The sequence below is a fragment of the Thalia democratica genome, chromosome 6, assembly GCF_965202585.1.
Source record: "Thalia democratica chromosome 6, ktThaDemo2.hap1.1, whole genome shotgun sequence".
Taxonomy (NCBI): Eukaryota; Metazoa; Chordata; class Thaliacea; order Salpida; family Salpidae; genus Thalia; species Thalia democratica.
The window spans coordinates 46,110,949-46,183,037 of NC_139170.1; the positions used below are offsets into that span (position 1 = coordinate 46,110,949).

The 72,089-nt window shown below is 25.7% G+C and overlaps 4 protein-coding genes across 5 annotated transcripts in view; 2 read left to right on the top strand and 2 right to left on the bottom strand.

Annotated features, from left to right (window-relative positions):
• Positions 1 to 13,190: 13,190 nt before the first annotated feature.
• On the bottom strand, positions 13,191 to 22,820 carry LOC145838425 (tetratricopeptide repeat protein 22-like). The gene is made up of 12 exons (XM_082946014.1): positions 22,679 to 22,820; positions 22,045 to 22,159; positions 20,516 to 20,671; positions 19,332 to 19,525; positions 18,466 to 18,674; positions 18,011 to 18,159; positions 17,259 to 17,408; positions 16,285 to 16,416; positions 15,609 to 15,770; positions 15,089 to 15,198; positions 14,506 to 14,592; positions 13,191 to 13,774 (listed from the first exon to the last, which is right to left on the bottom strand). The coding sequence occupies exons 1-12, from the start codon at positions 22,786 to 22,788 to the stop codon at positions 13,618 to 13,620; spliced, it is 1,731 nt and encodes a 576-aa protein (XP_082802140.1). The 5' UTR covers positions 22,789 to 22,820; the 3' UTR covers positions 13,191 to 13,617.
• Positions 22,821 to 24,877: 2,057 nt separating this feature from the next.
• Positions 24,878 to 28,819, top strand: LOC145839154 (integrin alpha-X-like). The gene is made up of 9 exons (XM_082946763.1): positions 24,878 to 25,104; positions 25,445 to 25,655; positions 25,817 to 25,943; positions 26,544 to 26,721; positions 26,972 to 27,044; positions 27,107 to 27,249; positions 27,855 to 27,960; positions 28,357 to 28,471; positions 28,710 to 28,819. Exons 1-9 carry the CDS (start codon positions 24,902 to 24,904, stop codon positions 28,817 to 28,819), a joined length of 1,266 nt encoding a protein of 421 aa, XP_082802889.1. The 5' UTR covers positions 24,878 to 24,901.
• Positions 28,820 to 31,782: 2,963 nt separating this feature from the next.
• On the bottom strand, positions 31,783 to 43,792 carry LOC145838019 (eukaryotic translation initiation factor 4B-like). 2 transcript variants are annotated; one of them, XM_082945540.1, is made up of 17 exons: positions 43,734 to 43,792; positions 42,794 to 42,955; positions 41,242 to 41,423; positions 40,476 to 40,632; positions 39,651 to 39,818; positions 39,176 to 39,220; positions 38,896 to 38,915; positions 38,418 to 38,581; positions 37,993 to 38,064; positions 37,728 to 37,769; positions 37,349 to 37,429; positions 36,224 to 36,330; positions 34,964 to 35,104; positions 34,191 to 34,233; positions 33,691 to 33,793; positions 33,312 to 33,456; positions 31,783 to 32,531 (listed from the first exon to the last, which is right to left on the bottom strand). In XM_082945540.1, exons 1-17 carry the CDS (start codon positions 43,750 to 43,752, stop codon positions 32,308 to 32,310), a joined length of 1,875 nt encoding a protein of 624 aa, XP_082801666.1. In that variant the 5' UTR covers positions 43,753 to 43,792; the 3' UTR covers positions 31,783 to 32,307. The 2 variants fall into 2 exon arrangements, with proteins under 2 accessions (XP_082801666.1, XP_082801667.1); XM_082945541.1 differs by lacking the exon at positions 34,964 to 35,104.
• A 21,934-nt stretch (positions 43,793 to 65,726) lies between these two features.
• Positions 65,727 to 72,089, top strand: part of LOC145837920 (serine/threonine-protein phosphatase 2A 55 kDa regulatory subunit B beta isoform-like) — a 21,118-nt gene continuing 14,755 nt past the window's right edge. Inside the window, exons 1-3 of the mRNA XM_082945409.1 lie at positions 65,727 to 65,782; positions 67,888 to 67,971; positions 70,016 to 70,119. Of these exons, the coding sequence (XP_082801535.1) occupies positions 65,758 to 65,782; positions 67,888 to 67,971; positions 70,016 to 70,119 (213 nt within the window). The 5' untranslated portion in view covers positions 65,727 to 65,757. The remainder of the gene's footprint in view (positions 65,783 to 67,887; positions 67,972 to 70,015; positions 70,120 to 72,089) is intronic.

Here is a 72,089-nt window from a genome sequence, read left to right on the forward strand (position 1 = left end):
AATCAATAGTGTCACTGTTTTTGATTATTTTAGAATGAATTTTGTTCAGGTAATAATAATAAGTAATTAAACGAATTACACACTATAAATATTATGCAAATAGACATATATATGACTTTATTTATTCTAAATGTTTTTCTATTCAAAAATGTTTCTATAATTTTTCTACTTATTTCGTTGTTTGCATATAGTTTCAAATGGTTTTAATTTAACTCAAGTGTGTAGTGTAGATTAAAAGCTTAAAATACAGGGTTGCCAAAAAATCTGAAATTTTACAATTTAAGAAAAAAATCAGGAATTTGAAGAAAATGACTCTAAAACTGGAGTTAAAACTGTTTTTACATGTTTAGTATAAAAATTTCGATTGGAAACGAAATATGCCATAAAGATAAACAGTTCTTCTTAAAGTACTTTTTTTTCGTTAAAAAACACATTTAAAGTATCTTTTGAATGTTTTTATACTATTTAAGACAGTGTTTTAAACTTAAGTTTAATTTCTATTAAAAATGGACCAAAAAAATTATTTTAAAAAACTAAAAGAATTTTATAAAAAATCTTTGGCAACCTTGAAATGAAAAAAAAAATTATCAGTAGAAAATTAAACTAAACACAAGAAACTATATAGCGGTTGTGATTTTCTAAAAGTTTATAACAAAAAATAATACTAATAAATAAAACTAAGCTTTTTTTTTTTAGTTTATTAGGAATATACTGCAATTAAGTAAGTTAAATAACAAAGTACTGCCAAAGAGATGTTTTTAGTAGTTTTGTGAATATTATTTTTGTACTGAGCTATAATCTCATGATACTAGTTTAAATTATTATTAACACAATTATACTCTTTACCTAATACTTTTTTTTTATAAGAAGTATATTTGTTTTTTCAAGTATATTATTTAAAAATTGTATATTTACAACATCTGTTATCATCTAAAGGCTGAAGCTAAAAGTGTAAGTCATACTTTGAATAAACTCTACACATCATAAATTAAAGTTTAATCTACAGAATTCAAAAAACTAAATACTTCTTAAAACTTGGGTAGAAAGTGCGTTTGTAAGCAGTTCAAATAAAAAAAAAGTTTTATCATAAAAAAAGCTGTTTTGAATCAAGATGTACTAGCCAAAAAATTTCTTTTATGAGTTATTTCAAAACTTTTATATGTACATAAACACTGTGTGGTAATCAGGGTTGCAAAAAAGACCTCGAATTTGAGCTATTTTGAAAAAAATCCTGAATTTGAAGCAGTTTACACAAGTAACAACATTTCGATTAGATTTCGGGTGGGAATTGTGAGTATAATAGTATCCGCAAACTAGGATTTGGACCTAGATTTAAATTAAAGTATAATTATTCTTATTAAAACTAAAGGGGAGATACAATATTTTTATATCAAAATATAGTATTTTGAAATGTAAAATCAGTCATTTTTTAACAGTACAATGTTTTAGAAACTTATATTTTGTAAAACAAATAAGGTTCTCTTTTTTGAAACAAGGATCTAGCAGAAGCTTAGAAAAAAGGCCTACTCCGGTAGGTCACCGCTAAGTAGTAGTTTAATTATCATGATCAAATATTTATACTTTTTTCTAAATGGTTTTTATCTAAAACAAAAATGCTACCTAAAATATTTTTGATATAGAATACTTAGAATAATTTCGTTGAAAAGTTTCTATGATCTTAGATTTTATAAAAAAGAAGTAAACTAATCATACATTTTTTTAAAGTTTTCTAGCTTAAAACCTAAAATATTGCTGTAGTTAAAGACTGATAGATCGGGAACTCAGAAAGTAATTTTTGTGTCTGTAGAAGTTCAATGACAACTCAGGTTCCAACAACTCAAAATTTAATGTGTTTTTAAAAGTTCATGTTTAATTAATTTGTTGGAAATTTTCTCAAAAAGTCACATTATTGATAGGCTACGCCGTTACAACTAAACTAATAGACTATGTCGTTAAACATTGTTTTAAACCCAAATAAACTCCGTCCAACAAGGGCAAGAAAAGTTAAGTTTATAAAAGGTGCATGACAGTCTGGATTACAAATTTTGCGTATGAACCTGATATACTTTAAATAATTAAAATATAATTAGTATTTACATAATGAAAATCTTAGTTTGCTACTCAGTTAAGTAGTAAGAAAGTTTCATAAAGTTTTTTTAGTCTATTTGGTTAACTCTGTTAGTACGGCTAATAGTTATAAGCTGTCATATTACTTTAAAATTAATCAAAAAAAAACAAAGGCAAAACATACAGTTTGGTACAGCTTTATTTCTTGAAAATAATCACTAAAAACTCTTTATCATTTAGTCAGTTTGAATTTATTGCTTTTTACACGTATATATTTTCACAAATTACTATTTTTTTTATAAAACAAATCTCTTTGAACGTCAAAAAATAATAAGACATAAATAAAATTAGTTACCTAAAAAATTAAAAAACTTATAGTAACAAAAACCAAAGCTACTTCTCATTTTAGAAAAGTTGAACTTACGACAAACTGTTTTTAACATTTAGTAAAAGGTTTAAAAACAAAACTTAGATAAAAAAACAGAAATTAGTTTGTTTACAAGCTACATTAAAAACAAAAAGGTCGAAATTTTTTTTTTCCGTTTTTTTCATAATTGAAGCAGCTAACAATTTTAGTTCGATATAATTTGCTTTCATTGTTCCAATTTTTATTTCGTTTTCTTTTGCTCTGCTTATAACTTTAACCAACTGGCTTTCCAAAACTTCAATTTCATTGAGTAGTTTATCTAGTGTTTTTTTTTTTTTTAAGTATTTCTTTTTATAATGACGACACTTTAACTTTTTCACCTTCAATTTTACTTTTCAAATTGCTTTTTTCATCTTCCACCTTTGTAAAACTTTTTAACAAGTCCTGTTTCTCCATCGTTAAGCTTTTGTAGCTTTGATTTAAGGAATTGAACTTTTTTGTTATTTCGTCATGCTGGTTTTCAAATACAACCAACTTTTTTTTTGTGTATTTGTAAAGTTCATTTAATTTTTCGTTTTTTAACACCAAGCTTTCATTTTCTTGCATCGAACTGTTTTTAAGAGCATAGCATTCTTCTTTATCTTTAACCATTAACCAGACCTTTTCCTTCAATTTTGCATTTTCTTTTGTTAGGCAAGCACTCTTAAATCTCATTTTCTCATTTAGTTTTTTAAACTTATTGTATTCCCTCGAAGTATTCTTATTTTCAGAAACTAAGTTTTGACTCTGCACATACAATCTTTCGTTTTCTTTTAGGAAGTTATCATTTTCATTCAATACTATACCGTTTTCCTTTCTAAGTTTTTTGTTTTCAGTTTTAAGATTTCTATTTATCAAGTACATTCTTTCATTCTCCTTTAATAAGCCGTCATTTTTCTCTATTACTTCAATATTAAATTTTTCAAGTTTGAGATTTTTCTGCTTCATTTCATTCATCAAAATGTCCATATCTTCCTTCGCTTCCTCAAAACCATACAAAACTTGTTTCAACTCATTCTTCTCTTTGTGTAGTCTTGTTATGACGTTTTCTTTTCGTTCATTTTCTCTTTGAAATTTTGCTTGTAGTAATAGCTTTAAGTTTATAAAAAAATAAGGTGTTTAAAATAGTTAAAACAACAATTGTTGTTCTCTGTAATCATAAACAAGTTAGTAAAACTTTAATTTATTATCTTTTCTGTTAATAGATAATTGAAAATAAACAGCTTAACAGAGCTTTATGTTTATAAAGACTTTAAATAAACATATAACATTTATTCTTTCAAACTAAAAAATGTTAGTTTCTCAAAATTATATAGCGTAGTATAAACAATGAATAGTAAAGCTATCAAATTAACTTACACTGAAGATAGTTTTTTAAAGTATTTATTAACTAATTAATTATATATTTAAAATAGTTTTTATTTAGAGGACTTTTTAAGAAAAAATAATTTGCGCACCCCTTGACCGAAATACCACGCTACGCCACTGGTATAAACTATGAAAAAAAATTATTTGAGTTCAAATAAAGTTAAAGAGGTACTTTTAATGGTGTCGGTTTAGTAACTTTCAATTTTAATTTAGTTTTGAAATACATTATATTTGACTTTTAGGGTTTTTATTCTATTAATTCTGTATTAAACTTAACTTTAAGTCGTCATTACTTGATTAAAATTTAAAATCTTTACACGGCTTTTTTACTCTTGAGTTTTTATGACATATTTATTTTTGTCAAAGTTTTTAAAGGTTTATGGTCATTTAATTTTTTTTACGAAACTAACCTTAAAAAATAGCAATTTTGTTGTGTTGAAAGCTAAACGAAAATATTAAATAAAGTATTTAAATTTCCAAATTCAGTGCTTTATGTTAAACATTCTCACAAAATTATAATTTAAAGTAAAACTAGAAGAATTTTTTAACGTTGAGTGAAATGGAAAACAAAGCTTATTAAGTTTAAAAAGATAAAAATGTTTAGTATATTTACGTTTATTTTAATACTATTACCGTATATTTCTTGCTGAATTTCTACTAAAACTATTTATATTCCAAAAGTTTTATCATAACAAGATATTGAAAAAAAAAATTATATAAAAACACTTTGTTCAGCAGTATTTGTAAGTTCGAGTAAGGTGTTAAGCAATTAAATAACAAAAAAATTGTTATTACTGTTTCTTGTTTTTATTAACATAAAAATACTTATGCAATATGAAAAACAATAACAGTTGAAACTCTATAAAGCGTGAAGTTTATTAAAACTAAATCATCACTAAACTATATTGTCAATGATATTGAAAATAACTAAAATTTATTAAAGAAAAGGAAAAATATAAATACCTTTTAGCAATTTTAATTTTATTAATTGTTACCGTTGTGGTTTGTTCATTATATGCAACTAAAACTAGCAATGAAAATGAAAAGGAACCATCTTTGACTACGGTAACAAAATACAAAACAAAATTTATAAAAGGTATAAGTTTAAAATTTTATGTGTTTTTCTATGTTCATTTTGATACAGACGCTTTATTCTCAGACAGTAAACACAATTTCAGCTTATAGTAATTACGTATAAAAAAGATTTTGATATTATTACTTTAGTTCATACTTAATTATCTATTCTTATGATTTGTCTATAAGTTCTTATTGGTTTACAGTTAAATTTTATTTTCTAGAATGTTCAATACTACCAAAAAGTATTAAGAATGGAAAAGTAGTAGTTTATAGTAGCAGAAAAATAACTTTCAGTTGCGATCCGGATAACTTTTTTTCAACAGAAGTACAACATTTTATTTGTAAAAGTGATGGAACATGGAATTCTAAAGATTTAAACCCTAAATGTATAAAAAGTAAAACATTGAATTATAATTTTTGCAAAGCATAATTTTACGTAAAACTAATCATTATATAACAATATATAAATTTAGGCTTTATATTTTTAATCATAGAAAATTTCAAAGTAAGTCATTTTGATAAAACTTATTCATGTAACAGTTTGTTTTTAAATAAATTATACTTATTATTTTTGAAAGATTGTGGGAGTTTTCCTTCAATACCAAACGCAGAAAAAATAATAATTGAAAATGCAACAATAAATTCAAACTATCAAACTCCAGTGAGCGTGAAGTACATTTGCAAAGAAGGATTTTCTTACACTTTAGACAACCCGATTGTTAATTGCACAGAAGAAGGTTATGAGCTTGGAGAATGTGTTAAAGGTAATGATTTGTAAACTTTCATATTTTATTGTAGCCAGTATCTATTTTGGCAAATCATCATGCCTACCTGGTATGTTCTAAAAAGGACGAAGCCGGTCGTAGGTAGTATTGGATACTTTTGTTGTTGTTGATGGTCGTGCGGTGAAGTTCATTGTTTATTATTTATACATTTTATTGTAATAACAAGAAATAATAACAAAGTGGTAACAAGAAATACAGTAACAGATAAAAAAGGTAAAAGCTTCGACTTGTTTTGGTGAATGCTTTATTTTTTAAGTGTTTATCTTCATATAATATGTATAAATTAAGCTTAGTTTATTTATAAACTAAAAGATTTTTTAAGATTAGAACAATAAGTTTGAATGACATTTAATTAAACGTATGAGTATTTTGTGTGTTTTTTTAAGGTTTTATTTGTCTACAACTAAATATTATTCTTGTAGAACGTTCAAAGTTACTAAATAATATTAGAAAGTTCTAAAACGTTGTTTATTAGACGCGTTATAACATTTTTTTTAAATTAAAATTAAATAAACTTTTTAGTTTGTCAAGATCCACCTAAGGACATTAAAAAGGGAAAAGTAAAAGTTGAAAACAATATTTTAACAAATAAAACTGAAGTTGGTACAAAAGTCAGTTTTAAATGTAACTACGAATATAAGCTTTCATCGGATATTACTGAATATATATGTCAAAAAGACGGAACTTGGAGTAATGAAATAACTAGTCTTGAATGCATAAAAGGTAATTTAAGGAACGATTTAGTATTTCTATATATTTAGTACATGAACTATAAGTTGAAAAGTTCTTTTAAACTGTAATACTAAGTGAAAATTGAGAAAAGTTGATTAGCTAATTAATACTGTACTGTTACAAAACATTGCAAGTATAATCTGTACCAGTTTATATAAGCAATTCGAATTAAAATTACATGTGAATTTATAATAAAAATTTTACTTTTAACAGGGGAGTACGAATTCAAAATTACTAAAAATAAAGGAGGTATGGGTCATGTAAGAAAACAATGTCAAGCTTTTGGAGGAGATCTAATAACTGTAAATATGGGTCAAGAAGGACAAAAATATCACAAGTTTGTTTAGTTTGTATTTTTGTTATAAACCCATAAAAAGCTTGCATCTAAAATTATGCAGTAAAGCTTATATTTTCTACATTAATTTTTTTTTTTGCAGGAAAATTCGAGATTTGGTCGATTCTAGAAAAGCAAAAATATTTGTAGGAATTACCAACATTGGAAATGGATATGATTGGAAATTTGTCACTGACAATAAAATTTTTGATCTAAATAGTAAAAATACTTTGTTTCCGTGGCGAAGGGGTGAGCCGGATCACAGTAAGAAACATTGTGCTGTCGTTTCGCATATTTTGAAAGACGATTATTTGGGATTGAATGATTTTTACTGCAATTTTACTGCACTAGGCTTGTGCGAGATACTAAACTTGGACTAATTTGTTTATATTGAAATAGATGTAGATATGTGTTTAGTTCGACGATTTGAAGAAAATAAAATTCTTATTCAAATAGCAACAAACTGAATAAATTTTTTTTTGAATATTTACATTTTAATAAAGTATTTGAAAGCCTTTCCAAGCGGGCTCTGTTAAGATTGATTCAGTTAAGTAATTTTAACACTATTTGTTTTATAACGAGAATTTAATTAGTAATAATGAGCGTAAGAATATTTTTTTAGTTTTGTAGATGTTTATTAATAAATTAATTTAAAATAATGCGCTAATCTAAAAAACTGTAATTAATTGTTTAGAAAATGTTTAAGCTATGAAATTATAGACCAAAGTTATATTAAGTTAAACATATACAGTAACCTCTTGCATATTTACGCAATCATGACGTTACGCAGTCTCGTTTTGTTACGCATTTTAGAATTCTAAAAATTAAACTTTAATTTTTTAATATTGCACAAATTAGGTTTATTGTATATTTTTAATTTAAAATATGTTTTTAAATGCTAAGTCTCCTCTCTTTATTATTAGAGTTTCTAAACTTATGTTCCTTGATTAATTGATAAACATTTAGTTATACCTCATTATATCTAAAATTTTGTTAATAATAAGAGATTAAATTAAAATTCTGAAAGAAATATGACTGTGTTAAATAATGAAAGTATAATGAAATAATAATGTTTTTTTTGTGTATTTAAGTTATAGGTTTTTATCTTTTCTAAATCTTTAATCCTTTGATGGAAAACATGAAGTCTTAAAACATTTGTAATAAATGAAAGCATCTAATATCAAATTTAACAATTAATAACTATGAGTACTGTGCAGTCAGAGAAAATTAGAAAACAAAACACTTAAGGATTTCACACAAACGCAAATGTTTTGTAGTTTGTACGGGTATTTCGAACACAAGACAAGTCATGTTTATCATGTTAAAAGTTTAGTGCTGTTTTTCAATTTAGAGTTTCCAAATGTAACTTTTGAAGCGTTAAACACTAACTAATATAAGTAATATAATTTAATATTTATCAATTAATTTAACTAATATAAGTTAAATTACAAGTCAGGTGTTAACTTAGTTGATGTGTTTGTAGTAGTTTCATGTAATTTTGTGGAAATCAAGTTTATTTTTATTGTAGTTATAAAAATACGATACTCGTCAATTATTCATTTTTCGTACACCCTACCTTCCTATATAATAAACTTAAATTACCAATAAAAACTTTAGTAAGTTTGCCTTAAATATTTTTGCTGAAATTTTAAATATCAGACAAGAAGCTTAAGCTTATTTAAAGAAAATTATAAGCCTACGGACATGGAAGTAAAGCAAAACTAGTTTACAGAACAGTTAAAACTTCTGAAGTTTAAAACTTCTAAATTGAAAATATTATCACAGTATGTTAAGCATAAATAAACAACGTTAATATTCCTTACAATTTATTTCTTATTTTTAGATTTTCTTTAGTTTATATTTTTAGATTAGATATCTTTGTTTTATTTTTTAGTTATTACAGTAGTTTTAAAGTAAAGATCCAAAAATATAAAATTTAATAATCAACTCAAAAAAAATTTATGCTAGTTTTATGCAAATTTTTATAAATTTTTTGAATGATTTTATGTCGACTAAAACAGGACATCTAGAAGAGTTAGTGACGTAACATAAAATTTCTAAGAATTTATAAAACAGTTTGAAATATATTTTTTTTATATAATTTTAGGTGGTTGGGATGGTAAACAAATTCAAAATCAACAGTACGAAGAAAGCGGAGCTTCCGAGGCAGGAAGCCCAAGACAATTGCGCGCATAGCGCGCCTTTGTGCTTTCCCTGCATTATGTCCGTGAAAAGAAAACCGATACGGCAGTACTAAGAAAGCGGAGAGTAGCTTTCGAGGCATGGGAGTTAAATGCAAAATCGCGCGCTGTTGTGCTTATATTGCGAAGCAAAACCGAAAGAAAGCTCCGCTTTCTGAGGCAGGAATTTAGGTTGACGAATTTAGATTTATTTAAAATACTATTTTTTCTTTCAAGTGGAGTAATTATCTTTTATTGCTTATTTTAAACAGCAGTTTTTTAAAAACGTGAAGTATATTTTAAGAGTATTTGAAAAATAGTACAAAATTTAAAAATTTCTAATATTCGTAACATTTTAATAATAATATTATATACTTTGGTATTTGTTATTTATCATTATTTATTATAATTTGCTTTACTTGGATAGCACAAAAGCGCGCTCTGCGCGCGGTGTGCGATACTCTTAGCTATTTATTACAAACTTAGTTTTCTTACTGATGTAGTTCTCTTTGTTTTATAGTTAAGTGAATAGATATATTAAGTTTTTTTTTTTTTTTAATTTTCTGTTTCAAACTAATTTGTTATAATCCTTAGTTTAAACAGTAATATTCTGATATTTTAAGAATCTTTAATAGTATTTGAAAATTATCATAAATTTAAAAAAACTTGTAATTAATTTTTTTTTTTAATTATAATATTATTTATCTGCCTTATTCGACTAGCACAAAAGCGCGCTTTGCGCGCGGTGTGCGATGCTCTTGGCTATCTGTTAAAATATTTTTTCAATTTAAAGTAAGTCATGCAAAGAGAGCGTCGTTAGTTGAACTTGTAAACTTAAAAAAAGTTAGCTATGTTTGTTGCTTTATACAGACTCGACCGATTTTGTTTATCATTTTCCATTTTTATTTTATTTAATAATTTGAGTACAGACTTAACTATTTCAATAAAAATTTAGTTATATACTATCGTAAATATTAGAATCGTTAGGCCTATGGATTGTTTGTGTATTGAGTACTTTTTTCAGTTTAAAATATTTTTAACTAAACGAGTTTTTAACATTGGAACAATAAGTTTAAATGACATTTAATTAAACGTATGAGTATTTTGTTTGTTTTTAAAGTTTTATTTGTCTACAACTAAATATTATTCTTGTAGAATGTATATATCCTTTGGAATGTATATTAACCATAAACCAGATGTTTTCCTTCAATTTTGAATTTTCTTTTGTTAGGCAAGCACTCTTAAATCTCATCTTCTCATTTAGTTTTTTAAACTTGTTGTATTCCCTCGAAGTATTCTTCTTTTCATAAACTAAATTTTGATTCTGCACATACAATCTTTCGTTTTCTTTTAGGAAGTTATCATTTTCTTTCAATATTATACCGTTTTTCTTTCTAAGTTTTTTGTTTTCAGTTTTAAGATTTCTATTTATCAAGTACGTTCGTTCATTTTCCTAAAATACGCCGTCATTTTCTTTTATTACTTCTTCATTTGATTTTTCAAGTTTGAGATTTTTCTGCTTCATTTCATTCATCAAAATGTCCATATCTTCCTTCGCTTCCTCAAAACCATACAAAACTTGTTTCAACTCATTCTTCTCTTTGTGTAGTCTTGTTATGACGTTTTCTTTTCGTTCATTTTCTCTTCGAAACTTTGCCTGTAGTAATAGCTTTAAGTTTATACAAAAGTAAGGTGTTTAACACAATTTAAAAAAGTGTAAAAAAAAGTTTATTGTTCTCTGTAATCATAAACTACTTAATAAAATTTTAATTTATTCTCTTTTCTGTTAATACATGATTGAGAATAAATAGCTTAACAGGACTTTTTGTTGATAAAGACTTTAAATAAACATATAACATTTATTCTTTCAAGCTAAAAAATGTTAGTTTCTTAAAATTATATAGCGTAATATAAACAATGAATAGTAAAGCTATCAAATTAACTTACACTGAGGATAGTTTTTTAAAGTATTTATATAATTTAAAAACATTCTAGAACAGTTTTTAATAAAGCGTTTAAAGATTCAATCAAAAAAAAAAACTTTCCGAAGAAAAATGGGTTTTATTTTTATCTTTGTATTTTGTCGAGTAAACAGTATAAACTGTGAGCAAACTAACCTCTAAGCTCTTAATGTAATTTTCCAACTCAGTTATTTCAGAACTCATATTCGATTTTTTCATCGTTTGCTAATAGTAATGACTATTTCACTAGAACTTTAGACGTGATCTAAATAATTATATAAAAACATAAAACCTTAAAAATTCAAACTAACAAAAAATTGAACGTCATAATAAAACATTCTGATAAAATTTAAAATAGTTGCTAATGAAAATAAGTTCTCTTTTTTTTTATAAAAAAAGTTGTAAACAAATTTTATACTTTACAATAACAAAACAAATAAGACTCTTATCAACTTAATTAAGACTGATGATAATGTCATTAACAAGGGTCGGCAGTTTTTTATAACTATCAAGCAAACTTTCTAGAAAAATTTACTCGCGGGCCGCACTGTATGAAAAAAAAAGTCTTAAGCAGTATATGACAATTTAGGCAAAAAAAAACTTGGAAATCCTGGAATTTGTTAAAATATAAAAAGAAACCTGGAATTTTAAACTATTTTTACATGTTAAGTAACGAAATTTAGTTTAGATACAAAAAATCTGTCTTACGGATAATAAATTTTTGTACTATAACTTTTTTTTTATAAAGAACACATTATAGTAGCATTTTAGTATATTGGATAGAATTTTAAAGAAATAATTTATTACAACTGTACTATAAAACCTCGATTCTTTTTGTTTTTTCTGACATTCACAAAAAAACTAAATATTTAAAAGCTTAAGAAAACTTGGAATAAAACCTTTTAAAGTCTGTAATTTAGAATTTTAACCTGCTTTGCATTATGTTATTCCTATCTTACTTTTAAGTCTTAATCTTAAAGTTAAAAATAACACATTATTGAGAAGGTAAAACGTAAATATATGAGTTCATACGCGTCAGGTCTAGTTAGTTTTTTATTTTGACAAAGACTTTAAATGCGCCTTAATTATAACTGAAATATTGGTCTTTATAGTGAAAAGTAATTTCATTAAAACTTCTACAGTATTGGCAAAATTAAATTTCGCCAGTAAAATGCAAGAAAAATTTTAAATGAAAATAAGTACTAAAATAAAAAAAATTAATTTAAAAAAAAAAACTCTAATGGAACAAAGGTTATCAGACTTAAAATAGTATTTTTTAAAATATTTCTGCATTGTGTTTTTTAAAAATAGTCTTAAAACTTAAGCTTTGATTTTTTTATCGTATTCAGTAAACAATTATGTGTAAAAAAACATAAACACTTAATTTTCAATTCAGCTATCATACCAAATAATTATTAAACAAAATAACTAGTATATCCAAACCTCATTTAATGCAAAGTTATAAAAGACTTAAAATATACTTAAACTAAAATATTTTTTTTAATACGTGTTTGTAGCATAATCATATGATTTGAATTAAAGTTTTGTTGAAAAGTATCTATTGTACTATGTTATAAAACTTTAAAATTTGAACAAAACGACTTTGTAAAATATCTATTTCTTATGCAAGACTTAAAACCTACAAAAAGTCTAGTAAGAAAAAACCACAAGCTTTATAAAGTACCTCTTTGTAATTAATAACATAAAATTTATTTATTTTTTAAGCATACCTTAAAATTTTCTATTTTCTACAAAATTGATGCTAAAAATTTTAAAATAAATTCAAATATACTTGGTTAGATATACATTTTTAAATTAAATTTATTTTAAAAGTTAAAAAGTATACTAATATAAAAAATAAAATAAAAACAGAACAGCTTTTACTTGATTTGTAAAATTCAAGATAACTAGCTGTATATTTAAAAAAAGGTAAAAAACTACTGTAAGTATTTTTGCAGCGTTTTATTGTAAGTTTTATTATGTTATAAGTTATGAAAGCTTTAAGCAGAATTCAAAAGCTTAAATATATAAAAACATTTTATTCATTAACTTAGAAGCATAGGTAAATTTTATTCTGGTATAAGTTTTTGTTAAAAGTTATCAGAACAATTAATATTTTAATGTACTTATAAACGTTTTGGTTTTATTTAAACTACTTTTTTTTTGAAAAAAGTTAAAAAAACTATATCGAATAATACTACACGTAAATACAAGAAATATATTTGATATAGCTAGTATTGCAGTGCTAAGTCAAAAATAAAGGCAATGTTTATGGCAAAAAAGAGGAAAAAAAACTTTTGAAAAATTAAGAGTTAGTACTAAGTTTGAATACTAAAATAAAGTTTACAAAAAAAATACATGTCTTAGTTTTTTTTTAGGAAAAAGCGAAATAAGAACTTTAAAACTATAAAAAAGGGAACTAAAAAAAAGCTTTCAAGTTAAAAAAAATTTATAGCAAGCAAAAATGCTATAGCTTTGTTTAAAATTCTTATAGAACCAGGTTTTATATAACAGTTGAAACTATTTTAAATGCATTAAACACTAATTTACATTTATAGTACATGCTTGGTATTGTTGGTAAAATTAAAAGTCAAAGTTAAAAACTTTTAAAAAGCATCAAGAAATATCTACAAAATCATTCTTTTAGACATTCAATAAATTAATTAAAAATAATTTGTATTTTTCGTCAGAAAGTCCTGTAAAAATTTCAGGAAGCCTGGTTTTCCGGGTTGAACATTTCAAAGGTCGTTTTGGTGAGAAAATACCTCTGATGCATAATGCTTAGTTTGCACAGTTGGAGCCATTCCTCCGACATCTGATGCGCGAAATCCCTGAGACACGATTTCAGGATTCGGTGGTTGAACCTAGTTTATTAATATTTAGTATTTTTTTTAATTGATAAACTAAATTATTAATATCTATTTAATCCCTGAGACCCGATTTAAGATTCGAGTTTGAACCTTAAAAAATTAAATTAATAAAAATAAAATATCTTAAAAATTTAAAATTTAAAACGTTTGACTATTAATAAAACACAACTAATTTAAAAATTAAATGACTTTGATTTTTAAATTGATTGATTATTAACAAATACAACTGTACAAACTCCCAAAAATATCTTACTCATTATAATAATCTAATACTTTATTTGATCGGTTGAAGAAGTGTTTAAATATTATAAACGAAAACAAAATGACTAGAGTACAGTACATTTCAAACGCTAGATAATTAACAAGTACAACCAAATATTAATTAACAAATAATAAAGGCAACAAGCTTTAAATTGATACATTTATTAAACAACACAATTGTAGAAACCCGTCCACACAATATGTTATTCATTGAAAGTACTTTGATTTAAAATTTTAATTATAATAGTTTAATTATATATAATAGTTTATAACTATAATAAATAGTTTAAGTTTTAACTGTTAATCTTTTCAGCCCATCATAAAACTCTAAACTAAGTGTGTTGTACGACTTGATGACCGTGGTGTCCTTTTGTATTTTGTCCTTGGACCAAGTTTTTTACCGTACTCGTGACCAATAAACTTTTTTTTGAATTTATTAATATTAATTTAATACTTCAATTAACCTCTTGAAGAAATACTGCAGCCACTGATCAATTTCCTTGGTGATTTCTTTTAATTTTTCTTCGTCGCTCTTGTCACATTGATTGAACCTGTGATAAAATATTAATTGACTTTATAAAAATGAAAAAAAAATGTTCAAAAACTTTAGTTAAAAAATAACTTAGTAAAAAATTAAACCTTTTTAAAGCCTAGTGAATTAAAAAAACCATAAAAGCGTCTTTAAACCTACAATTTATACAATTGGTTTTTCTAGTTTCTCTAGTACGACATGGGTTTGAAAGTTAGATAAAATTTAATCACAATATTGAGCTAAATAAAATAACAATATAAAAACGATGGATGCAGTAAAACACTAGATTAAAGCAACTCATAAACTTGCAAGTTTAAGGAGTGATTGAACAGTAAGTAACAATGTAGTAAAGTTACAATTTTATTGAAAACCTGATTTTAATTTAAACTTTAAAACTAATATTTCAAACAAAGATGCTGTTATTTTTGCTGTTTGTAATATAATTAAACATTCGAACTTATAAACTAAAGTAACAGTTTATCATATATTTAAATACACGAAAAATATGAACTTACAAACTGAAGTAACAGTTTATCATGTATTTGAATATGACGTCATTAGTAGATCCTTTTCTCTCAAGAACTGCCGCTTGTTTGAAACACTCCAATGCGTTGTCATCCTCACCCTGAGTAATCGAAAAGTTACAATAGAAAAATTTTAAAGTTCAGCAGAAACGAAATTTGTAAGATTGTAAGGTACAACTAATGAAATAAGATTGTTTGAAGCTAATCAAGGTAATTAAAGCTTTTACAAATCTTTTTAATGTTTTGTAAGTAGAGCTAATAATATCTGGGTTGATGCTCGGAGGAGGTAATCTATAGGTTATACGCTAAAACTATTCTACAGAAATCTAAATCAAGATTATCTAAATTCCAGAGGAGTGTTAAAAAACTAAAAAGAGTTTTCCTAAAAACATACGTCAACAAAAAAGCTTTGAAAGTAGCTATTGTTAAAAATTAAAATACAAATTTGTGCTACTTTATTAAGTACTACAGCTGATTTTACAAGTAATTTATTATGAATAACTTAACAAACTCTTATCTTCATGCATTTTCCCCTGAGTATCTGCAACTCGGGTAAGCTCTTCCCCATTGGACAATCCAGAGCTTCTGAGAAGTAGACCAGCGCGCAATTGATCGAGTCTTCATCAACAACTATGTCTTCGGAGATCGCGTCAGCTCCAATGTAATAACTTGTCTGTTTATAAATCGTTTTCTAACAGGTTTGTTCTAATATGTTTTTATATATTTTACAAATGTGTATATGTTGTCTATAGAACGACAAAAAAATCCCTCAAAATATTTGGTCCTGGGACCTGGTGCACAAAAAAGCGTTTCGGTTTTCGAGTCGCACACCACTTAGACACCTTTTAACATCTTTTCAAAACAAGTTATTTTTTAAGTCTTAAATATCATAAAACTAGTAAAACTGTTTATCTTTTAACTTTCTGTTACAGAAATACACTTTAAGGTTTTAGATTAGAAAACTGTGCGATTTAACAAAATCTAAATGAGTTTTAAGTTTGTACAAATGAATTTTCGCACGTAATTTAAAAAATTGATGTCTTTAAAAATATAACAAATTAACATTCTGCAACAATAGTAAACAAACAATAAATATAGAATCTAACAATATAAAAAAACTACTTACTTAGCCGATTTGAATTTAAAGAAACAACAAAATTGATATTAACTTAAACTTCAATATTTACCTGCCCAATATCAACGTAAGCTTGCAGAGAAGGCGATATCAAAATAACTTTTTCCAAATCTTCCCTCGCTTTCAGGAGTAGTTCTCTGTCGGGCATGGTTGGGTATTCAGTTACTTTGTTTTTGGCGAAGTCCTGCAAAAAGTCTTAAAATTATTTGATCAGTTAATACTTTTTAGTTATTTGCATGTCTTCAATTATTTGATTGTTCAGTTAATGGATTCAGGTAAGACTATGTATATACAGCAACAATTCTGTCACTTTTTTTTTCAAGTTCCTGTAAAAATTAAGTAACTCTTTGTGGTATCCTTATAGCTTAAAACTACTATATACAACATTTTCAGCCTATTTTCTGCAGCCCGAAAACTTTGAGTTAGGTTATTTAAAGGTATAAAGTAAATAATAGTCTATAACCATTTTAATTCGTTAGTTTAATATCAGCTAAAGGTTAAAAAACTAAGAAGTTTATAATCTTATAGTCTTATAGTAAATAACAGTTTAGTTATCATGGGGAAAAGAGTAATAAAAACGTTGTTTTATAATATTTGTAACGTTTATAACCACAAAATGTTAAATTTAACGATTTGTGGTTATATTGAAACTTCGAGATAAACTATTAGTTATAATTTTTTCACATATAAAAATACCTCGATTATGTACGGATAGACTTTCTTTTTCACTTTTATCACTGCATTATTGGTGTAAAAATGTTTATAGTACTTATTTCTTGTGGTTATTAGTTACTAGGAAGCAAACAGAACTTTTTTAGCAGGTTAGACGATTGAAAAAATTGTTTTTTTCACCTAACTTTTATTTCAATCAAAAAAAGCTAAAGTTCTTTAACTTTACTTCTAGAGGCTCAAGCATTCTGAAGTATACAGTATTTATTATACAACAAAAAATGTCTCTTATGCTACTAAGTAATATCTGTTTAGTTTTTTAAAACTTGACCACTTGAGAAAAACTAGTTGTTATACCTTCATATACATGTTGGTATAGATGTTTGCTCTCGTTTGGTAAGAAACAACGTTTTTTTCATTGACGGCAACTCTGCTGTTTTCTAAAACTTCTATCGACATGTTGGCTGTTGCTAGAGCTAGCTCGTGTTTGTTGTTGGAATGAAATATCTAAAAATAATCATGTGTCTTTAAAAATAATACTAATAAAAAATCATAACTTAAGAAAAATAAAAAATAGTAAAAACTCTTTATCTTAAATTAAAACTATAAATTATGCGTACTTATGAAAAAAGCAACCTAGTTTTTGTAGTATAAAATTTCTTTAAAGCTAAAAACAACAAATCTTAAAAACAATCAACGAAAATATGATTTAAAATCAAAACTTAGGCATGTTTTTTTGAAAAGTATTATGGTAAATTAACTCAGCTTAAGAAAAAAAATATTCATCAAAGAGATAGTAGAAAAATTGCGACTGCTTCCTGGTAACTATTAAAACAAGCATTTAAAAATACTGCTTTTTTGTTTTTCGAAGAATTTAATTCAAAATAAAAGTTAATTTTTGGCGAAAAGTACTTAAAATAAGATACATTAGAAAAAACAAGTTTTACTCGACTCAATTACAGTATGAAAGTGGAAACAAAGTTTTTATATTTCATTTAAAACTCGAGTTTTTTTGTAGATTTAAGCAATAATTCGACATAATTTATTTGAAATCTTTTGTTTTAATAAACTTAAAAATCTAAATATATTTCAAAAACTAGTTTGCTTACTTTCGATAACTGGTTTAAAACTTGAGGCTTCTTCTCAGCAATTTCAATCGCCTTACTGAAACAAGTCATAGAGTGCATTGCAGTATACCCGCAGTCGTGGATCGATATTGGAGTGTTATTGAAATCACTTTGTCTTTCAAGTAATACACCTAATAATTATTTGTTTACGCTTTTGTATAGCATGTTAGTGTTTAGAGTAATTTTATATGAATTTTACAACTAAAGTAAGTACAAAAATCAAAGTCTAAAAAGATATATATAAATGATAAAAATTTACTTTGACAGTTTAAAATTTGGTAAAGCTACAAAAGAATAAACAGTACCTTAAAAGTTCAGTTAAAAGTTTATTTTGTTTACGGGTAGAAAGTTTTAAACTTTTGACAAAAAAGGTAGATTATCTTTTAAGCCTTGATTTAAATTTTCTCACTAAAACTTTCTCTATGTTAATCATCAACCTAGCAAAGCGTGTGCTGTTGACTTTATGAGGGGAACTTCGCTTTTACAGAGTTCTTTTGAGATGTTAATTGCTCTGTTGTACAAAGTTAATCTCTTGGAAGGAGAACGTCTTGTCAGGTGGACATTTTTGATCAGGAGGTTGTCGATTCTCACAAGTATGACCAACATGAAGTACAGCCAATTCTTTTTTTGGTTTTTCGACAGCGAACTTAAAAACAGAATGTTTATGCTTTTTGAGAATATTTTAACTTTACTTATTCAGACTTCATTCAAATATTTTAAAACTTTAAAAAAATAAAGACGATTTAATAAAGTAATGTATAAAAACAGTTCCTTTAAAAAATGAGTAAAAAAAAATTTTTTAAACCTCGCAATTTAAAATAAACATATTTGTTTACTCTTTTTAATCTATTGAAATTAAAAAAAAAAACTTGTAATTAAAAATTAACAACTAAAAACTAATTTCAATAAACCTTAAACTGATACTAACACGGTCAAAGGCAGTAACATAAAAAATAATATTTTTTAACATTTTTAAACTTCGTAGTTTGATTATTTATTTAAACTAATTTTCCTAAAGTATTTCAAAATATTTTGAAAATCTAATGCAAAAATTATATAGTTTGTAAAAAAAATGGCTAAAAAGTGTTTTTTTTTAATTTCGAACTGATATTAATAGCACGGTCGAAAGTCAGAAAAAAATAAAACTAAACAAACAAATATAAAACTATAAACGAATTTAATTTATAGTAAAACCTGGAACTAATGCTAATCACGTACATTCACTTTTGATAATACGAAAAATATATAAAAGTAAAAAATAATGCATATAACAAAGTAAATATTGTTTGAATTAAAAGAAAACCTGGAACTTATGTTAATAGCTCTATCGAACACGGTGATCGACTCCTCCAACCTCTCAACTCTGACGTCGTCTTCAGTCATAGTGACGTCATAAGCGTAACAAAGAGCTTGCTCGGCCAACGAGCACGCCACCCTGTGGTTGACGAGCTTCGTCGACACTTTCAGGTTTTCCGACCTTCCTAGCAGGGCTTTCACCTTTGAAATAAAATAAAAAATTAAATTATTAGTAAAACTGATATAGTTATGATTTTTTATCGAACCTCAATCGAGTTTAATTGAGCTTTTGAAGCTTATGAAAATAAAAACTTGTGTTAAACAGAAATAAATGAAAAGTTTTATAAAAAATAGGTCAAAGTGTTTCAACACTTATAAAACTTTGTTACAATTAGGTATATGATGGTGAGTGCAAAACTTGATGTTACAAGTGTACAATTTAGTGTACAAACCAGATGTTTTACATCAAGTTTTTTCAGCAGTTTTCATTAAAAATACCGCTATAACAACTAAAATATTTGCATCTAATCTTAACAATCTTAATACTTCAGCTGCTCAGTGTTTTGAAAAAAAATTAATAGAAAATGAGAAAAATTTACAGAAATAGCCACAATTCATACTTTCAACGAAGCTAAATTAACTCGTGTTTTGTATATAGTTATATTTTCAATTAAATCGTGTACATATATTTTTAGCAGCGCATGTTTTATACACGTGTTTAAAATATAAAAATCCCCTTAGAAATAACTTACAATTGTAGAAAGTTCGCTAATTTACAATTTTATGACTATCTGTGTGTATTTGTTATAAGATTTTGCACATCAGAATAAATTTAACTCAACATAGTGTATTTTAATAACAATAACCATATAAAAAAACTAATAGCTGTGGTTAACTCGCATACTAATGTTTTTTTACTGCTGGTACTTACAAATTTCAAAAAAATTTTAAACAGATTGCAAAAAAAAATCTTTTACAAAACTAACACTTATAATCGTTTTTTTTTTTCTTTACAATATTTTAAAAGTTGGTGCATACAAATTTGTAATCAATTTCTTAAGTTAAAAAAATCTCCTTGTTAAAGACTGAAAATAGCTGTCATTTCATCAGACTTCTTTTGCAAATTTATTATTTTGTAGCAGTCAGTGAAGTTTTAAATAAACTTCAAAATTTCGCTTAACCAAAACTAACAATAGCAGTCATCTCATCTGACTTTTGCTTCAAACTCATCTTGTTGTAGGAGTGTGCGAGATTTTGGAGGGAATTCACGTTATCCTCTTCAATTTCAATCACAGATTCAAAATGCTCCACGGATAGTTCGTAATTACCGATCCGAAACGCGAGTAACTATGTAAATAAAGTAGTTGTTATCAATTTTGTATAAAGTAGAAAAAATATTTCAGTAAATAAGCTATACAAATCTCATACTGTTTTAGTAGACAACTTCTCATACTTATGTTTAAGCCTATTTAAAAATGTTAATGATATAATACCGAAAAATTAGTTTCTTAACTGATGAAAGTTGAAGTAGTTTGTTGCGTGAGAAACGCTTTGTATTTTATTCTTCTACTATATGCCTTTTTTATGTGTAAATTACAGTTTAAGCCACAACATAAAGAAGATATTAGTGTAAGAAATTAAAATATTTTTTGCAAACAATAGCTAACTTAAAAAACTGAATGAAGCAAACATTTTGTTTTAACTTTTTTTTTTTTGCTGATGATTATTTTTTCATTATCTTTAAAAATTTTGCATTTATCAAATTATTTACTAAAATTTAATTAGCATTTTGAAAGTTTTAAAAAACCATTTGTGTGTGTAAGCTATTGAAAAAGATTGATTTAATGTCGTAAGTTACTATAAATAGACATTTTGATCGCTTAAAAGTTATCTAATAAGGCTACTATTGTTAGTATTTTACATAAAAAGCCACAGAACTTTAAATTTAAACTTTGAAAAAAAGTGAGCTTTAAACCTTAACTCTGGTTAAGTTTTTTTGTTTTTATAAACACTCAAAGTTTCCAAGTGACCCTTATTGTGTTCAATGGTTTAAAGAACGAGTGTTGCTCTAATAATATTATGTGATATAAAGTTTTTAACCTTCAAATTTGTATGACTATATGATAAGTTTTTAAATAATGAATATGTTTGTATAAGCATGTGTTTAGAAGCATCCAGGCGTTATTTCTTTTTGCGTCTTAAAATAACCTCGGTTTAACCTAATTCCAAGATGATATAAAAATAAATGAAAACACCAAACAAAAAAGTTTTTGAATAGAAAAATTATCAAAAACGGTCTTTCAAACTAAGTGGAAAAATAATTTAATAACCTCAAATTAAGAAATTTACGTACCAAAAAATAAATACAACCTAAGAAATTATAAATGACAAAACATTGATCTATTATTTTTTATAACAACTGTAACCATACTTTTAATTTAAATTAAAAAGCTTATTAAACCATAATAATTCTTACAATAAGTTTTTTACTAAATTTTTCTAATACAGACGTTTAAAAAGCATAGCACCTATTTTGACTAAAAAAAAGATAAAGTTTAGTGGTAAAAAAGAAAAAGAAAATACATACCCCTTAAGTTTTCAATGGCTGACTTGATTATCAATAACAATTTTTTTTGATAGAAACAATCAAAACCACAGCAGGTAATCAAAGTTAAAAAAAAAGTTAAAAGCTTATTACTAAAAAACAAAAAGAAACAAACCCCTTTTAAGTTTTCGATGGCTGTCCGGCTTATAAGTGAGAAAACATCGTTATTAAGTGATTCATACCTGAAGTGTAGATCCCTTTGGTTGGACTTGTACGATTCATTTTCGTTTCTACAGTGTTTAAAAAAGTTTTATAAGCAGTGAATAAAAAAACAAATCAAAAACTAAACTAGTTTGATAAAAAAAAAATTTTATTGTTCATTTTAACAAGGTACATTACTTAGTGTTTTAAAACTACTTTTTTGTTTACATTACTAACTTTGTTATCTAAAATAAAAAAAAAAAAACGCAGCTAAATTAAATAATTAGACTTAAAACAAAAATACTAAAAAGCAATGATGAAATAACTTAAATCACTTACATTATTAAATTTATAACAACAAAGGTTTTTTTGTTTGGCATAAAGTAATCAAAACAACTTATTTAAACTTGACATCCCAAATCTTATCTAACCACAAACTAAAAAACAATACAAACTAACATAATTTTCAATACAGGTAATTAGTAAAAAGTTTAAAACTATTAAGTGTATAAAAATAAAAAATAGTTTATATTAAATAATAAACACGCTTTTTTATGTAAAAACAGTAGCTTCAGTTCTAACTCAACAAAACTGCAAACAAAATCTACCCGGAACTGTTTCCATAAACGTCGTTGTCAAAGTTTTCGTTGATGTTAATCGGCAGGTTCAAATGTCCAGGGCTGTAGTCATCGTAATTAATAAACCCCTCGTTTGTCATGGTCTCATTTTAATAGATGCTGCAAAAAAAGTGTTGACCATTCGTTTACGACAAAGTGTTTTAGCTGCATAAAGCATAAAAGAATTTTCGGTATGCGATTAGTGAAGCGTGAAATTGAGAAAATAAAATGCTTGGAGCAACACTTTGTATTGAAATAATGCCGTAATGTTTTTCGGAGACTCACATTAAAATATGATTGTTCGACGAACCAAAAATATTGCTACTACAAGTTTTCTATATTGAAATTTTTTTAACTCAAGTTAATTTATTTAAGTAACACTGTTTTTGTTTTTAAAAGGTGTTTTTACATTAAAAGTTATACAATTTAGACATTAAAATATAAAAAAATTTCTACCACAAGTTCATTAAAGTATCTTTTGAAACTTTTTTTTTGTTGAAAAAGTTTAAGTTACGGTGAAATAACTTTGTTTTTGTGTGTTTATTGTGTTCTTTAATATCACTTATACTCAAGTGACATTGAATATCTTGTAAATTACAACATAATAAACGATACGATATTATTTAAAATTAACAATTTATTTAGTACAATAAAAATATTACGGCTGCTAGTTTAACAGGTTATGATAACATTTTTTATTTTTAACTGTTAGATATTTTGTAAACTGTAATGAAAAAATAATAAAAATTATTTGCTATATAGTTACAAGTATATACTTTTATAACTATTTGTTTAAAGTCTCAGACAAACCAAACTTAAAAACTGATAAACATATTAAGCTAAATATATTTTATCATGTAAGGTTATCATGATAGTAATGTAACATATGAGTTTTTTGTTTTAGTAAACTTGTAGTATGTATGTTTTACATTTGCTTAAACAGTTTTCTTAGAACTGCTATTTTTTTTTTCTACTAACTTTTTAAGAGTTTTAAACAATATTTATTTTAATAAATAAGTGTGACCTTTGTTTATATAAGCTTAACCTTTTTTTTAGTAGATTTTTCAAGTAATTGAACGTAAAATGACTTCTTAAAGGTGTCATTGATTGTAAAAAGACATTAAAGTATTTGTAAAATGGTTTTACGAAGTTTAAAAATAAAGAATACATCGATTTTAGATCAAGTATATAAGTTAAATAACAATAAAGTTTTTTTTTAATTTGTTCACTGTAAAGGCACAAAACAAATTCGTTTTCAACATGAACATAGTTAAAACTATGATTAACGACTTAAAACATTAAAATTTTGAAAAAAAAAATTGTTAAAAAGAAAAATCACTTAACATAAAATTTAAAAATCGCTTATACTTTAAAGCACAAATCAAGTAACAATAAGCTTAATAATAAAGCTTGAATAAAAGTTCATGTCTCAAAATAAGATAAATTGTTTACATTAATTATGATAAGCCTTTTGAGTTTTATTGATGAAAATTACGTACTTACAAAACTATGTAAGTGTAGTTTAAAGTCAAAGTGTTAAATAAATGTTCTTTTTTTGAACTAACAGTGTTATAATTATTTTGACAATAATAAGAACTTATCATATTTATTAAACATTTTGAAAGATATTAAACAGACGATTTTATAAAATAAAAGCTTATTAAGTTTTACTCTATCCTATTGAAAAAAAATTGAATGCTAAAAAATACTAATAACATTTAACTAAGAAAAAAACCACGTAACTGTCTACGACAAAACTAAATTTTTGGCACTAAAACTTAAATACGTGTTTGATTAAAAGTTCAAAAGCAAAAACGCGATGTTTTGAATGTTTTTATCGCTACAGTTTCCGGAATTTTTTATTTTTTTGATTATCAAACCAAGTTCAAAATTAACCTTTTAAATCATTAGAAGTATGATGACGTATATAATAGAAAAGAGCTATAAATATGGATTGAGCAACTTTACAACCGTTTATAAAAGCCAGTTTAGCATTTACTTATAAAACAATACTTGTTTTCTACTACTTCGAACGTTTTAGTAAAAGAGTACTTTTGTTTATAAAAGTGTTTTACTCGCTAAAAATTATTAATCGAAAATAGTTCAAGTTTTATTTAGTACTTTGAAGTATTCAATATTTAAATAAGCAAAACAGTTTTAACAGAAGTTTGTAGAACAAAAAATGAACAATAGTTAGACAGAAATGCATAAAAAATGAGAAATATGTATAGTTTTTTCAAACTATTAGTGAATACTAACTTAATTTATGTTAGTTTAAGCTTCAACCTTCAAAGTGACTTTTACCACTCATTTCTATCTCTAAGCAAAAACTTAGCTGAAAAAACAACTTTTCTCCAAAAAGAAGTTTTTTTTGGGCAAACTTTGAAAGTAACAAAGAAAGCAAGCTTAAAAAAAAGGTATAATTGAAAAAATTTTCGAATACATTACTAAAAAATTAACAGCTAACTTAAAAAAGTAAAAGACAAAAATTAACATTATTCTTAAAAATTTATATACATACAATTTTTGAAAGCCAATGATGCATAATTTTTAAAAGAGTAATTTCAAACTGTGTAAACTAAAAGAAATGTTTGTAAAAAATGTGTAAACTTACTACAAAAAGCCGTGAAACTTTCATTAATATATAACTAGTCTTGAAATAATTAATTCTAAATTGTTTAACATTTTTTTTAAGTTATCATTCTAGCGCATTATACTCTCAAGCTATTATACATTTACTACACTCTGTTTCTACAGTGAGTTCTTTATTGGAGCACCGAAAGCAGAACTTATTACTTCAGCAAATTCTACTTCACAATCAAACAACACATCCGGGAACTTATTTCAGTGCACTTTACCTGAGAATGACCTGAATTTTACCTGTAAATATGTTTCATCTGATTTGAAAGACAAAAATAACATTCAGATAGGTCAAAACAAACTGATATCCAACAGAAGAGAACAAATAGTTGGTTTTGATTATGGTAATGTTGCTAAACTTATTAAAACAGTTTATAAAATATTATATAATACAAATATTAGTCCTAGAAAAATTTTAAGCTTTCAATTTGAAGAAAGAAAAAGATATAAGACAGAATTTAGCTTCAAACTTTTATCTAACTTATACAGATTTGTTCACCAACACAGCTAGTAAGATGCACATCAAATAACATCGTAACAACGCCCGGTGTTTGTTACCAATCTACTAAAGATGAAAAACAATTCAAATGGAAAAACTTGCCGGGAACAGCTGAAGGTAAGTTTTATATTTTTGTACTAAATATTTTTTAAACTATAAGATTTCTAAGTTTTTCTTCATACTTTCACGGACGATTTTTTTACAATGTACAAAGTTCAAACTTTATAGAATTAAATAACTAATATAAGTTATTATATCCAATTAATAGTTTAGATTTAGTTGTCGAGGATCGGAGTTTAAAGTCTGTTTGAAAACATTGCTGTGTGTTTTGGCTGGAAAAAAGATCATCTTTGCAGCTTTTTGCGGCCGGATTTATTGCACAAATACTTTTGCTGATTGCCGTATCTTTAAAACCTTTTATTTTGTATAATAACCGATTTACTACAAAATAGTTATAAAATTAGAACTCCTATTTTTGCTTTTTTTTTTTTTGAGTTTATTTTCAGTCTTGTTTTCTCGTAAAAAGTTTTTTAATAACAATAGAAACATACTGAAACCCCAATAAATTCTCTATGAAAGCTGGGTATATTTTATTTTTGTACGTGCCCTGTGTTCCCCACCCCTTTTGTTATACAGTGTTGAATAACTGGCATTCAGGAACTTATAAAAACTAGGTTAATCCTTCTCAACTAAGCTTATTACAAATTTGAATTACAGAGTGCAAGCATGTTTCTTATGACGTCATATTCCTCATCGACGGTTCCGGCTCGGTGGGCGCGAACAATTTCGAAATTGTGAAGAACTGGACGAAGGAGGTGACGGAGAAAATATTCAACATTCGAGACGAAAACACTCAGCTGGGGATAATTCAGTTCTCGCATTACGATCCCATCAGGTAAAATTATGAGTTACAATGTCAATGTTGAAACTAAGTGGGATCATTGAAAAACAACAATGCCTAGTTGGTTCTTCAGAAGCTTAGACACTATTATAAACGTAACTATGTCATTAGCTTGAAGTAAACTTTTGCTTTATTTTTTTTATAGTGTGTTACAAGTACCTTTACTAAAGAGGTTTTGAAACTAATATTATATAAAATTTTTGTTGCAGTTAGATTATACTTACCAGTTATGTTTGATAAACAGAGAGCTGAAAGATCAACTGTACATAAAATCTGAAATAGAACTTGGAACTTTGAGCGACCCTCAATCATGGAACGTAAGTAAAATTCATGTTATGTTGTTAAAACTACATAATTCTTCACAACATACTCACTACAGAATTCAGTGGAAAGCTTACAGTTGATGGGTTACACAACCTATACCGCACATGCACTCAATTACACTATGATTCAGTTGAAAGAATCGAAGTTTTACGGCAGAAAAAATCACAACATGATCATTATTTTACTTACTGACGGAAAGTATGTTTTTTAGGAGTATTAGTTTTTTAAAAGTTTTTTTATCAAAACACGTTCTTTAACACAGTAAAATTTCTGAAAAGTTACAGCTTTTCTTCTTTAAACACGTTGCAAAGTAAAAATTTTTATCTGAAAAGTTTTTTATAGTCTTAATCTGAAACGCGATGTTTTAAAACAATAAGTATGAGTTTGTTTACAAGTCTAAATATGTACTAATTTCAAGTTATGAATTCTTATATCATTATAGAACAAGTATTTTTTTTTAGTTCTGTTGATCAAGACCAAGTTATATCTAATAAAAAATAAATAATCTAAGTAAATACGCTCTATAGATTAAAAAAACTGACAAAATTTGAATTATTGTTTGAAAAAGTTTAAAGAAGTCTTTATTTGTAGTATAATATGTCTATATCGTTAATAGCTTACTTTTTTTTTTTTTTTTGTATGTAGAAATTTTAATCTTTAGTAAACTTACTTACACTACTATTATGTATCACATACTACTTTTTTGTTTATAATTATTGATTATCTTATTAATTTTACTACAATAACACACCTTTAGTTTTTTTATTCTTTGTTTTATAAGAAGGAACAAAAATATTTACTAGATCAAGCGATTCAAAGCAGCTCAATAAAACTGCGGAGTTTATCAAATCGAAAGGAGTGATGACTTTTGCTGTTGGTGTCGGAAAAGCGAATATCACAGAGCTAAGAGTTCGTTTCGTGTTGCTCAGTTGCTTGAAAACTATAATCTATCATGTTTAACATAATGTTTTGTTTTTAACTTGTTTATTTTGACAAAGTATTGCAGAACTCAGATTTTTTTTGTTTGATTTCTTAGATCTAAAGCTCAAAAACTAATTTTATCTCTTTAAAATTTATCAATTTTAACTTTTATCTAATTTTATTTTATAATAAATTAATGTAAAAGTAAAACACAGGTTGTTTTTTTTTGTATAATTATAAAAACTTCTACTACTAAGTAAGTATCACTCTCCAAAAACTTTAAGAACTTAATGCGTCTTACCCAGTTTTAAAGCCTCGAAGTTTACGAAATACTTATTTATTTTACAAGAAATTTTGTCCAAACATAAACAAAAACACTTTCAGACAATAGCAAACGGAGAGAACACAGACGAAAGAGTTTTTAAAGTTTCAAACTTTGACGGTCTCACTGCCATAATATCAAACTTGCAACGCGAAATTAACTCTGTGTTTTTAGAAGGTTTCTTGGAAATGTTTCATTGTTTTTTATATATTGTTTGTTTAGTTACTTTTAATTAAAGTTTCAGAGTAATGGTTACATAAATATTGATTGTTTATTTAGACTTAAGCTTTTGATAGCTTTTAGAGCTATCCGTATCAATTTGTATACCTTTTTTTTTTGGTTTGTTGTAAATATTAAATTATTTCAATACATTTTATTGTTGTAAATTGCTTATTTAGTTTGTATTAATAAAAAGGTCAGAGTAACGGTAAGAGAAAAGACTCAAACATGCTTTACGGTCAAATTGGTTTTTCATCTGTTTTTACAAGAAGCAATAAGAAAGTAAGTCAGCTTGGTGTTTTTTGAACTTTACTGTTTATCTCTTTATATTTTTTGTTGAGTAAAATAATGACCACAAGTATATTAATCAAAACATAACAAATTTTAAAAAGTTTTTTATACGTTTTGTTTTGTTTTTAGTCTATTTTACTCATTGTTTTAAAGAATTTTTTTTAAGTTTTTGTTTTGTATGAGTGAGTTAGATGTGTTGTTCGATTGAAGATAATTTATTTCGTGAAGTAATGAAAAATGAAGTCAAGTAAAAGTATACGAACGAAACTTATAGGTTTGTTTTATAGCTAAATTCATCTTTTACAACTTAACACAAGCTTAAAATGTTTTACTTATAAACAGCATTGTTACTAACTTATAGCATACATCTTTTTTTAACACTATTTGTATCACTTTTTTTTAATTTGAAAGTTACACAGCTTTGATTAGAAAAGTTCAGATAAAAATGCAGCCCAGGTCCTTGCTCACCTGAAGCTTGTGGGATGATGACCAAGTTGTGTGGATAAAACCTGTTTTTTTATAAACTAAAGTTAAGTACTACCTCATACCATATGAAAATCTTGCTACTCGATCTGAAGAATTTTGACTTTTTTGGATTGTTTTCGGTTTTATGCACTTTGCTGAACAATAATCTCAATGTTGATTTTACGTAATATATTGATCTGAATAATTTACCTTTCGAGATGTTGTATAAATATTTTTTTTAGATATTTTGTTACTGTTTAATACACAAAACAAATTTGACTTACATATTTCAATTAATAAGAAGTTTAATAAAATTCAAAAGCTTTCTTGTTGCTGTAAAGTAGAGTTTAAACAGTTGATAAGTTAATTATTTATATTGTTTTCAACTTTTAGTTTGAGACAAATACTAATGGCGAAGTAAAACTTTAATTTCAGATATTCAATTAGTTTCTTAAATATAGATGAAACTAGACATTTTTTGTGTCTTAAACCTAACAGAACTTGTGCCCTTAAAAATAAAAAACACATTATAAAACTAGATTTCAAGCTAGTAAATATTCTTTATATATTTTTATCAGCTAATTTTACTCTTATAAATGCTGGTTTGTAAAAAAATAGATTTTATAATAAATAAAGGTCTACAAAATATTTAAAATATCGTTTATAATTTTATTTAACAACAAAGTTATGTTAGCACTACATTTGAAACTGAGTTAATGAAAAATGTTAAAACAAAATCAAAACTACTTTTATGAAATTGAAAGTTATCAGCAGTGTTTTTAGAAATAGTTTATTAAGTATTTATAGCTGTATTAAAGTTTTAAAAACTTTAAATGCTTTCAAAAGGTTAGTTTTTTGAAATGTTTTTACAACAAAATTATTTATGTTTTATATCTACTTTATTTTGTAACATGTTTTTTAAAGCTTAGTACATACTTATGTTCTTTGTATAAAACTATATTAAAGTACTAGTTATTAAGGTTTCAGTAGATTTTTTACCAAGTCTTATTACATTTTATAACCTTTTCAATCATTTCAAAACCATTTAAAGTTTTAAAACCTAAAATAATAATCAACCAGTTCACAATGAAAGTTCATTATTGTCTAACAGCATGTTGAGAAGAATTTTTAAATTTCCTTTCAATTGACTCCTTTTAGTTTAAATTTATTAATAAACTAGTTTATATGCGAACTTAAACATTTTTATGCTATCATAACTTTAGTACTAATTATTTAAAGATTATATAACCTAACTAATCATGTGTTTATTGTTTTAAGTGTAAACTATCATCTTGTAATCTCAGGGTGTCCACAGATCGAGCTGAGGAAAATTTCCTGATTTTTTTCTGAAATTTTCTAAAATACGTAATAAAACACTTTAAAGCTTTCAATCTAATTTTTATGTTATTGAAACCACAGTTCTTTTTGCTAAACTCAATCATCTAACTTTCATCAAACATTTTTAGACAAAAAATTAGATACTTACAAATTTTACTAACTTAAGTAATTGATCAAAATATTACAAAAAAAAAACTTAACCACATTCTGTTATAAAAACACTTTATCACATCATTTAAAGTAAAACCTTTAAATTTAAAACTAAATAAAATTTACTCTTAATTAGTTTACAAAGTTAATAACAATTATAAAAATAAATGGAAAACATCTGTTTAATAAAATATTTCCTCTTTTCATTTATTATGAAACATCTAAAATACAAAAATTAATAATATAATCATAAATTTAGATAATTTTGAAAAAATTATTAAAAGGTAAACCATACGCATGAACTTGTTACATAAAACAATAAACTTAGTGCTGAACTATTAAGAACTTAATTGTTTACTTAATAATTGTTTCTGCAAGATAAACTTTTGTATATATTTCAGTTTCACTATAGAAATATCTTTGCCACAGATCATCAATACTAAAAAGCATACAAAAACTGCTTGTTTAAGTAGGGTAGTTGTTCAATATGTTAATAGAAAAATTTTGAAGCGTTATAAAGGATATATCATTAAAATTTACCAGATGAAGGCATTAGAAATAAGGAACTTTGTAAATTTGAACTGACATTTTTTCAAATTTCCTGATTTTTTTCAAAAACCCAAATTTTTTCTGACTTTTGTCATTTTTTTAGTTTTTCCTGATGTTGTGGCAGCCCTGTAATCTGCTTAACTATTATCATGCAATTAGCTTTTACATGAGATTAATTGTTCAAATCCTAATAAAATAAACCTACGATCAATTTCTAAGATAACTTTAAAATGCATATAGTAATGCAATTTATAAAAACTATTTTAAGAACACTATTGCTAAATATGAACGCTTTATAAAGAATTTCAAGAAAGCTTATGTCTGCCCACGTATTTTATACTTAAACTGTAAAACTTTTTTTTTTGAAGCTTTACAAAATCAAAATCCAAATATATTGAGTTAAACAAATTTAATAATGATTTAGTTACTAGATTTAGTTACAAATTTCTATTTACACAAAAACCACGCAATGTTTTTTAATCAAATTTATTTTGACATTATTAGTAAAATTAAATCAACCCACTCAGAAGAAAAAAAACAAAACTATTAACTAAACCAGAAAACAAAAATAACACCTAAAATTATTTTATAAAATAGCAAATTCGGTTCAGAGGACTTTGTAAACTTAATAATTTAAACTCTAAAATCTCAATTCATGTTTTTATATAGAAAAAGTTATCGGTTCAAAACGAAAAAGTTATCTCATGATAATTGTGCATATATATATATATAATTCACATATACTATGTCCTATACGAAAAAATTTACTTTACAAAAAAGATTACCTAAGCGAAACCTCCCGTACATCTCACATACCACACACGAAAAACAACCTTCCAGATAAAAGTATTTTAAACAATATTTCACAAAAATTCTTTAAACACAATATGTTCAACGCTTTAGAGAACTCAGAAAAAAAGTGATATCTTTATACAAGGTCGAAAGTGGGTTAAAATCCTCTATATATATAAAACGAGTGGTATCAGTCGCGGGAACTCCCCTTACTCCTGCTGGGGCTCGGGGGTGGCGTTGCCACTGGACGCGGGAGACTGGTCGTCGTCTTCGGCCAACAGGGCGAACTTGCTTTGAACGGCGAAGTTCTGCGGCGCCTCCTCTTCGAATTTCTTCATCTCCCTGTTCTGGGGCCTCGCGTTGCGCTCACCCCTGCTCTGCTGCCCCCTGCCGCCCTGCTCGCGTTGACGGTCCCCTCCGTCGCGTCTGTTGTCTGAAAAATCGAGGTTTTAGTAACAGTCTGTTGTCTGAAAAATCGAGGTTTTAGTGACAGTGTGTTGTCTGTAAAATCGAGGTTTTAGCAATAGTCTGTTGTCTGAAAAATCGAGGTTTTAGCAATAGTCTATTGTTTGAAAAATCGAGGTTTTAGTGATAGTGTGTTGTCTGTAAAATCGAGGTTTTAGCAATAGTCTGTTGTCTGAAAAATCGAGGTTTTAGTGACAGTGTGTTGTCTGTAAAATCGAGGTTTTAGCAATAGTCTGTTGTCTGAAAAATCGAGGTTTTAGCAATAGTCTATTGTTTGAAAAATCGAGGTTTTAGTGATAGTGTGTTGTCTGTAAAATCGAGGTTTTAGCAATAGTCTATTGTTTGAAAAATCGAGGTTTTAGTGATAGTGTGTTGTCTGTAAAATCGAGGTTTTATCAATAGTGTGGTAAACAACAGGTCAAGTTTGCTGCGGATATTCCAAAAAAATTTCCAATTAATTAAAACGTAGTTGTTCCCAAAATATGTTAAGAAAACTTTACATTCTTGTTCTTGATATTTTTTTGTGTTATTTAGTAGTAGAGCATTAAATTGTTTTAAAAGCTTAGTTTTGGTAATATTAATATTATTTTCCCTCCTATTGCTTTAATAAATAAAAATTATTTGAAAGTGTTTGTCTACAGTATAAGAAACAAAAACTTTGGCCATTCGTTGTTTTAATTGCGAAGTCGTTTAACATTAGTTAATTTAATTGAAGCAAATTAGTAAAAAATAAAATGAAAGTACTAACTGCTGAAGTTGGAGAAATTGGCCCTGGGTCTGTAATCCCCGTCATCCTTTCTCCTGTTTGGGTTATTCCCCCTCTGGTTGTACCCGCGCAAGTTTTGGTTGTCATGGCTGCCGTCACCTCTCCTGTCACGTCTGCGGTCAGCATCCTGTGAAGTTTGATAAACTTAAAAATAAAAACTGATACGATTTTAATATTAAGTAATAGGCTTATACCACTTAAAAAATTTAAAAATAGTTGTTTTGATGACTTTTTTTGGGTTCATACGCAAAGTTCATCCCAAAACTGTGTTTTCCTTAAACTTTTATTTCGAACAACTTTGTTTAATTTCATGTAATTACAGCAAAAACTTTAAACGAACTATTCAAAACAATCAACTGACCCTGTTACTGCCAGCCTGATAACTGTTACTTTTTTGTTTCGGCTGGTACGCCCTGTAGGGCGCAGAAACTTTTCCTTTCGACTCTTCACCCTCCACAGGCATCCTGAAGTAATTTAATAAATATTTGAGAACCACATTTGAAAACATAAACAAATCTCTTTATGAAATTACTACAAAATGCAATAAACGCTTAATAAGTTTTTCTTGCTACAAATAGTCATAAAGTGTCATACTTGAAAATATATTTGAATGCATTTTATTGTTTTTGATGATTAGAAAGAATCTGGGGAAAATCTTCAGTTAGTGGGGTTAGGGTTCATTATTTTTATTAATATAAATAATGTATAATTCGATTTGATTTTTATTCAAAACTCCAGGTTTTTTTCAAAATTTCTCAAATTCGAGGTTTTCCCAGGATTCCAGGTTTTTTTGGCAAGCCTGTGTACATGTATATTTTTTATCAATATAAATAAATTTGTATAATTAAAATAAATATTCACCTTTCACGGGATTTTGAGCCTTCAGCTTCTCCTCTAGCAACTTCTGAAAAATTACACAAATTAATAATTGTGATACACAACAATGTTTCTGGTAGTTATCTACATTTATCATACCAACTATGATGCTATGAACATTTTCAAGAGAGTCATACATATGCACTAACTATTCTTACTTTTAAATTCAGGTTAGTTTTTCTAAACTGCAATTATGTTTATAATACTCATTGGTTAATTTTCTAATCTTTAGTTTACTTCATAGATGCCATACAATGATAAATTACAGCTTGAAAATATTGTCAAGATACAAATTCAAGCAGTAAAAGTTTTATTTATTTTATAAAAATTTAAAAACAACTGTAATCCAGCCATACGGCTTTTGTCTAAAAAATGAGTGAAGAACCCCAGAAAAATCTATAACAATTTTTTTATTTACATATACAGTATGGCATCTATGACTTATAATGAATTTTTCAGAGAATTACTCTTTACAGCAACTAGAGTCTACAACAGTGGTTCCCAAACACTAAAAATCGCGTGCACACTATACTGTTTTGTGCACACAATTTTCCCTTTTTATCACCAAATCTAATATCAAAATTATCAAATTGTCTCTTGTGCAAATAACATTAAAAACTTTCAAAAGTATTAAAATTTACAAAATAGTGTAAACTTTTTTTAAAGTTTTACATGAAATTTTAGCGCACAGTAATTTTAGTTCTGGTGTGCACAAGTGCACACTTTTGGGAACCACTGGTTTTCGCTTAATTTCTCACCACAGGGAACCAATTTCTGTCCCCAAGCGCTTGCTACGGGCGCGGGGGCCGGCTTGAACTTGGGTTTGGCAGCCTCGTTAGACGGTTGCTTAGCAACTTCGAAGCTCCGATTGCTGCTAGCGTTCGACCTCGCGTCGCAGTCTGCAGTAAATTAGCAACTATCTAACTTGTTAGTTTGTCTAACACGTAGCAGAAACTATAGATAGTTATTTGCAACTATTTTTTTTATTTCTAACTCTATTATTCTACAGCAATAAGGTTGATATCATATTGGGTGGGAGTCTGGGGGTTGGGAGTTCAATTCATGAGTAAATGTGAAAGTTAAGAACTTTGGGTGGATGTGTAAAGATTTTTTTGTGAAAATAGACTTTAGAGTCACAGACTAATCCAGGGGTCGGTAGGAACGACTTTAATTTGATTAAAAAACTATTTTTATTTCCAACCTTTTTGAACAAAAAAAACGAGACGGTAGATTGTTATTTTAAGATTAAACTTCAAGTTTTAAAAAGTTTTTTTAACCAAATTATATAAAATTAGTTGCAATAAAATTTTGAATGCGGCCTGCGGGCCGTAGTTTTCCGACTCCTGGATTTTCCGACTCTATATTTACTATTTACAATTTCAGGGTTAACATCAGAGATATAATTTTGGGTTAGAGAAGTTATGTGATAAAGGTAAAAGTTGTAGTTTAAAATTTAAAGAGAGAGGGTAGGTTTTATTTGATGTATATAGATTACCTTAATATGCTTTAACTAAAAAATAAATAAAAAAGTTTAGAGCAGCGATTCTTAACCCCTGGGTATAAATTCTTTTGTTTTAGGGGGTAAACTTTTTTGATTACAAGTTATGTAAATTAATGTTTATTAATTGTGTTTTTAATTTAAAAGTTAATACTTAACTGTAATTATTTAAAATTAAATAAACTTTTTAACTTTTTACAATTTTTTATTTTTAATTGGCTTAAAATTCAAAAAATTTAGTTTTTGCTTTCAAAAATAATCAATTTTTTTTTACTGGGGGTAAAATTATTTTATTTAAAAGGGTAAATCATGAAAAAAAAGGTTAAGAACCGCTGGTTTAGAGTAAGTAAAACTTAATTATAAATATTGTAGGTGTTTTACAAATTTTATTTTAAAATTTAATTGTTTTTATCTAAATCCAAAGTATGCTTATTTATTGACACACCTTTATCAACAAAAAAAAAATTTAAACTTTGACAGTATCCTTGAACTTATTTTTTTTACATTATACAACTTTTACCTTCCAAGTCGTCTCTTTTCTGCTGGGCCCACCTTTCTTTCCTGGCCATTCCAATGTTTTGACTTTTCGGCTTGTCAGCGCTGCTAGTGGTGGAAGTCGACTCGATTCTGTTACGTTGTAAACTGATAGAAGAATATTCGGTTAGAATATTATACACGATGCATAAACTAGTAAAATTATATAAAAACAGTATATTTAATCTAATCAAATAGAATACAAAGTAAACTAATAGAAGAATATTCGGTCAAAATAATATTCATTGTAAACTAAATGATTATACTAAAAAAGTAGAATTATTTGAGCTTAACAAAACACAAACTGCCTCAGTATACTTCATTAAAATGATGTGAGCTGGATAGAAGAAGCATAATTTTTTGGTTACTGGAAAATAAAACAAATGTTTTAATTTTTTTTTTTAAGTTTTTTTCTCCTTACAAATTGCAAAACTGGTTAGATTTGAACTCACATAACTAATTACTAAAATAATTTAAGCAGAAAATCAAGTTTGGTCAAACTATTTATAACACTTGATTTTATTTTATAGTCACCGAAAATGTCAGTTAGCGCTTGACCCCTCATTTCAGCCGCGGCGTTGCATAAGAATTACTTTTTAAAAAAATTAAACTAAAACTTAATTTAATTTTGTTAAAAAAAACAGATTTTTAATTTAATAAAAAACAATAGATTTTAAATTTGGAAGGATGTCAACAAGTTAGATGTGGTAATAAACATGTAACTAGGGCAAAACTTAACTTTGGAGCTTTTAAATTTGAAACGAAACAGCTTTAAAACTGTTAGTTTACCAAAACGATTAACTTTACTTTTGTTTAAAGAGGTATGTACTGAGAAAACTTAACTGTATATATACAATAAAATTTTTGTTCAATCAGCATTCTTAGTTACAATTTAGTAAATAAAAAGTTTAAGAACTAACAAGATAATTATCATCAACATATTTACTGTTTTTTTTTTATAAGGCATTTAAAAAAATAATAAAACTTGTAAAATTAACAAACCATCAATTTTTCTTTAGTTCAATTGTAGAGATATTTATGTTATAAATTTTGTTTATGTTGATATTAAAACAATAAAAACTTAATCAATTAATTTAATAAAAAAAATTACCGTGTTTCTTCAAATTTCCTTTCGATTTCCGACAACTTTTTGGTGGTGTCCACTGGCTTGGCATTTCCAAACGGATTGCTCCTATTAGAAAATAAAAATAAATAAAAACAATGAATTAAATATAAAACCTTCGAAAAAATAAAAAAAACAATCAACTTAATTATAAACTATTAAGAAATAAGATTTAATAAAACAAAACTATGCTTTTTCAATATTTTTTATACAGCTTTTAAATTATAACTGTAAATTTGAAAGAACATTCAAACTCTGTAAATATAATTATTTTTAATCTAAAACCAATCTATTTAAAAAACAACAACAGTTTTGTTAAATTTAATAAACAATGTTTCAATAATAAAATATTTAAAAGTATTCATACCTTACCACTGGTTTCACAACTGGTTTCGGGGCTTGTTTTTGCCTGTTTAGAAAAACAAAATTTAGAAAACAATAAAATTACTAATCAGATTAACTATAAATAAGAAAAGTTGTAATCAGATTATTTTAGTGTGTTTTATTTTTAGATGTAATTACATTAATAATTTAGTTCTACAAAAAATTCAAAATAATTAATGTTCGACCTGAGAAATATTAAGGTAATTTTTAATCAAAATAACTAATTTCTATCAATAAAAAAAACAAACTCCATTTTTTGCTCCATTTCCAGTAACTTTTGAGTTGTGTCAATTGGCTTTGCTTTTCCGAATATTGAAGAACTGAAAATAAATGTCAATATTTAAAAAAATAATTAAAAATATAAAATAAAATCCTTTTTTAAACTTTATTATACATTTATTAAGCAAACTTAAAAAATACAGCTTTTTAAAATAACATATTCATCATTTTGGTATTTAAAACTGGTGTGTTATCAATTAGAGTTAAACAAAAGAACAAAAACAAAACAATTAAAAGGTCACAATTAGCAACAATCACTTCCTCTTTGTTTGTGAAATATGCTTAAATTTTGCATTTTGTAAGCTTAATGTAAAAACAGATTGGTTAAAAATATTTCAATTAAACAATAAAAAACTACACAAACTAAAAATTTCAGCAAAAAATCAAAACTCACTTGGAAGTTGCCTTCTGAACATCGTTGGCCGGTTTGGTCCTCGGTTGGATGACCAGCCTCTTTCTCTCTGTTCTGGGGTGACCCCCGGCGCTGAAAACTTCATCGTTGCCGCGCTGCTGCAATCTGGTGCCCCTGCTCCAACCAGAACTGCCAGAATCGTTTCTCTGTATATTTATTTTTATTATTTGACTCATGTTTACTTTGATAAATTGTTATGTATTTGCTTATAACTACTACTATCGTTTCTCTGTTCAACATTAGTTTATTTTTATTAATAGTTCTCAGTTTTATACAACTTGCTTAAGTTAAAGACTTAAAAATTAATAAGTCTAAAATTTAAAAATAAACTATTTTTAATTAAAAACGTATTGATTTAGTCTGAAAATGGACTAAAAAAAGCCTTCAGTTTACATTAAACTCAAAAACTAATCTAAATTGAGTTATTCGCCTAAAAATATTCAAACAAATAAAAACTCACGTTAAAATCAGATCCTCTTCCTGTAATAATAACATTCAAATTATTAATTGATAAAGAAAAATTATTACAATGTTCAAATCAAAACAAACATAGTGACATAATTCAAGCTAAAAATCTAAGTTATTATATTTATACATCCTAACATTTTTTTAGCATAATTAGCATTCTATTATTAAAAATATAATTGATGTAACAAGCTAAACTAAATATGTTATTGTCTCTTATAGCTCATACATATGAATACCAGAAATAATTATTTTTCATAAAATGTTTTACTTACTGTCGTTGTAAGAAGGTCTTCTGTCGTCACCATAACCTCTTGATTCTAAAACAGTAATATTGTTTAAAAAATAGACTAAAAACATACAAATTGATAAAATCAATTATCAAAACTCCTCAAGTGTTTGTTTCATAATAGTTTCACACAATTTCTTTTTTTTTTATTAAATTTTGTTTAAAAGCTTGAAAATATTACTTGAAAATATATTTCAAAACTAATTGTAAAAGGTTTTTCATAGAAAAACTTAAAATAAAACTTTAGGTACAAATAAATCTTTAGCAAAAATATTATAAATTAACTTAAAAACTACTGATTTCGATCAACTTTAATTAAAATAAACAAAAAAAACTTCAACTATTGATAGAAAACTTTTTATTTTAACTAACGACTAAAACAGATGCAGCTCTCAAGTATGAAAACTCGCCACTTATTAGAATCTGGTGAGAAAATAAAAAAATAATTTTTCAAAACGAACCGCTTCCCCTGCTGCTGTACCTGCTCCCGTACGAGTCGTTCCTCTCGAACGTAGACGACGAGTTTCCCCTCCTCCAGTTGTTGTCCTGCTCCCCGCGGTTGCCATAGCGATCGTTGCCGCGGTTGAACCCGCCACCCCCGCGGTTGTTGTACCCGCCGCGCTGGTCGCCTGGAAACACAAATTGATCAAAGTTTTTGTTGCAAACATTTCGCTTGCTTTCTACCAAACACACTTTTTTTTGTAAATGCTTTTTTTTTTTGGTGAGGTCAGTTGTTAGATTTATTTATAACCGGTTGGTTATTTTAAATTAGTTTTGATATTTTTATTTCGTTTCCGAGCATTTTCGACATTGACAAAAAGATAGAGGTTTCCCAAAGTGGGCGATATCTTGCCGTTACTTTAGAAATAAAGTCAACAGTTTTATTGATCATTAAATAAACAGAGAAAACATTAAACAGTATAAAAATAACATTATGAAAACCTTTAGACTCAACAAGGTCGATTTAAAAGTTAATAGATAATAAAAACAGTAAAAATTAATGCTTAGAAATACATTATAAACACATTTAGATTCAGAAACACTAATTTAATTGCCCTATTTGACACAAAATAAATGAAAATACTAATCAACAATAATCAATATTACCTTTACATTCAGCAACATCAAAACTTAATTGCCACAGCGAGCATTCGATAAACGGAGAACAGATAAATGTTAAATACCAAATAGCAATACAACGTCATAAGAATCACAATAACGTATACACGATAACAATAACATCATTATCATAGAGCAAACAAAAATATCAAACAACAAAAAAAAACCTTTGGACTCGGCGACGTCAATTTTCAATGCCCTGTTGAGCATGTTCTGCATGTTCTTCTTCAGAGCTTCGACCAAGTCGCCCCTCGTTTCGAACTCGACGTACCCGTACCCCTTCAGTTTGCCATGTTCGTTTTCCATGAGGCGAATGCCCAGGATCTGTGTGAAAATTATTTGTGAGTTGAAGTTTGAGATAGAATTTATCAAGGCGTTTGATCCTGGAATTCCAAACAAGCAGAGCTCATTGGGATTGCTAAAACAATTCTGTAACTTATTATTACTAAAATATACTTGCAACTATTATTAATAACTAAATGCTATATATAACTAAAAACTATATAAAAAATAGCTTGTAACTAAATTATTACTTGTAACTAAAATATTCTGTAAATAATTTAATAATCTGGATGATACTTATGATTTGTAATGATTTTATTTATATTGCATGATAATACTTTTCATGAATTAAAGTGCATATATTTTATATAAAAGCAACTAAAATCTCACGGTATTAAATATTAATAAGTTTTTAATTCATGTACAAGTATTAACCAAGCTAAATTTAAAAACTATAAAGTGACGCTTTTTTTCTTATTTATTCAAAAGTATATTTAACTGCTCTCAGCACTAACAAAAAATAGCTGTGATAATTTTGTAAAAAATAGGTCTTGTGCACACCGTAGATGTATAAATTACAAAAAACTATAACAAAAACAGTTACGGCTACTTTTACAAAACTGTCAAGGAATTTAAATAAGTTCAACTCACCCTCAAATCACCAAAGAACTTTGCGACGGTGTCCTCGGTGGTCTCGTAGTGCATGTTGCCGATGAAGGCGGTGAACGGACCGTGGTCCGGCACCTTGGACGCGTCAAACTCCTCCCTCGCCGACCTCGGCTCAGCGGGCAGGTCGTTGTAGGACACTTGCTTGCCGCGGCTGTAGCTCGGTGCTGTTGGAAAAACCGTTAAGTTTCAAATTATTAGTTGATAATACGTTCAGAACAAACGTTTGTTGGTACTACAAAGGTTTTGCTGGTAAGCAGCTCTTTAGGTGCAATAGTAGTGTTGTCATTTTATATTTGCCTAACTTGTTCGAGTACTTTACTATAATGTCTAGCTAAAGATTCAATGGTATATTATAGTTTTAAATTAAATATTTATCAATTAAAGTATATTCTACGAAGGCTTAAGTATAATGGTCCAAAAACTACGGCTCAAGACTCATATTTAAATTAAACAGTTATATTTTTGATTTATATTTAAGTTTAATATCATGGACCAAAATACTATTTTTTTATAAAAAAAATCACATGAATTAATTAAACATTTCAATTCTAGAAGGCTTCAGATTAGTTTGATGGTCATTTTACATTATTTGTCATATACAATTCAGAAACAACTTGAAACCTATTTTGGAAAGAATTTGTCACAAACCAATCACTAATATTAATTCAAATTTTTTAGTTACTAAGTGATTTCAAACACTAACTTTAGTAAAACCAATAACTCTACAACCATCATTTTAATCAACCTTTGCAAATAAGCTTTAGTTATGTCTTATCATAGGTCACACAGAACTTAATGTACACAACTCATGGAAAATTATATTTTGATTAATTTACAGAACTATTCTATTGCATCCAATTACCAACAACTGCTGTAGTTCTACTCATTCAAATACTAACTTGTGCTTAAAAATAGTTTTAATGTTTATGTTTGAAAAAGTTACATAATCTTGTGTTAAAAATTAAAATTATCTAAGAGAATTCTTATTATCATTAAAAACATCTACTTATTTAATCACAACTATTGCTACTTTTCTAAACACTTACAACTGCTGTAGGTGTCATAATATTACTTCACATTATTTTTAATTTACTAATAACTTTAATTTTTCTAAATAAATTATAAAACATCAATTACTAATATTACTTCTACATTAAAAACACTAATGACTGCTGTAACTCTTAATAAAATCAAAAATAATAATAAACATATATAATAAAAAGGCTTATTTCAAGATGTAAACCTTTTTATTAAAAAAACACTAAAGGTGGGCTCTGTGTGAAAGATTTAATTTCATTTAATTAACTTATTTCTATAAACATATATATATATATAAAATCAAGTTATTTAACTTGATAAATTAAATTTTTCACACTGAGCCCACCTTAAGGGCTTTATTAATAAAAAAGTTTATTTCAAGATGTCAAACTCAAAGGACTCAAGTTTCGTTTCGAAACTCGAGTCCTTTGAGTTTGACATCTTGAAATAAACTTTTTTATTTTATATATATATATATAAACTTATAATTACTAACGACCGCTGTAGTCACCAAACACCTCGCTCTCATCGGCCCACGACATTTTGGTGGCTGACGACTTGGTTGGTAGCTGCTCAGGGACTCCCCCAGGGGTGGAACTTAAAAATTCGCCCAGGTCCATCTTCTTGCCCTTCTTGTTTCCCTTCTTCTTCCGCCCTACTGTTTTTTTTACCGCTACTTACAAAACTTGGTGTTTAGTTTTTTTTTTTCTCAACAGTTTTTTAACTTAAGTTGCAGTATCGTGATGTTACGTATAGATTGAATGATTAAAATTAATTTTACAACTTGAAAAAAAAAAATAATTTATATATAACTTTTTATATAATTTTATATCATTTTTTCCTTTTTCTTTCTGCTGTTTATTTAGAATAATTTTATTTATTTTTTATATTTATAAATTTATTTTTTTTTTTATGTCCTAATGTATTTAACTTGTTTATTTTTTTATATCTAAAAGTTATTTATTTTTTCAATTTCCTACTGACTATTCAGATTTACTTTTATAACTTGGTAACTATAAATTGGTTATATTTAATGGTTTCTGTTACTATATTTAATTTCATAAAATCTAATTGTTTAAGTATTATTTTACGTAGTGTTCTTACTTTTTACTGTTTGTATTCTAGATAAACAGTTTAATAACTTTTCAAATTCTACTATATATTTATATGTTTTACAAAAAGTTTACCAAAATAAACAAGAACGTATTAGAATAAGTTTTTTATTTTTTATTAGCACATAAAATTACAAAAATTAATTAAATTAGTTTGTTAAACTAAATTTTTGAATAAAATATAAACTTTTAAGCTTTTAAATGCTATTGACAAACTTTATATTATTCAATCAAAATTTCAAAGACTCAACTATAATTACAGTATTTGAACTTGTTAATCAAAATAAATAAACAATGAACAAAAAATTAAAACAAACAACAAACCTTGAGTTGGTGTAGCCATATTTACTGTAATAAAACTGCTTGCTTTTGTACTAAAATATATGTCTGCAAAATATTGTTTGAAAATATCACTAAATGCATTAGTTTTTAACTTTTGCAAAACAAGTTACTATGTTCTTTTAAAAAGAAGTGTTTATTTTTTAAACATGTTATATGCTAAATATTGCTATGAGATAGTATTAAAACTATATACAAAAATACAAGTTAAGAAATATACCACATAGTTTTCCAACTTTGAGTATAAAAATTTCTTGCACACCATTAAATTTTTTTTAATAACAATTTCATGCAACCTTAATACAATGTATTCCAAACTAAATTCAACAATGTAAGGTTAAAGCTTTAGTGTTATTTATTTTGTAAACATGCTGATTTAACACATTTTTGTTGTGTTAAATTTTGTTTACGTTTACACTAAACAATGTAGTAAACACAAAAATTAAATTTTACTGTGTTTGTCATACTAGTCTAAAAAAAATGTATAACTATTTACTGTTTTGAATAGGTTTCAAAAAAATTAAAATTTTATAATATGTTTACTGAAATAGCTAAACCAAATGGTAAATGAAAAACTACTAACTGTTTTAATGGAATTTTTACATAATAAAAAAATAGTTTATGGTTGTTCAACTGCAAAAAAGTAAAAAAGTTATTAAATAGCATACTAATCTTGTTTAATTATAATTGTATGAAATACTTACAGCAATAAAAAGAGTAGTACTAAAATGAGCTTAACATATTTACATGCTTGTAAAACTAAAATCTAAATATTTCACAACCACTCATTTAAATACTTTAACTATACTTAATTTTTATTAAACTTTAGCTATCTTCAAACTGGTTTACATTCTAAGCTGTAAATCCTAGCTGTCTTAGCTACAAATGATTTTCATAAACATCTATGGCAACTATATAGTTATGTTTTTGAAATATTCCTGATTACAGTTCCTAGTTAGTTCCAAAAAAGAATAATTAAAAAAAAATTTAACAATACTAAATAACTTAATTTAGTTTGTAATATATTAAATTTTTATAAGACTCATTTTACACACATCCTGAGCTATTACTCCTAGTTCTCTCAGCTACAACTGATTATTTTTGCTGCCTTCTGCTTAATACAGTTTCATTTCCAAAAAGTCCAATTTGTTAATGCAGGGTTGCCAAAGGTTTTTTGTAAATTTCTTCCAGGTAAAAAAAAAATATTTTGGTCAATTTTTAGTAGTAAACTAAACTTAAGTTAAAAAATTGTCTTAAATAGTATAATAACATTGAAAAGATACTGTAAAGCTACTTTAAATATGTTTTTAAAGAAAAAATATTAACTGATACAAAAAAAATTTATCACTATGATATATTTTTGAGATCTAATTGATTTTTTTTTTCTTTGAAATAATTGTTAAAACTCCAGGTTTTAGAGCAATTTTTGTTCAAAATTTCAAATTTTCTTCAAAATTTTTCAAATTCCTTAATTTTCTAGGTTTTTTTGCCTAAACTGTCAAATTTTAGGTTTTTCAAGATTTTTCTATGATTCCAGGTTTTTTGGCAACCCTGTTATTAAAACTTAGTAACTTTGTATTAGTTTTCTACTGTACTTAATCAGAATTATTACTTGTAAAAAAACCAGCTTAAGTGGCCATAAACCAGCTTGAGGTTATGGAGAAGTATAGCTTACTATGAGCCTAAAACTGAATAAAATACTGTTAAAAGCATTAACACCTAAAAATACCAAATGTTAACAAAAATCTTTATAAAAATACAACTTTTAACAGAAAAATTGAGTTAAATAAATTGCCTGAAAACTTTTTTAAATTATCCTGAGTTTTGCTAAAAAAAATTAAACTAGTTTAAGTTATACTGACTGGCCAGAGTGCTTGGCAACTGTGATATACTTTGTCCAGTTTACTCTGTGTACAATAGGAGTTGCTATATAACTATTTACTCTCCAATATCATAACATTGTGCTTAACATTGGTGATTATAAATAGTGTTACATATTAAGTTTTTTTTATTATTTTAGGTATTTTTAATTAGGTTTACAATTGCTGTATAAGTATTAAGGGGAAAATGAAAAATTTTAATATGGAGGGAAAATATTTTAATAATTATGAGGGGTAGGTGTCAAGAAAGCATGAGAGTCACTTTTGCACTAGTTTATTTAGAATTATTTGAATTAAATAACAATTTTAAATAAATTATAGCTTAAGTTATAAAAGTGAAATTTGTAATAAAGTTAAACCTACCCACATTGAAGCATATATATTACTTTTTCATTAAACTAAACTAATTTTGAATTCAATTGTAAAAATATAGCTATAAAAATTAAGAGATAAGTGAAGAGTATACAAATAAAATATGTTGCTTACAAGTTTAATAACACAAAAAATAAATTTTAAATTATTTTCTTCCTTCTAATAATTAAAAATTTTGAAACTTTTTTTTTAATTAATTAATTCCACTATTCATACAAACAAGAATATCCAATAGAAATTTATTTTCACTTTAAAATATAAAATATTATTTTTATACCATTCATAATACAGTATAAGTTTTCTAATCACTACCATTAGCAACTTAAAATTAATGTACAATAAGTATTTAATGTCTTTTTTTATATTTTAGATATAGCTTTAACAAAGATACTTTTTAAAACTAACAAAATTTAAACAAAACTATCCTAAAATAAAAAATTTGATGTCAAGTAGTTTTAAGGTTAAAAATATTTTTCAAATGTAGTTCATTCAACTGTGTTAGAGCTTATATGCAAGAGTTTAAATACTTTATCTCTTTCACAGGGACAAAATACTTCATAATGACAATTTTGGTCCAAATTTAACAATTTTTCCAAACATTAAAACTTCTGTTAAGCTTACAGCACAAAAACTTATACAAAAAATGAAAACTGTAAATTTAAAGCTTGACAAGTTCTGACAACAATGAAACTAAGTACTGAACATAATTGTTTAAATTTCAACAATTCTACACTTGTCTTAAACTTCAACTATAAATTAATTTTAGAATAAGTATGGTATCAAATATTAAGGTTAAAAACTTAATCTTCTTATGAAAATATTTTATTGGGGTGGGAGTCTAATATGCACTTTTGCACTAAGGGACATTTTTTCACAGTGTCAATTTTGCACAAAGACATTTTTGTAAAGGTTGATTTTTTTTATTTTTAAAAACTTTTTGGTAGTCAAGTACAAAAGATCCGCACACATTTTTGGTATTAATTTTTTATTGAATTTGATATTTATTATTTTTTAATAAAGCTGAATAAACACGCTTTATTACCTGTAAAGGTTAGTGTCTTTATTACATTAAAAGAAAAAAATGTCATTTGAACTTCTAATGTCAATTTAACAGCTAAGTTAAAATTTTTATAAGGGCCAAATTCTAACTTTTTCAAATGACCAAATAATCTTATAAAAATAAAAACAATATTTTTTTTTTAATTAAAAACTAATTACTTATTGATTTATCATGGTAAGGTTTAACAGATCAGTTTTTTTACCAAACAGATGTATTTTAACATTGCTATTTACAATATGTTCTTAGCAGTTAACAAAAACTTAAAGTTAGAAGTTGAAATGACATCATGTTCTTTGGTAAGAAAGACTTTAACAGGTAGTATAAAATATATTTAATTGACCTTTGTATTAAGAAAATAATGAATATCAACATAGAAAATAATAAATATCAAAATAAAATAAGTGCAGACCTTTCATACTTAACAACCTACTTTTTTTATTCTCTTGTTTCTTTTTAATTAACTTTATTAAGTATAACTATATCACTGTAAATCACTTTTTTCACAATTTGATCTTATTTTGTTGAGCTTTAAGTAAGCAACAAGTTACTTTTTACATACTTTTAAAATTCAAATAAAAATTTGAGATCTAGCCATTAAAAGTCCGGACTACAGAAAGTTTCTGATGGGAAGAGCAAACTAAAAGGCAAAAAAGTGTATTTCACTAAAAATATACCTCCTCCAACATTTTTTAAGATAAGTACCCTAAATTTTTAGGAAGTATTCTTTGCAGTAATTAGAAAATTCTGTAGTTACAAAACTTAAAAGTTAAAAATTAAATTTTTATCACAAAAATAAACAAAATAATTTTTTTGTTTGTCATAAACTATGTTTTTTTAATTAGTTTTAATAAGAAACCTATTGTAGTCTCCCACTTTTACCGTCTAAATCTCAAAAAATATTTTTATAGTTTAAATTTTGTAAAAAGCAACTTGTAACTTACTTAACACTCAACAAAATAATAGCAAATTTTGAAAAAGTTATTTACCCCCTTGTGTACATGGTAATATTTCTTATGTTAGATTGTATGTATTGTAAAAATATTCATTGGATATAATTCATGTAATAAAAAAATAAAAATGATCTCAGACTTTCCAAAACTTAAAACTTTTAAATGTAAGATTTTAATTAAGCTATAGTCTATTATGTTATGTGTGGCTCAATGCAGGATTGCTAAATATTTTTGAGAAATTTCTTTCAGGTTTCTAACAGTTATGATTTTAGTTTAAAGTTAAGTTTCAGATTTAAAACTGTGTAAGATATAATAACAACATTGAAAAGATGCTATAAAGCTACTTAAAATATGTTCAGGGTTACCACTCTTTGAGTCAAAAAATCTTCCCTGAGTGACCAGAAACTTTCCTGAGTAACCTTAAACTTCCCTGAGTTTCCTTGTTTTTTCAAATCCTTAAAAATGTTATTATTTATCAAAAAAATACAATGTTAATTCTAAAAATATTGAAGAACTAGCCACAAGGCTAAAAAATTTATAAATAAGCACTCAAAAATAAGTTAAATTAACTTTTTTAAACTAAATAATGAAAATTGATTATCTAAATCTCATTCTAGATCTAGGAAAAAAAATCCCTGAGATTTTTTTAAAAATCTTAAAATTTCCCTAAATTTAAAAAAAAAAATCAAAACTGCCTTGAGTTTTCCTGGGTTAAAAAAAAGAATAAAAATTCCCTAAGTTTCCCTGAGATTTTCTGAAACTTGAAAATTCCCTGAGTTTCCCTGAATTCCCCGAGTTTGTGGCGACCCTGTATGTTTTATAAATAATAATAAATTTTGTAGATTACAAAAAAAATTTATCTATACGGAATTTTTTTTATTTTGAATCAAAATTTTACTACTTAACATATAAAAATTGTTTAAAGTTTCAGATTTTTTTTTAATTTATCAAATTCTAAGATTTTTTGTCTAAATTGTCAAATTCCAGGACTCTAGTTTTTTAGCAACACTGTTAAATAGCATAGGGTTCCTAATGATGGCTTTGAAAGCTCAAAATAAAATTGCAACTTTAAATCCAGGAGTGAACACAAACAAACAAATCTTTGTTTTATCTTTTTTATTGGATATTCTAAGCCCAAAAATGTAACTAAAAAGAAACAAATAATATCATAGTTTATTGAACAACAAAAAAAGATGCTCAAAATATTTGGAACCAGAACAAAGAACCTTTTGTGCACAAAGAACCTTTTGGTTATCAAGTTGCACACCACTTGGATACCTTTAAATGTCTTGTCCAGGACTTCTTTCTACTTTCAAATGCATTCATTCTACTCATTTACAACAACATTTTTAATACCTCTATTTTGTAAAACATAGCCTGAGAGTGTGAGTAGATTTTATCAAATAATAAACTTTTAATTTAATGTAATTTACTGTTGAAGAACTTTTTGGTTTTATAAAACTTGTATCAGTCAAATATTTTAATAACTATTTAAAAAATCATTTAATCCATTTTAAACTTAACATTAATTATTAAAACTTTAACAATTCAAATTTTTACACTTGGAAAAACAATGTACACTCACAAATTTAAAACTTAATATTTTTAAATTAGTTTTTTAATAAAATTTACATAATTTTTTTGTGAAAATAATTTATTCCTTCTCTTCAACAACAAACAGTATAAAATAAAACTGATAAATTACTTAACCTACAAAAAATACTTGAATATAACAAGTTTGTTAATAAAAATTTAATATTTGATGTGTAAATTAAAGTTAACTTAAATAAATTGGGTGAAATTAACTTTTAAAATTTTTGAATTTAGAAAGCTGTGAGCTGATAATTTCATTAAACAAGTACATATTTAAAATTTGTTAAAAATTCATAAAACGTTATAACAGTGCAAACTACAAGCTATTGAAATTAATTATACATAAAAGGTTTTTACTCTTTGTAAGTGATTTGACTTTGATGATACAATATTGATACAACCCATAATATGATTTGGTAGCCCTAGGAATGTATTTAGTTGTAATACTACTGACAAAAATAAAATTTTCACAAATTTTTCTAAGCATTCACTATTCAAACTTTTATACAATCTTTATCATGAAAAACGTATGCAACAGAAACTTGTTTTGTCAACAAACGTTTACAACTAAATACACTATTTAGGACAAACGTTAAAAAATATTTTAGCAACTATAAGAGATTTTAAATCTATTTAGACTGTTAAAATATAAGTTCCGATTATATGAGTTTCTAAATATTTTAAAAAAAAGTATTTATATAAACGATTCATTTATGGTGTTTATTTTTTCAAGCGTTTTGAGTACTATCGTTCTTCAAATATGCAAAATGGTCTAGTATTCTTTTTTGAGTGTCATTTTCAAACAACCATATTCATATTTTTTATAAAAACATTTTTACAAAAACACTGGTTTTACAAACTAATATTTATTTTTACTCATTTGTACTATATTCAATTAGCAGCTTTAGTCAAAAACTGATCTAAAAAAATACCTAAATTATAACATTAAAAACAAACCGCAAAAATAATCTATGTAAATGGAAAAGCCACCGATAATTTCAAATTAAAAACTTTGCTTTTAAAATAGAAATTACTAGCTTCTAAGAAAACATCAGATAATTTGCAACTATCTGGATTTAAGCTCACTCCACCCCTATTTATTATTAAAATTGAATATAAAATATCTTAGTATGTTTTTAATCGACAAGTGTTTTCTGTTTAAGTAATGAAAAATGTAACTAAACATAAAAACGATGAACCATCGCGATGTTGACAGTAATGTGGAAGAGAGCCACCATCAAATTACTGATTAAAACACCATGTTTATAGCTATGCATGTGCGTAAAAATCAGCTTCCACATATTAAAGTCATAAAACCCCTTACAGTTTTAAACCCAGTGTCACTTGGGTCTGTATGCAGTTAGTCAAATTGTGACACTGCTAGGATTCGAACTGGCGACACTCGCGTTCATCGCGCTCAGCAGCCGGCGTCTTAACACCTCGACCAAACTACCTCGCTTATATGAGCGATTATAAGCGGCTTTAAATGTAGCACTTTCACTTTATGAAGAAAAATTCTTTGTTATAAATACTGTATAACAATGTGTCTCGTTACAGATATTTTAGGGGGGTAATATGGATTAGTAAAGTATATTAGTACAACAATCAAAACAACACTTATATTTTATTTACATAAACTAAACAACACAAAGATACAATTACATCACTCTATACGAGAACTAAAGTTAAACACACAAGAAAATATTAGTTCTTAAATCTAACGTGCTTAAAATGCATTTTAACTTAAAGCACACTTGCCGAATGCTCTGCCGAAACTGCTACTGCAAGTAAAATTCCGTTTTATAAGCACTGAAATAAATGTAACTCCTTTAAGTAAACAATATTGTTTATTGTTTTAGAAAATTGTTTTAAGAGTTATAAAAATTGTTTTGGAAAAGCTTGTTTTGAAAATAATGAAAAATGTTTTGGAAAAGCTTTTATTGTTACAAAAAATTGTTCCATATTTATTCACAAACTTTGAAATACTAAAATGAAATGTTAGTTTCATTACATTACTTATTTATTATTTTCTAAACTAGTATTAAAAGCCTGGTTTTAAATAATTTAAATCCTTAAAATCCTACTTTACTTTAAACTTTTTTAACAGTATCAAAAGTGCAATTTAAAAAGAAAAAGAAACTGTATTTCTTATTATCTCAAAAATTACATAATTTACAAAAACTTTGATAAAACACAACAAGGTAACAATGATAGTCATTTAGTTGGCTTCTGGCTTGTTGTCCTCGAAGTTCTTGTCCTTGGGCTTGTTGTCCTCGGGCTTGTCGTCCTTGGGCTTGTAGTCCTCGGGGTTGTGTCCTTGGGCTTGTTGTCCTCTGGTGGTTAACAGAGGCTTGTGAAACATCAATTGGATCATTGACAACGTCTTGGTTCTTTTAGGAAACATTTACTTTCTGTCTTCTAGCTGGTTTGTTGAATCAGCAAAACATCACATCGATTGGCTTTGGAAACAATGACAGCAGGAACTTTGATTGTGACGTCATAGAATAAACACAAAATCTTCATTTTATATTTTGTCTCTTGTCATATTTATTAACAAAAAAACTTTTAAAATTTCATGCAGCAGCAAGGTGTCAGGTGTGCTTAAAGCTGTGGTTATCAAACGACAATTTGCTTCAAACAACGTTAAAAAGATACAAACGCAACAATTTATTTAACAAGCGACGACTGCTAAATTTAAGGGGAGTTTATTTCTGATTTCTTTCAAAGGGAAAATTTTAACACAACTTTATACTTGAACTTGAAACGAGTAATAAAATGTGGCAAACGATAAGCCATTTAACGACTAAGAAAGATGAAAACTCATTCAAACATTCTAATTTAAAACAAATACAATCTATACTTTAATACAATCAATCAGCAGATTAAAACAATAAACTAGTAGTAGTAAACACATAGGAAAATTAGTCTTATCAGCTAAAACTCCGACGTTATTAAGAACAACTATTCTGCTGTTGTAATTCTAAATTTTATTGCGGTTCTTACTTTACATTTCTATGCTTAGAAAAATATAATAACTGCGCTCTCTTGGCAACTTATAAAATGCAATTTTGCACTAAAATACTGCGTCCCCTGACGACTTATGTAAATTGCAACATCTTAAAAGAACATTGTGCACTAGAGTAAAAAGACTGTGCTTTTTATAATCGAAATACTGCGCCCCTATGCGACTTATGTTAGTTGCAACTTATATTATACCCTTAGCTAAAAAGATTAAGCTTTTAAGGGTCAAAATACTGCGCACCCATGCGACTTATGTTAGTTGCAACATATATTGTGCCCTAAGAAGAAGAAATATTATCCTCATTAGAAAATGAAATAAGCACCTAAGAACTAAAAAAGCATATATAAAACTATACATAGAAATAACCGCAAAAACTATATAGTACTTCCAGCAAAAAATCCTTGACATCAAGCTTCACTTTTAACAAAACTAAATAAACCACTACCACACACTTGTATTATAATTGTAGACTTGCTGTTTCAAAGTAGAAAGTTATTCACACAATTTTTCTTACTATTATCATAGTGAAACGTCGCAAAGTAAAGTATTATCACAAATTATACTGTCAAAATTTTAAACTCGTTAAAAAGTTGTTTAGTAATAAACTAAAGTTTTTTTTTTTCGCTGCGTTTTTTAATTGATAAGGCACCTAATTCCTAAATATCAGAAGATTCCTAAAATACAGGCCACACATGGTTTCCAATGTCTCGATACAGATATTTTAGGGGGGTAATATGGATTAGTAAAGTAGATTAGTACAACAATCAAAACAACACTTATATTTTATTTACATAAACTAAACAACACAAAAATACAATTACATCACTCTATACGAGAACTTAAGTTAAACACACAAGAAAATATTAGTTCTTAAATCTAACGTGCTTAAAATGCATTTTAACTTAAAGCACACTTGCCGAATGCTCTGCCGAAACTGCTACTGCTACTGCAAGTAAAATTCCGTTTTATAAGCACTGAAATAAATGTAACTCCTTTAAGTAAACAATATTGTTTATTGTTTTAGAAAATTGTTTTGGAAAAGCTTGTTTTGAAAATAATGAAAAATGTTTTGGAAAAGCTTTTATTGTTACAAAAAATTCCATATTTATTCACAAACTTTAAAATACTAAAATGAAATGTTAGTTTCATTACAAATGAAAATGTAAAAGGAAAAGAGGTATAACTATAAAAACACGTATATAAAATAAACTATAACTATATGTATAAAATAAATAACAATAGTTTTCTAAAATTAGCTCTTTATAGTTAACATACTTTTTAAATATAGAATCTGTTAGAATCTTAATATAATTAATTTTAAAAATATAGAAATTATAGTAAAAAGTTAACTTCTGCAGATTTATATAATACGAATAATATATATAATTACTTAAAACAAAAACTTGTTCATTATAAATTCTAGGACGTCTACTTAAGTTAATTTTAATAATTATAAAACTTTAAACAAATACTCTTTGTTCTTTTAAACGTGAAAAAAGTCAAATACTATTTTTGGTTTTAACTAAAACTACTATTCTTATCTTTATAGTTTACTTTATGATACTTTGGTATTGAAGCCTCTTTGTTATATTAAGAAAATATTGATAAATTTTTGCTGTTCAAGAACATACCTTAAGATAATCGTGCAATATTTTTTTTCTGTGCGTTTTTAATAAGTTAAAAAAAAACATTATTTAGATATAATACTTTAACAATGACTCTAACTCAGACTTGGTAAACAACAAAGAAATTGTAAGAAATTCTGACCTATTAATAAAATTTAGATTTTAAATAATACTGAATCAAACTGTTAAAATAAATTAAAAAAGTTTAAGTTCAAAAACTAGAATTATAGTATAAAGCTATACTATAAAAAAACAAAATGATTTTTTTTAATTATTGGAATACTTAAATATACATCTATTAATAAAATAATATCATTTATTTTTTCTAGTTCTTAACAGTAAAGACTTCTTTGAGATAGAAAAAAATTTACAAAATTTAAACTAGACACAGTTTCTTGATGTACTATGCTCTAAAGAATTTTAAACTATTTTAAAACTTAGGTTGAAATAATTATACATTGCTGCACTTGGCGAAGATTTGTTTTTAGATTCATTAATAATAGGTATATATTCTTTTATTTATTTCGTTTTTATCCTTTGTTTTAAAAGTTAGCATTAATTTTTTTTTTGTTTAATTTTTTGTATACTAATAAAACCTGTACAATAATGTACTTTTTTTAACATTATACATTGAGAAAAATAAGTTATTTTTTTCAAGCGTTTTGAGTACGACCATTATTCTAATAAAAGTCAATAAAATTGTTTAATTGACTCTTAAACGAACATTTTAATATTTTTTCAATAAAAAAACGTGTTTAGATAAATATTTTAGTTATTTGAAAGGGCTTGTTTTACAAACTCTGGTTTATTTTTACTCATTTGTACATTTGTGATATATCAATATAACAACTTCAGTAAAATATTGACTTATAAAATTCTAAAATATAACAGTTTTATAAGACCGGAAAATTGGTATTAGTATATGTAGAAGTTACTGGTTGATTCAAATTTAAAAATCTTGGTAATAAAACGTAAGTAGAAACTAGATTCTAAATCCGTATCAGATAATCTGCCACTACCCGGGTTTGAACTAACAACACTATTATTTATAATCAAAAACCAATGTAAAATGTCAATATATATTTAACAGACAAGTTTTTTTTAGCTATGAAAAATTTAAAAAGTAAAAAAAAACGATGAACCGCCGTGATGTTGACAGTAATGTGAAAGACAAATCTGGAGAGTCACTGATTTAAACACCATGTTTATAACTATGTGCATAGAAATCAGCTTCCACATTTTAAAGTCTTAAATCCTTTACATATTTACACCCAGTGTTACTAGGGTCTGTATGCAGATTGTCAAATTGTGACGCTGCCAGGATTCGAACTCGCGACATTCACGCTCATGGCGCTCAGCAGCCGGCGTCTTAACACCTCGACCAAACTGCTTCGCGTTTTTAAGCGATTATAGGCGATTTTATAATTTTATATATTTTTCATTTTTTTCATTCGCTTTTTCTTCTCGCTGATATATTTCTTTTTTGTAGTGTTAAACATGTTCCTCAAAAAAATATAAAAGATGTGAGGTGACTTACTAGCTATAAACAGAAACCGTAAAATTCTTAGCAACCAAACGAGGGATATTTGCTACTACGTCATAGGGGCCGCAAAATCTACATCAGTTTTACAAATATTTATATATTTCTGGTATGTTTTTTATTAAACCGATATAGAATGACGTATGTTTATGACGTCAATATGCATCGCACCTATTATCAAGAAAGTCTATTTGAAGCAAATTTTTAAGAATTCTAGAAGTTGGCTGTTGTTAACACTTACTGAATAGTTTCGTTTGTTTTAGTTTGTTATATCATGGTTGAGTAACTACTTGGAACTTTTTTGGCTTAAAAACTGGGAACTTATGGTAGGAAACTTTAATCAATTAGTTTAAATAATTAAACTTATAGAAACTAACGCTTTTTTCCGTATAATAATAGTTATTTTATAATATCTATAAACTATATTTTGTTAAAAAAATACTAATTAGCATCAAAAATATAATTTTCTTTATAAAGACATATATGTCTTTAGTAAAATTAAAGTTTTTAATTCCATTTACAAACTTTTAACTATTTATATTATTTTCTGTGTTTATTAAATTTTTGTGGTTAAATGTTTCAAAATTGAAATACTTATAAACATAACAAAAATATTTTTATTAGAGTTGTTCTTAATAACAGTTGTAGGCAAAACTGAAGTCCTAACTCTAAGTTCTAATTCACTAACATTTTTTAAACTTTTTTTTGTTATGCTTAGATTTTGCTATTTTAAATTTTCTGCGAACATTTTTAGTAAAGTTTTTGACTTTGTACTAAGAGTTTAGCAAGTTAAGAACTTTAAAAAACTTTGTTGTGAATGGCTTTAACAAATTCCATTTTTAAAAACTAGTTCTTAATTTACAGAGGTAATTAAAAATAATTTTCGAAATTGCTAAACTAAATCTCGTAGGTAATGCAAGTAAGTATTTACTAAAATTTGTATGACTTTTTAAAAATCTCGAGTTCAACACGATAATACCAAAAACTTAAACTTTATTTTGTAATAAAAAAACTTGTTAAAAAAAATTAATAACAGTTTATTACTTGTTGCCAAAAGTATTAAAAAAATTTAAAAAATTGAGATTTTTATCTAGCTATTTTTTTTCAAGCTTTTTAAGTACAATCATTCTTTAAAATAAATTAAAAAGTTTGTTTGTGTGATTTGTAAACAACCTTTTTAATATTTTTATAAAAAGTATTTAAATAAATACTTTTAATCATTTAAAAGATCGTGTTTTCCAAACTCTAGTTTATTTTTACTCATTTGTACATTTGTACTATATTCAATTAGCAACTTTACTCATATACAGTGCTTCCTCGCTAATCCGGTCCTCGCTAATCCGGTTCCTCGCTAATCCGGCCGGTTTTAGTCGAGAAGTCGACTTATTTACTTTAGAGTTTTTAGCGTTTAATTTCATTTTACTTCGAAAAAGTATTCAATTTACGTTTTATAAGTATGCAAGCAATATATTGTTACGTCATAATAAAGTATCATTTGTATAATCTTAAGTTTTTTTTCATACTTATCCCGCTCAGTTGTAACAAACTTGTTTATTATTCATTTGCAATTTTTCTGTCTTTGCTAAGCAAGTTACACTTTAATATACTACAATCAACATATCTGGTTAAAAAATGGTTAAGACAGCAAAGAAGCGAAAACGCGTTTAACTAACATTTGAAAACAAGTTAAAAGTTTGCGAAATGGCAAAAAATAATGTGCCTAAAGCTGTTATAATAAGCCAGTTTACATTAGTAAGTCAACTTTAAATGACATTTTGAGAGGCGATGAAAAGTTTAAAGCCGAATAGGAGGAGCTGGGACTAATTGGAGCTGCTAAAACGGCAAAAAAAGTAAATGGAGGCGTAGATAATTTGTAAAAATAGCGATATTTTGTTCTTATCCGGCCAAAGGCAAATCCGGCCATATTTTCAAAAAATTCTTGCCCAACTTGGCCGGATTAGCGAGGAAGCACTGTACTGAATTGAAAATTATTATAAATTATAACTTTTTTAAAAGATCGGTATGTTAATATCAATATATTAAAAAGTTACCGATTGATTCCAATTCATAAATCTTATTAACACTACGTAAGAAACTAGCTTTTAACAAAATATCAGATCATCTACAACTATCTGGATTTTAACTAACGTCACTCTTATATATTATTAAATATCGATATAAAATGTAATATTTTTTTAGCCGACATATTTTCCTTAACTATGAAAAAAAAAACTAAAAAGTAAAAAAAAAACGATGAACCGTCGCGATGTTGACAGTAATGTGATAGGAAGAGCCACCATCAAGTTACTGATTAAAACGCCATGTTTATAACTATGTGCGTAGAAATCAGCCTTCAAACTTTACAGTCATAAAACCCCTTACAGTTTTAAACCCAGCGTCACTTGGGTCTGTATGCAGATAGTCAAATTGTGACACTGCCAGGATTCGAACTCGCGACACTCGCGTTCATCGCGCTCAGCAGCCGGCGTCTTAACACCTCGAGCAAACTGCCTCGCGGTTATGAGCGATTATAAGCGTTTATATATGTAAAGTTTATAGATTTTTGCTGTTGCATATTCTTCTTGATAATGATTTTTTTTGTAAAGTTAAAGTATCCCATAAACAAGTATAAAAGACGTGAGCCATTAACTCTGAACATAATTTGTTATATTATCAGGAACCAAACAAGGGAATATGCGCGACTACGTCATAGGGGACACAAATACCACATTAGTAACATTGCAAACTTTTAAATATTCCAGGTATGTTTATTATTGAATCGATAGCAAATGCGGTAGGTTGTGTTTATAACGTCAATATGCGTCTTTTCTATTACCAAGGAGTTCTGTTTGAAGCAAAGTTGTCAGAACTTTAGAAATAAATTGTTTAAATATTAACTGAGTAATTTTGTTTATTTTAACTCACAATATAATGCTTGAGTAATTGTTTTAAGATTTTTCGCATAAAAACCTGGCAGCTATGGTTGAAAATTTAAACCAACTGATTTACATAATTGAACTTATACAGACTAGTCCTTTTTCCTTATAACAGTTATTATTTTATTTATTTGTAATATATTCTATTATAAAATATAACTAATTTATTTAAAAAACTTTGTATATAAAACATATTTTTTTTTAAGTTTTGGTCATTGGTGCTCGGCTGATAAGAAAGGTAGGAGCTAAATATTTAATTATATGATAAACGACAGTTTCAGCTGCTTGATTTATAAGATATTACTATTTTATTATTACTCAGTAGAGTTTTAACTTATTAAACATGTTTTGCAGAAATTTATATTTTAGAAATTTTAAGAACACTTTTCTTGGGTACAATTTAAAAAGTGATTACTCAAGTCAAGTAAGATTAGATAAATATTAAATAATATTTAATAATATCAAAACAACTTTATTTTTATTATTAAAAAGTTTACTTGAGAAACTAAGTTTCGTTTGTAAAACTTATTAGCGCTTAAAAGCTTATGAAAAAATTAATTTAAAATTCAAGGAAATTGAGTTGCTAGTTATTAAACTAGAAGAAAATAAACTTGGTCTTTTTTGTAAACAGAGCACTTTAATTGTTTCTCTAACACTAAAAACTTTAATGTTTTATTAACTACTCTTTAAATATAATTCAAAGTCAGACCCCAGTTCATAAAAATAAAGTTAATCTTAATTGTTAAATATAAAACTTGAAAAAAGTTAAGTATTTAAAATAAGTATAAATTATTGTACATGCGATTTCAGTTCAAATACATTAAGTAGCTTTCTTTTAGCTTTAATTAATTTCCTTGTTATGAAAAGCACCATAAAAGAAGACACCTAATTTGATAAACTTTAAGAGTGTTTCTAAGCTTTGTTTTTATCTCAAAATTAATACTTTTTACATAATTATTTGGTTTCAATCAATTAAATTGTGCAAGTTAGGCTGAAATTTTACATCATAATCAAAGTTTAGAGCTTTTTGTTTTTTTAATACTATTTCCTGCTTGTTTATTCTATCATATGTGCTTCTTACACAAACTATAAAATTAATATCAAAGTTGTTTGTCATCAACAAACTATGCTATTTTTATATTTATTTTAGTACTGTCTTATAAACTTCGCATTGTTTAGTGTTTTGATTTAATTACCATTAGATGGTTTTCGGTTTACTTTGGTTAGAATGATTGAATTTTGATTTGATATTGTTGTTTTTTCTTAGTGCATCAGATAATTTGTGTATAAACATTTTATTAACTATTAGTTTATTGGAAGCACCCTCTGAGTGTTTTTAGTTAATTGAAATAAGTATAGATAAAATAATAAAGTTTAATAAAGAAAAAAAAAATAATTGATCATATTAAAACAAAATTTGTTAGTGATAAAGTTTTTTAGTAATTCTAGTAAAGTAAATAAATAACTGTTAGAGGTCCAAATGCTTTCTCTAGTTTGCTTTAAAACTGTTTAACTTTTTTTTTTACACTCAATTTTGTTTACTACCAGGTCCATAGCTGTTTAGTGAAATTTGTTTTTGCTAGATAACATAATGTCTGTAAACTGTTAAAATTTTGCCCGAGATACAACAATTTAGGTTGAATCTTCTGAGTTAAGAAATTGAATGAGCAAAAACTTAAAAATTTTTTTTATCAAGCTAGGGTTGCCAAAAAACCTGGAAATTTTGGGAGTTTGAAAATTTAAGCAAAAAAAAAGCATTTTTTTTGAATCATTTAGATTTTTTAATATAAAACAACCTATAAGTACCTTATATTATAGTTTTATTTTTTTGGGTTGTTTAATACAGTGATTTACCATAAACTTAATTTAATACTAATTTAATATCTGGAAAGTTTTTCCAAATAACTTTTAACAAGCCTGTCAAGCTTAACTACCAAAAAATACCAAAGTAATACCAATAAACTAAAGAAGAACAATTTAGAGTTATAAAATTTCATCAAGTCATTATATCTAGCCTGAAATTTTGGAAAAAAAAACTAAAATAGCTGGAGTTCTGCATAAAAAATAAAACAAGCGTTGGCCAATGTTAGTTTTATAAAATATTCAAACTAGCTGGAGCTATTTTTGGATATAAATTAGCTTGAGCAAAAAAAAAGTAAATCCAGAGTAGCCTTAGTGTGTTGCAACCCTGCTAGTAGCAAAGCTGCCAGATTTTTACTATAAAATTCACAGTTAGTCAAGCATAAAGTTATGAAATTTTTGCAAATTATTTTTTGCAGAAGAACCAGTATCCTTAATTTATAGACCCTGCCTAGTAGGTAGTAATAACTATCAAAACAGAAGTTAAAAAGCTAGTATGAAAAGGTTATAAAACAGTCTGATAACTTACATGTTTGCAGACTTATTGGTGTTGATTACCAAGTCTAAAATAATAATCAATTTTTAACAATATTGTTGTTAACATTATTATAAAAAACTTTGTTGAACGCCCTTAATTAAAAATTTATTTTGAATTTAAACTACTATACAATTTTAAAGTCAGCTCTTTTACTAGTCTAAACAGGGTTGCCACTTTACCTGGAAACCTGGAAAAACCTGGAATTTAATAACTAAGGCAAAATAACCTGGAATTTGAAAAATTTTGAAAAAAAACCTGAAAAAACCTGAAATTTTAACAATTTCACATGTTTATTAGTAAAAGTTCGATTTGACTCAAAAAATCTACCTAGAAAAAAAAAAAAATTGTCATCATCAAACATTATTTTCTTTTAAAATATATTTAAAGTAGCTTTATAGTATCTTTTTAATGTTTTTATACTATTTAACACAGTTTCTTATCTTAAACTTAACTTAAAACTAGAAATAGACCAAAAATGTGTACTTTTAAAAACTTGAAAGAAATTTGATACAAGTGGTAACCCTGTTAAAAATATACAAATTTAATTATTCTTTTTTTTATTATAAAAATATCTTAAGTTTAGTAAGGTGTTTGTGAAAATTTGATGATTTAAAAATGTTACTTAAGAAATGGTATTATCTTTATTCGACTATACAGTGTGGTCATTTTCTGTAACTTTATGATCTAAATAATAAAATTTTTATCAAAAATTTGATTTTATTCTATGAATGGGCAAGAAAACTTGTAAAAAGTCTAAAAGAAAATCAAAAGCCAACAATAAGTTTTTAAAAAGTTTGGTGGTGGCCATTCTAACCATGTCAAGATGGCTATTAACCATTTAGGCATAAAAACCTGGAGAGTCATGAAATTTGATAATTTTTTGAAAATTTATTTAAAAGCTTAACTTATGAATATTTATATATGTTAAATCACTGATTATTTTGAAATATTTAATTTGTTTATATGTTAGTTAAACAAGTTTTATAGTTATAAACTTTGAAACTTCAATTATAAAATAAATACTCATTTGTAGTCTGAAACAAAAAATCATTTTAATGGGATGATTAAAAGCTTACCAAATGCTTGAGTATTGTTTTTTTAAATTATATTTTTTACAGAAGCTAAATAATAATCTGTTTAAATTTTTATTGCTTTGAATCAATATTAGGGTTCCATGACTGTCACAATCTTTTTAGATTTATAAAAGCACTGATGAGGTCTTTGACCAAAACTTAGTTTGTAAATTAAATTCTAATATAAAAATAATAGAATTAATTCATTATTTCTCATCCAGTAGTTGAGATCTCTCTATTTGTTTTCTTAAAACCTAAACATATAATATCAATATTAAAGTTCCTACTAAGGTACTCAGGTTTATTCTGGCCAACACAGGCTAGTTTGATTTTCTTTTGAAAATCTTGGACTTACTCAGGTTTGTTAGATGTTTTGTTTAAAACGTTAAAATCTCACACCTATTATGATTTGCTTATATTTTCTAAAAATTTGGTCTCTGTTAAGTCCTTTTCTTATTATTTTAGTATTTTAAGGTGTTTAAGCTTGGATAATAATGTTTTTTCAGTTTTCTTCTAAACTCAGCTAGTTTTTGATCACTCCGACTGGCTTTTTACTTCAAATAGTAGCAACTCTGTAATATACTAAGCAAAATAAATGAAATACTTATTGAAAAAAGTATTTAAAAACAAACGTTAATATTATTTAAATCATGAAGCAAAAATAATTTAACTAAAAATTAAATGATAAAAACTTCCAAAAATTTCAACAAAACATGAAAAAAAATTAAAAAAATAAATATTTTGTTTTTAACTTTTGATTAATATTTTGTGTTTCTAACACTGCTAATTAAATTTATTTTCATAACTGTCAATTACTCAGTTAAAGACTTTAATAATTTAATAAACAAACACCTTAACAAAAACTAACTTTTTTGAAATAAGAAATGTTTATAAGTATAATAATTGTAAAAAGTAGTATAAAATATTTTTTTAGATATATATATATAAATAATTAAAACTTTTTTTAAAATGTTTAAAACTTAAAACAAACACACCAAATAGTTTTTATCAAGCTTTTTTTCAGATGATAAAAGAATTTAAAAAAATATACTCAGCTATTTAAGCAAAAATACAAGCTTAAAAATTAATAATTTTTGCAGTGTTTCAAAAAATCTTTCATCAGTGCATAAGTATTATTTTATTCGCTCAGAAAACTTTAGAAAACTTAAAACTATGTTTCTAGGTATGTGCTAAATCGTGTTCTGTTTCTTAAATCTACTATTAAGGCCATAGGAGAGGTAAAACACTTTTTTTTTCACAATTTGATCTTATTTTATATAGGTTTCACTGAGCTATAAGATGTTTTATACAGATTTAAAAATTCAAAATAACTTTTTAGACATAGCTGGTCAAAGTCAGAGGTAACAATAGGTTCCTTATGGGAGGCACAAACTAAAAGAGCAAAAATAGACTATTTCACTAAAAGTCTATCTTCTCCTACGTATTTTGAGACAACTACCTCAGATTTTAAGGAAATGTTACTTGCAATATTTAGAAAATTATGTGACAAATAGTTTTTAAGAATTTAAAATTTTATATATAAATTAAACAAAAAAAAAACAGTTTTTTGTTATAAAATTTTTATTTTAAATTTTAAATTTTTTTATTCCAACAGAATTTTCTAAATATTGCGAGGAACATTTCCTGAAAATTTGAGGTGGCTATCCCAAAAAAGGTAGGAGAAGATAGATTTTTAGTGATTTCTATTTATTTGCTGTTTTAGTTTTAGTCTTAACAATCAAAGTTAAAGAGTATCATAGGTTCCTTATAGAAAGGTATAAACTTAAAGACAAAAAGACTAGTTCCTTTTTTTTTCTCCCACAATTTTTGTGCAATAACTTAACAACTTGAATTTAATAAATTTAAAAACATGTAGGATTGATTATTTTTGATTTGAAATATTTTTAAGATAAACTATTTTTTTGTTTAGTCTTATAACTTGAAATTTAAGTAATTATATAAAATAAATTTGAAATCTTATATAAAAAAAAATATATAAAAAAAAATTTGAATTTTTTTTTCAAACATTGCACAAAAATACTTCCTTGAATTTGAAATCACTAACTCAAAAATAAAGTTGAACATAAGTGAAAAATTAAGTTTCCGAGAAAGTTGACATTGAAAAAAGTTTTGTCAATATGTTTGTTTCAAAAGTTTTTTATTCAAAGCTACTATATTTTAAAAGATAATTGACATTTTTATAATATGAATAAACTTATGGTACATAAAAGTATTAGTTAACTTAATAGAGTTAATGTTTAATTTTGTAAAAATAAGTTATGCCAAGGGTCAGCAAACTGACCAAACTGCTTCAAAATTTATTTCAATTTTTTAATACTATTTTATTATCTATTAATACTTATTTATTGAAAAAATATTTTAGTGTTTTCTTTAAAAGGTAAACTATTACCCGCATTTTTGTTCAGAAATTTTATTAAAAAATATGATTGTTTAATCACATTAAAATAGTCCCTTTTTTGACCTGCTGACCCCTGCTTTTATGCCCTTATATAATTCTTATTTACTATTTTTTACATATACTATTAAAATAAAATGGTTATTTTTTGTTTTCATTACTTGAACATTTGTTTTAAACACTGTTTTTAGTAGCTTTCAAGTAAAACTTTTTAAACAAGTTTTTAGTGCTAAATAGCTTTTTTTATCTGTTTACCAAACTATTTTGTTGATAGTTGTTATCTGAAAACATTGTTTGTTTCCATAAAGTTATAAATGAATAGTATCAAAAACAAAGTAAAAATATACTATATGCTGCAGCAGTTTTCTTATACCTTAAATTGTTTCAATTTTGTGCTTGACAGGTTTTATTAACCTATTGAACTACTTAATATATTTCAAATAGTTTTGAATATGTTTTTTCTATATATTATTACTAAATATTAATGTTGTTTAATTCAAAAATTATTAAAGTATTATTATTATTGAAAAGTATTGTTTATAATTTTTAAGTTTAAGACTCATCAAATAGCTTGTCACAAAAATAATTTTTAAATTAAGAAATGCAGCTTTTGTTTTCAAAAACAGTTAACACTTGTTAGGTAGTATAAAAGTAAGTATTGTTTTAGCTCAATTTTATTTTGTTCACTCAAGTACACTTATTAAATGTATTGTTTTAGTAAAACAAGTTTCAATAAATTTCTAAAATGTGACAAAATTTATTAGTAGTGACAAGTATTGCTAGTTATGTTTACAAACTTGAAAAGCTACTTAAATGTTTTTTTTCAAAGTACCTTCAAGTTTATATATTGATAAACAGAAGTTAAAAACTATCTTTAATTGTTGAACATAATATAATAAAACAAATGATTAATAATTTTACTCAAAATTAAATTATAAAATATTTGATAACTAAAAAAAAATCTTAAAAATAAAATTGGAAAATGCTAATGTATGATAATATGTAATAGAAGTAGTTACTATATAAGTTTTTGAAAATAATACAATATAATAAAAGAATTATACTTTTATTTAAATGTTAGCAATATTTTGAATAAATATTTTTTTAATCAACAGATTGTTAAGCATTATAAATTATATAGGCAATGATAGCTAGTGATGTTCAAAATCGTAAGTTTTGTTGGTTATTTCTTAAATTGAATTTTATTTTGATATTTAAACTTTGATTGGAACATTAACTATTTTCTATACTTATTATTTTTTAAAACTTGTAATTAAAGTGTCACTAGATGACTGCAAATAAAAGTATTCAAGACACTTTATATATTTTAAAACTATTTAATAAAATGTATTTAAATGGCTATAAATAAAATTTAAATTTCATCCAACTATTTGCTATTTACAAACTGCATGATTATATTTTATTTCAATACTTAGCAAAAATAAAAATGTTAACTAGAATTTATTTAGTGTTTAGAATTTTTACTATTTTCAAAGAAATAGCTCTTAATAAAATAGAATGTTTGTACTCAATTTTTATTTTTTCAATATCTCCTAGACTAGAAAAAAAAACAGACTTACTGATATAGTTAAAGTTCTAAGCTAAAAATATTAAATTTATTACGAATTTGTAAAATTTAAATTAGTTATTGAGTTTCTAAACTTGACGTATTTCTACATGATGTAGTTTATAACTAGTATTAATTGTTGTAAACAATTTTGAAAAACAGACACATTATTTGAAGCTTAACTTATCAAAAAAAAAAGCTCAAACCACAGGCTTATAAAAATTAAAACAGTTTTTAGTGTGTTTTAGCACATGTGAGGTTTTAAAAATCTGAATTTTTTTTAAGTAGTTTGTATAGCTGTAAACATAAAACACTATTTCCATTTTTTTGGAAAGTTTTATCAATGCCATGGGGGGTACAGCATTTTTTTTTTTAAAGTTTGCTTTTGTTATAAAGCTTGAAATATATGCTATTAGGTATTTTGTTAAAACAAAAATATCACCAAACTTTGGTTAGTAATAATTTTTGTAAAGGTTTGTGATATAAGCACATGGAATGAAAATTTTCCTGGTCTAGCATCTCAAAATTTTAAAATTAAAAAATCTATATTATTCCTCAATTTTAAAGCAATTTACTTTGAATTTTCAGTATTATAAATAAACTGTACAAAGCAGATTAAAAAAGAAGTGGTAGAAGCAGTTTTAACAAAGTAATCAATTCAAAATAAAGATTGATATATAAAAATGTATGTTATAAAAAAAGACAGTTACTAAGTTTCATTGCTTTACGGAATAAACTGTGATATAAATAGAAGTTCTATTTCAATAAGAATAACAAACAGTTTAGTAATCTTTTTAGGGGTGAAACTAAATAACTGTCTGAATTTTGTAATTAATATTATCAAAAACTTGACTTACTTACTTTGTTATAAAAGAAAAACATAACTTAATAACTTGAAGATATGTTATCTTCCAGCTGTTCATGATTTATAAAAAAATATAATGAGGAAGCTAGAAAAAAATTAACTGTCGAAAAATAATTGCATAAAATCTGTAGGATTTTTTTTTATAACATAATATATTATACAATTTCAATAGTTTTAAATACAATATATTGTCTGTTTGGAAATATACTTTTAAAGATAAAGCTTACTACTGGTAGATGCTTATTTTAATGTATTGATTAGAAATTTCAAAAAATTATTTTAATTTATAAATTTCAAAAGAAAACAAGATGTATTTAGATACAAGGCTAATATAAAGTAATTTATTTTCGTTGATGAAAAATAAGCGAAATTAAATTTTTCAACAAGTACTTTATTACAGCTTCTTTAGAAATTAAAAAAAAGGTAAATAGTTACAAAAGTACTTTTAGTTTTATATTAGAAGTAAGGCTATAATAATATATCATTTTGTTAACTCTCTTTTTTTGGAAACAAAATTTTAAGTAGAAAAGGGTACATTGTAGTTTTTTAGCAGTGTTAAATTTGTTAAAAAATGTGTTTATTTTATTTCAGCCTCAAACATTCAAACAAAAATGTAGAATATGAATTATTTGTAATTATGTAATACAAGTTATTAAAAACTATTATTTTACTACAGGCTCTACCTGTTCAAACAACAAAATTTTAGTATGTAAAAATATTAAGTAACATATTAAAAGTGTTAAGTTATTTTTTAATAATAACTTTTTACCACAGCTATACCTGTTTAAATAACAATAATTTAGAATGTGAAAAATATAATTATAATTTTTTTTTTATTACAGCCTCTACCTGTTCAAACAACAAAAATTTAGAATGGTATTTTTCACAAGTTAAAGGCACATCAGACGAAGATGAAATAAGTGAACGTTAGTTGTTATTCAATAAAAAAAAATTTGTAAAAGCTAACATCTAGTCAAAAGTAAATATTAAGTTTTTTGTTTTTATTAAAATAGTGTATAGTAGCTTGTGAAAGGTAAAAATTGTTAGAGGTTAAAACATATGTTTTAAAAATCAGATACTTATCTTTAAAGTAATTATTTTGCAACAACGTTAGAAAACAACCTAGATGCTGTTTTTAAGCCTTTTTTTGTTTAAATCTATTTAAAATAATTAAGGCTTTAAACTTTATAATGTATAAGTGTACTTAAATTTGTCTAATGTCAAAAAATACCAGTAAGTTATAATAAGATAAACATATTTCTATTTGTTTAATATAATATTGTATCTCCTTGAGGCAGGTTTAGAAATAAAAACAGAAGATAATAGCAGAGGTATTTTGTTACATATATCTTTAATTTTATTATTTGTTTTAGTATGTTTGCACATATTAAGTGACAAGATAATCTAAAGAATTTGGAATGCTTCTCAGCTGTTCATTTGTTAATCAGTAAAAACCTTATTCTTGTTGTTAATTATTAAACTGATTTTGAAATACCACTTTTTTATCACCTTGAAAAAATACTAAATTTAATAAATAAACTCCATATAATTTTTCTTACTACTTGTAAATTTTAATGTTAAATCTGAAATGAACTGTTTTTTAAGATGATTATTGTCAGTTTTAAAATTAATTGATCCTTCAATCTAAATAAGTTTCAAGTTATGAAACTTTTCAAGTAATTGTATTTTATAAAAGTTTTATGTAAGTTTACAAACTAGCTTTTAAGAACAAATATAAGTTTAAAAAAATTAAAACCTTGAAGTTTTTTAAAACCTATCTTAAATCTTGTTATTTTTTATGTTATGTGTTTCTGGTGTTTAACTTTAATGCATTTCTGATTACAATTAAGCTTCAAAAAGACTCGCCAGAAAAAAGATGTTTGCCATGGCTTGTAAAAAAGCCCCTGAAAGTGATTGTGATTGTGAGTGAACAATTAATAAAAACACCGTTTCAGTTTATTCTAAACATTTTTACACAAACAATTTGGCATTATAATGAGTTTCTGTTATGAGAAGTCTTTTGAATTAATTTAAATTGAATTTTATAAAAAAAAAATTAATTAACTTAAATACTTTTTAAACTACTAAATACGATTTTTGAAATTAATGTTCATTTCTGTACGACTTGTAAAACATTTTAGAACTTTACTTACTTCTTCACAAATTAGTTATGTTGATATTTTATTATTATTTTTCATGAACTCTTTTATTTTTATTTGTTTTACTTAAAACCTTTTTTATGCTGAAGCTATTACAAAAAAATTTGACACAATTTCCTTTATTTAGCAAATTGATTTCAATAATTACAGTAGTACAGTTTGTAAATGATTGATATTTTTATCAGTATCATGTATTTCTCTTACAGCAACACACTTTATTGCTCTTTGCATTTTTATTTATTTATCTATTTTAAAAATATACGTTTATTAAAACGCTTTTTATTATTTAGCATGTTTAGAAAAATGAACATCTTTTATATATCTTGATGTTACTTTTGACTACAAATTTATTATCAAATTTAAAAGTTATACAGATTTTTTTTATACACAATCACTTTCTTTTTCTTAATGTCTGTGCAAAATATTTTTTGAAAATTTATATTGGCCTGAAATATTATACTAATGACAAAACATATCAATAATTTTTTTTACAATATATTATTTTGTTATTTTACGCAACGTTAATAATATCTATACACATGAATTTTTATTTTACTCTTTGCACTTAATATGTTTATAAAACTTTTACTTACTTGTAGTTTTTATTGTTGTTAGAAATTATTCGACAAATAATCTTTTAAAAGTTTTGAAAAATTTCAACATTACAAATTAACAATTGTACAACTGTCCACAACAGATTTATTCATACTAGCTACAAAATTTTTTTTATTTTAGTGAATCAAAAATAAATTATATCAGTAAAAAAATATTATATTTGTTTACGAATTTTCATTTAAACTACTCCACACAGCGGATATAATATCGACGGTGGAATTCAACCAGGACGGCGAATTGTTAGCCACTGGCGATAAGGGAGGCAGGGTGGTAATTTTCCAACGAGATTCTAGCGGATCTGTTAGTTTTTGTTTTAATATATTTTTTCATTTAAGTTTATTTTAACTATTGGTAATTTTCCGATGAGATTCTAGCAGATCTGTTAGTTGTAGTTTTTTTTTTAAATAATAGCGACACCAGCATCTAACTTTTAACTGGGCTACTCACACTCAGACTACTCAAGGTAACTCAGTCTAGTTTGGATACTTTTAGACTGATATTTTATGACTTAGGTCTTTTTATTTTTAAATTTTTTCGTATTTGTTAACTATTTTTGGTGTTCCTTTGGTGTTTTACAAAAGGGTTGATCATGCCAATTCGATCATCAGACCACAAGTTTCGGTAGAATGAGACCGGTTTCGTCCTTATTAGGACTCACTCATCTGATGAGTCCTAATAAGGACGAAACCGGTCTCATTTTACCGAAACTTGTGGTCTGATGATTGAATTGGAATGATCAACCCTTTAGTTAAATTTGAGCTTGTCTCACGGCATACGAAAGTCCGGACTTCTGTTCTGCAGACTTTCGCCGATGTTTTTTGCTTTTGTGTTTTAGGTATAAAAGATTTATTATCTGTACTACTTTTTAAAAGTTTGTCTTAAACTTAGGATAGTTTTTGATCACTCAGGCTGACTTTTTGCTTTAAAGAGTAGCAACTCTGTTGTAATACTGAATTAACTACATTGCGTTAGTTTCTTTAGGAAATGTAGTCATTTTTCAAAGAGGATCTGTTAGCCTAAATTAGCAATAACATTAAAACTTGTAAAGCAAAATTAACTTGCTACAATAGCTTGATTTTTATTTATGCTAAGTGTATCTGTTGATTAAAGTATGTTTTTGGTAGTTTCCATTAAAATAACGTTATAATTCATTTTTACGCTCACTTTCATAAGAAATGTAAACAAGCTTCGATGCATTTTAATTTCATAATTGATTTTACACTTAGTTTAATAATATTCATTTTACTATAGTTGATAAAACAAGTTAAAAATTTATATTTAATCAATGAATACCTAGGTCAGTTTCAATGCTATTTACAAAATTGAGATTTATGAGTTTAAAATTTTGGTTGGTTTATTATTAAAGTTAAGACTCAAATATACTTAAATTGTTGGTGCTGTTGCTTTTATACAAGTGCTGAAAAACGTATAAGGTAATTTTATCAGTAGAATAAAAACAATTCTTAAATCTCATATTCTAGTTAATTTTTATAATATTGTAAACCTTATAAACTTATTTACGGTTGAAAGGGTTTGTTTGTATATTGCAAGTACACCAGTTTTAAATTTATTAAATCATTTAAATTTGTGCTAGTAACATTTAGCTATTGAACACAAGTTGAAAGTATGTTTTTAAAAGTATCAAAATGGTGGTCACTAACATTTACAAGTTGTTAATTAAAAAGATTAGCAAGATTATCTTCGTAAGTCAACTTCAGCGCTAAAACGCCTGTTTCGTTGAAAACTTCATAATATTTAATTTCCATTATGTAACTTGAAAGTTTGACCTTGGCATATTAATAATTAATACTTTAGTAAACCAGATTGAAAAAAAGCTAAATAATTAAGTTTATGGTCAAATGCATTTAGTTGAAACTGTTTTTTTTTAAACTTTTATGATTATCTTGTTTGTTTTTCAAAAATAAGCTGACAAAAGGTATAAGAATCTGTTATAAACCATGTAACAGAAATTTAAATAAAAGTAAATATTTAGCTTCATCAATTATGATCTATCTTCAGTGTCATTTAGATTTGTTTCTAAAGGTTGAGTTTAAGTTTTAAATGTATTGTAAAAATGCATCAGTTTTAGCATTTAAAAAAATATTAATACTATTATTAACAGCATTACCCAAACTATTAAAACCTTGGGCAATTATAGCAAAAACTTAAACATGTATATGTTTAAAAAACTGAAGTGATAGGAAAATTTATAAAATTCAAACATTTAATTTAAGAACCACATTTGTATAAATTGTTTCAAGTAAAGAATT

Bases quoted from the DNA above. Each gene is read 5' to 3' on its own strand.
- LOC145838019 (XM_082945540.1), bottom strand. The intron at 38,916-39,175 runs GTAAGTAAAACA...TTATTATTACAG, and splicing joins AAGACCTTCTTACAACGACA to GAAGAGGATCTGATTTTAAC. The intron at 38,582-38,895 runs GTGAGTTTTTAT...ATAAATATACAG, and splicing joins GAAGAGGATCTGATTTTAAC to AGAAACGATTCTGGCAGTTC.
- LOC145839154 (XM_082946763.1), top strand. From the start codon at position 24,902: ATGAGAAATATGTATAGTTTTTTCAAACTATTAGTGAATACTAACTTA. The intron at 25,105-25,444 runs GTATAATTGAAA...CTGTTTCTACAG, and splicing joins AAAGCAAGCTTAAAAAAAAG to TGAGTTCTTTATTGGAGCAC. The intron at 27,961-28,356 runs GTTCGTTTCGTG...AAACACTTTCAG, and splicing joins CGAATATCACAGAGCTAAGA to ACAATAGCAAACGGAGAGAA.
- LOC145838425 (XM_082946014.1), bottom strand. From the start codon at position 22,788: ATGACAAACGAGGGGTTTATTAATTACGATGACTACAGCCCTGGACAT. The intron at 18,675-19,331 runs GTTTTCTTTTAA...TCTGTTTTTAAG, and splicing joins GCTATTAACATAAGTTCCAG to TTCGCTGTCGAAAAACCAAA. The intron at 15,199-15,608 runs GTTTGTTAAGTT...TCGATTACTCAG, and splicing joins GAAAATGCATGAAGATAAGA to GGTGAGGATGACAACGCATT.